Source organism: Brachyistius frenatus, unplaced genomic scaffold, assembly GCF_029030835.1.
Source record: "Brachyistius frenatus isolate BFR_SWC_R1_liver_20210118 unplaced genomic scaffold, ASM2903083v1 Contig_14, whole genome shotgun sequence".
In the NCBI taxonomy this organism is placed as follows: domain Eukaryota; kingdom Metazoa; phylum Chordata; class Actinopteri; family Embiotocidae; genus Brachyistius; species Brachyistius frenatus.
The window spans coordinates 250,555-322,643 of NW_027210613.1; the positions used below are offsets into that span (position 1 = coordinate 250,555).

At 40.4% G+C, this 72,089-nt stretch overlaps 1 protein-coding gene across 1 annotated transcript; it reads right to left on the bottom strand.

The window, feature by feature from the left end:
- Window positions 1-7,714: 7,714 nt before the first annotated feature.
- On the bottom strand, window positions 7,715-23,090 carry sall3a (spalt-like transcription factor 3a). Its single transcript, XM_069693045.1, has 4 exons — window positions 22,289-23,090; window positions 10,507-13,650; window positions 9,890-10,227; window positions 7,715-9,379 (listed from the first exon to the last, which is right to left on the bottom strand). Exons 1-4 carry the CDS (start codon window positions 22,368-22,370, stop codon window positions 8,948-8,950), a joined length of 3,996 nt encoding a protein of 1,331 aa, XP_069549146.1. The 5' UTR covers window positions 22,371-23,090; the 3' UTR covers window positions 7,715-8,947.
- Window positions 23,091-72,089: the final 48,999 nt, after the last annotated feature.

Genomic DNA, 72,089 nt, shown 5'->3' on the forward strand with positions numbered 1-72,089 from the left:
TGATCAGAAGGAGTAAATTTAGCCAATGACAACAAAATGACCTATGGAAAAAAAATTCAAAAACGAGAGAAGTTGAATGGGAGTCTATGGAAACAGAGGATTTTTGGAGCTATCGCCCAGCGGTCCTCTGTGATATTGCACTTTAAAACATTTCCGTATTGGCTTCACTTATCAGACCCAGAAGCTAGGTCCCTTTTTATATACCATCTATGAACTGAGGGCAGACTGAATGTGACAGTGACTTGCTATTGCCCCTTGAGATAGCCTACAAAGTAGTATTAGACAGGACAGGCTGGGTGCACCTGGGTAACATGTAAACTACAGTAATCTCTGCAACACAATATTTGAATGTTTGACACTAAAGTACTTGCATTTAATTCTGCTAGGGTTTGTAAATTAGTATAAAATCTTGGTGGAACAGGATGTTTTGCACTTGGCTTTTTGTTTTGTCGTTTTTGTAAACATATAGCTTCTTTACATCAATGCATTATGTTCATACCGCTGCTACTATGTGCTCATAATTACATAACAGGCACCATGGTAAAGTGTCAGCATGTATGTAGACTGTATTTGCTGTATATGAGATGAAAAGAAAATTACAAAAGAGAAAACATGGGGGGGGGGAATCTGCCTCCTTAGCCAACCTGATTATTATTGCAGTGCTTACTGTGTTTTCTGGGCCTGCACGTGTAATCAATACCCCCAGGCAATTTTAAGCGTGATCAGTTTGGATGGATTATTGCTTGGCAGCAAGGCTTTTACATTGATCCTCTCATCATGTCAATCACTGACAGTGACAACTCCGAACTCTTCAAATTCCATACATCAGCAACTGCTGCTCACAATCAGGCTGCATCAAAAACAGGATGAGTCAAGATGGTGTTGCAGGATCGGCTGATGGGTTTCTTATATCTTAATGCTCATGTACTTCAAGGAGCTGTTCAATTCCAGGGCTCTGTGTCATTCGTTCTCCTGTAAAGCTATTCTATCCCATTTTTTTTTTAAACATTTAAACACAATTATACAATTACAACAGGAAAGGGTCACCAGTTTCAAAACTGAAAAATATAAAGTAAAACATTCTGCTAAACCTGCAGCTCCATGTTTAAGATACAAATTGGTATTTCATTTCAGTAGGAACAGAACAAGGGCTCTCCCTGCTATACTTGTCAAGTGCTACTGCTGGAGCTGGTTTTGTAAGCCTTGCCTTTATTCATTCCTGCAGCTACTACTGGTGGCTGCAATCTCATCTAATGAACAGCAGATAGCAGAGACTGGTTCAAATCAGTGTTGGGAAACTGGGGCTGGCTGCTGAAACACAGAGTGAGTTGTAATATCCTCATTTTCTCCCAGCTGGAGCAGGCTAGAAGCATGTAACTGATAGTGTTATGCATATTTTACACCACAGCCCAGGTGTAATGTTTCAGCACTTGAAAGGAACTGAACAGATTTATCAAAGTTAGACTGTAAGATACATAGGCAATGAGTACACATAGACTGAGAATGCGACTAGATTTTGTCCAAAATTTGCTTACATACTAATGGCATGTTCACATTGTTATTTACATTTTTTTTCTCCAGAACAACCGTACATGGCTGTTCATAACCGTAATCCTGTAACACAGTGTCTTGTGCAGTATCTCATGTAGGATGAAAGTGCTTAATTTCTCAAGTTCCATTGGAAGCCATTCATTGGTTTGTGAGCTGCCGTTTTGAAGTCCCAAGTCTGGCATTTTGGCTGTCATCATGTTTATTTTTTCGAGCCTGAAGTGACCATATTTTGGAAAGCTCGGGAGGTGTGGATCTGGCTGAGAACCTGAGGACACTTTGCATTCCCACCTATACCAGAAACCTAACTGCAGGCATGTCAGTCAATCCAAACATGCCCCAAAACCAAAGCCTAATAATTATGGAATTATTATTATTATTATTTGTATTTATTTATCAAATAACACCATCATGATTTGTGAAAAAAAAATTGACATAATATTCATGAGGGCAAAATGTATTGTTTGAATTGGAGTCTGTTGGACTCCAATGAGGTTTTTGGAGCCAGCCCCTAGTGGTCCTCAGTGGTATTTCATTTTAAGAACTTGTGCATTAGCTCTTTTCAGACCAAGATACGATGTCCATTTTTATATACAGTCACTTTTCAACATTTCCCTTGTGTCCGTGTTGCTTCCTGTCTACATCTTCATTGTAATTAGTCGGACTGAGAAAATTGCCAGATAGAAAAAACATTTTATGTCAGTTTCAGCTTTTGAAAGCGAGCCACTCTGTCAGCAACAGGGCTGTTTTTTACAAGCAGGGTTGTCAGTTGTGCACTTACCATCACTTTACATTTGTGTGATCTGGAAAAAGTTACTGGAAATTCTGGGTAAACTATTACATGTGTATTTGAGCATAGCCTATAGGACGCCTGTATAGCTAGATCTTTACCACCATGTTCTGTTTTAAGAAGAAATACTTCCCAAATCAAACATTACATCAAAGTTGTTATATGTCTGATATGGCTTCACAATGGAAAAAGGGGGGTACATTTCAAAGAGTGGATCATGATGCCTTTAACAACACTACAATTACTGGCTACTCTATAGGCTCCATACACCAATAACACAGTTAAACCAGACGATTAAAGCAGAAATAAGTCAATGTTTATCATTGCATAACTCAATTGCAAAATTCCATTTTCTCATAATGGCCTCTGATAATGAGGAAGCTCTTCTTGGTCACATGACTGAAGTGGAGCCTAATCATTGGATTGTTACAGTAAGTCATGACAGTTTATTGGCATGGAATTCCATAATGGCACAGATCAATAGCAACCCAGGAGGCTTTCCTCTCAGCTGGATTTGACACATTTGAATAAGTGCCGCTGAGGGGGAGCAGGCTTGTGTTGAGAGGATTCAATTCCTCAGCGAGCAATGACATGTTAACCAGAGTGATACTCATCTAGCAAGGAACAATGCCAAGACGGAGCAAAGTGCAAGAGCAGGTACAAAACCAAACAAAATCCCTCAAAACTTTCCTGCTCGAGGACACAGCTGGTCATCAGAAGCCATGAAAACTGTTTGAACAAATAATGCCTCGACGTTCTGAGAATAAAAGATACAATCAGGCGCGTGCCCTTCTCACCCCTCCTCCTCCTTTGAGATCTCTGTGTTGGGAATAATATAAGGCTTGAGGGAGCAGGTTGTGAGATAAAAGGCCACATCACAATGATGATCTCTATCGATCGGCAACCTTGGGCACACAGAGGAGGTCCGGCATTTGTCACGTCGAAGCTGAACCCAATAGCTGATCCACACCGCACTCTGATGAATTGGCCCTGTTCGCCAAGTTTGTTTAATTGATGACGTGTTCCCTTTCAGGTGGACCACCACTACGTTCCACGACTTCATTGATTTTCCAAAACCCCCCCACCTTCGCTCGCACCTCTTGTCTGTGCTTTCTTTAAGCACCTCACTGCACAGTATAAACCGTGAGAGGAGTGTCCTTCAACCTGCACCTGACCTGCCAGTTAGACTTTCAGAGATGGCTATACAGTGCCGCTTTGTTAGTACAGAGTGTATCAATTTAAAAGTGTTATGAGAAGTGGACAAAAGTCAAGGCAACTTTCACTGCTCAGGTTCCTTCCACAAGACACGCAGCAGCTAAAGGTTTTGCGGAAATACACGCTGTAAGACTTGTACTTACATCTACTGTGTGCATGGATGTCAAAACTGTCATCGCAACAGTTTCAAATGGAATATTTTTGACTTAAATGAATCATAATGTCTTTCTTACTTTCTGAATCCTTTTGCCTTCTTGCACTCTGTGGTTAGTGGTGTTACATGGAGTTATTATTGCATGCAGCAGAGTGCATTAAAAAACAACTTGGATGTGAACTGGTAACCACAAGCATCTCTATGGTGAATTGTTGATCGCTCACTGTACCAAACTGTTAATGTTTCAAATGCTCCAGCAGGCTAAAGTGTACCGCGCTTCAGCAACTCTTAACAATCCATACAGGATAGAATCTGAATTGCAACCACACAATCCTGTTCCAGGGGATCTGGAGTGCGTAACTTTGTCATCTTGAGAGCCTGCATGAAAACTAACACTTGTCGGAGCAGCCAAGCAACCAGTCAAGCGCTAGGTAGGCAGCTTTTGGCCATCAAAGGGAAATTCCAGCCTAATGGGGTTTCAGATTTTCCAGTGTATCCCTCTACCATCCACAAAAAACACTGATTACCTGAGGAGTGTTGTCACACACGCACGCACACACACACACACACACACACACACACACACACACACACACACACACACACACACACACACACACACACACACACACACACACACACACACACACACACACACACACACACACACACACCTTTCACACTCTCTTAACTTTGGAGTTTGTACTTCAGGTGGATGCTTTTAGACAAGCAAAAGTGGGAGAAGAGTGGGAGTGAATTTGACAGTGGAATGAGCATGAGGCTGAATTTGCGGCATCATTAATAGGACTTGGAATTTAAACAAATATATATAGGATAGCTAGCGAAGCGCCTCAGCAAGCTATGGATTGACTCGAGAGCTGAGACATGGAAGTAGAAAAAAAACAACAAGAGAAGCAGCACCGACAAAGGTGGAGAAATTGTGCAAAAAGGCACACTTTTGGATTTAAAGCACCTATCTCAGATCCCAGAGCCTTGAGAATGGGATTGGATTACTGTCGGTTAGATTTACTCCCGTGGCTCTTCGCCACTACATCATCGTAGGGCCCCCTGCCTCTGGATCAATGGGGATATTTACTGCGCCTGTTTCAGGGAGACTTTCACAGTAGGCAGGGCATTAAACAAACAGCCGACAGCCCCGTCCCAATGATGGCCTGTCTGTTCACACTGTGCCATGCCCAAATGTCACACATATTCACTTCAAACAGGTAGCACGCAAACACGAGTCAAGTGCAGATAAAACAACAACAACAAAAAAAGGCCAAGCAATTTGCTGGGTGTGCTGCACAAAGGAGAGAGCTGCCACGTTTCATGAAAAGAGGAGAAAATGGCAGAGAAATGGAAAGGCATATCATGTTTACTTAGATAATTAGCCTTGTAACCCACTCGAAGATTATACTTGTTAAAATCCTTTTAAATGGACACACCTCACATAACGCCTTGTCTGCATTCCCTTGGTTTCTCATAAACAGTCTGTTTTTAACAGTAAAATAAAACTGCTTGTCAGATGTTGCACATTCCATTGCATTGTATTGCTTAATGGAAAAATGAATGCAACTGCAACAAAAAAATCTGGGTAACATGTTTTGTTATGGGAATAACATTCCTCCATTGTCATGGTTTACAACCTCATTTAACCCCATGTTGAGCAGGGAGGCCGTCATCACAGGGTGAAACAGCTCTCCTTCACAGGAGCTTTTCTGTGAGCAGCAGCTTATTGAATTATATTCTGAATTTGAGAAGAATCACCATTTAGAGCCCCAAACAACAGTCTTCACATACATGTATACTGGCAGTCTGCAAAATAATTTGCTAAATGTGAGCGCATGAGTGCAAGCATGCATGGAATGTATTTTGTTTCCACTCAAATATGAGCAAAATGAGTGCCTTCGCCGAGAAAAACAGTCAGTATGAAATTTCTTCATTACGGGACAATTCCACTGACTCAGCCTGCGCCATCAGCTGACAGTGCGATGTCAAACAATGGGTTCACAAACGGCAGCATGCGTTACTGAGTCAGGCCCAAAGAGCTCCCGAGGGCAGACTTAACTCACATCCGTCAACATCACAAGTAATATGTGCGTGAAAGCGGAGGAGAAAAATAACACAAAAACAAACAGTTATGGCTCAGTGGTGAAAGCTGAAGTGAGATGGACTTGGACAGACCAGCCATTGCTTAGCTGCAGTGGGTAATGTCCCGGTTGTCCTTGTAATAGGACTCATACAGGTTATTTTTACACTGTAAATACATGTCTCTCTTGATATTTATTATAAGATTTTAGCTGTGTATGGGTTTTCAGATATAATTATCATGTGAAATACCTTAGTAAAACTTTGCAAGTATTAATTTAAACAATTGCCTGGTTGCTTGAACATAATGGGTTTTTGAAATCACATCTTTAAATTTGTTTTAATTTTGCCCTAAATAATCATCTGTCTTGTTCTGAGAGACTGATAAGGCAAGGATTTTTAAAGCCACAACAATCTACTTCAACTGGTGAGGAATTCAAGATGAAGGTTTAGTCCCATCTGCCAGTCCAGTTGCCAGATAAGCATTTAAAAGGTCCTTTGTTCTCAGTGATTAGCTTTAACTTTCATCTTGCACCTGATGTGGCTGCACGTTGTTCACAGCAGGGGCATTTTTCCTCCTCCATCTTTAAGAGTATTTGGTAAAATTGTATTTTTTATGTTGGAGAAAGTGAGAACATGGGTATTTGTGGGGGAGTGTGAAGCTGTGTGCGTGTGTGTTCGCACACATGTGGACCATGTGTCAAGTGTCCTGCACCAGAAGGGCTGAATGCTGGGACGAGCCCACCATGGCTTTACCACACACATATACACACACACAAACACAAAATGACTTCACTGAGTCCCACACAGTATACGCCACTACTCGGACACAGCTCTATCTCCCACTGCCACTCGGCCACAGGAAGGTATTTTAGTTATGAGGTGAAATGCCTTGGCCCACTGCTGGACATGTGCAAACATTGTGTGTGCATATTAACATGTGACTCCCTGATTTTCCATTGTGTTACACAACAGTTATTGTGATTATGTCAAAGTGTTTAATCATGGATTTCACATGGGCTCAGCTGAACACCATGTAGTCATTAATTATTTGTAATATTTTGATATAAAAATCCTGCTTAAGATGAATCTCTACTCCACAAATATACAAAATTGTTTCAGATTTTTATAGATTCAACCCCTACATATTTGACCTGGAAGAACCCCTTCTTGATATTAGAAAAACAATTGACCTAAAAAAAAAAAAAAAAAAAAAATAATTGCTAAATTATATATTGTCATTGTACAAATTGTAGTATATGTTATTTATATACAATTGTTTTGGTTGTACTATTTTCATTTTCTTTAAGTCATGTACAGAATAGTGGATCTCCACGATGTAAGGGAAGGGTGACATGCCATCAACTGTAATTCTGTGGGTCTTTTTCTTTTCTGTACAGATCACACACATACACATGCAATAAACAAAATAAATATTAGCTTTTTTTTAAATTATTATTTGATTCAATGCCAACGAAAAAGCAAATGCATGAAATGAAATTATTTTTTATGATTTACCTGAATACAACATCTGGAAACTGAGTTTAAAAACCAATGTGTTCCAAAAGAGAAGACCATTTTTTTTTCTAGAAATAAAATGGCTACAATTTTGCCCGATTCAAAAAGCAAGTTGATTAAAATGTTCAATTATATTTAACTGATGTTTCCAATATCACGAACACACTGTTGGCTCACACAACAAAAGCAGATGCCTCTGCTTGATCTGTTCTTCTCAAAGTATTTTTTCTAAAAATACACAAGGAAAATAAACTTTTGGAGAAATTTAGGGAATAAAAAAGAAAAAGATCTTTAAATGATTTGAATATGTCTCTGGTATTAACATTTTTATTTATACAAATAAAAGTGACAGAAAAAGGGAAATGTGATGCTGTCAAAGAGACCATTCAAACACACACAGCTGTTTTCTTTTTTTTATTATTTAAGAAGGTTTTGATTGAGTGATGAGTTTGCACTCTGACGAGTAGCACAGATGCAATAACAGAGAACTGACTCTGCCAATTGTAGGAGTGGTATGCTGAAAACAATGAAAACAGCACGTGATAGATAGCTCAGTCAAAAGGTTAACGGTAACTCACAGACAAAACGTCTTGTTTTTAAAAAGTGCATTCACAAACATGACAAATATTCTCAACTCATGATGTCTATTTTTATGTGATACAAAATATGCATACCTGTTTTAGATTTGTCTGTATTTCTATACATAGATATTTCTTCAAAAGGATCACTTCTTTTTTCTTTTTACAAAGGTTAAAAGCAGGGTTGTGGTCATAGCAGCTTCGGATATCTCTAGCCTCTTTACAATGTAATGAGATACACATAGTCTCAACAGATATCCAAATAAAACCTACCATTTTGCTTTGTTGTTCAACTCAAAGGACATATTGTCTTTATTGAAAGAGATATTCATCAGTGAAGCCTGCAGTTTAGAAAAAAAAAAGGATCAATAAAATGCTTGGGCCATTAAATATATTTTTGTATACCCGCTTTTTTTGTCAATATCATAAATACTAAAGACACAGGACAATATTATAAGACAATGCTGGGAGACTAAATGTAAAGATTAAAATAGTTCAAACATTATTTTTTTTTCAAGTTTTCTAGTTCATGAGAAAGTAAAATATCAGGCGAGCACAGAAACACTATACTTCAGTCTTTTCTTCAGTCTTTCGGCCCTTTATATTTAAAAGAGCAACCGTAAACAAGGTTGCCGGACAAAGGTTAGACTGTCTTTAAACAAAACTCTGTCCTTTTGTGTTTTAGTCCTGTCCAGATAAGACGCTTGCCCATCATAACTGAGGCAGGATCCTGGTTTTCAAAGGAATTCATGAAAGCAGTCAAACATACTGAGAAAAAACAATAAGTACCATGCAAATCTTGCAAGACGACATATTCTCAAACAAGAGACAAAGTATTCTTCGTATAGGCGAAATATCAAGTGAGGAGGGAATGGGTGAAAGGCAAAGACTTCTAATCAATACTAAATACTATATTTCCAAAACCAAACAAAAAATATTGAATCTGTACATAATATAGTACGCATGAGTTCAGACTGGATCAGAAGTTTCTTTCCTCATTGTCAGACTCTTAGTCTTTGCCAAACGCCTACCTTGGAATAATACAGAAAAGTATCTTTAATTGATTCCAATCTCTTTGTTCTCCTCCATAAATCTGGAGAAGGGACGACTGGCCGTAACCTCCAGACTTGCCTTCTCCATACCCGTCATGGGAGGGCTGCTGCCGGGGTGAACACGGTCCATTCCTCCAGGCATGGCACCCAACGAAGTGATTCCTGCTCCGCCGAGGCTGACAGGCAGCTGGGTGATGCCTCCATTCTGAATCACTGAGATCTCGTTGTTCTTCATGGCCAGGCCGTTGGTGATGGCGGCTGCGTACTGGTTCCAGAAACCCGGGTCAACGTTCATGGCCCGAGCCGCCAGATCCTTCTGAAACATCTCGCTGAACTTCATGGCATCCCCGCCCAGCAGGGCCATGGGATTCTCCACAGACAGTCGCCGACCCCTTCGGGCTGGAGCATTGTTCCACATGTGTGTTCCCATGTGAACCTAAAATTAGCAACAAAACAGAGAGAGAATGAGAGACTTCACGAGCAAGTCCTAAAATACAAGCAAACAAAAATTGTATGAGCTGGAATAAAAGGAAAGAGTCCAAAACTGAATGTGAAAACAAACAAGCATACATTTTTGGAATTATTTTGTAGTGCATAAAGGTTTTAAAGTAGAAGAGATTTGGAATAGGCCGACTTCACAGAACTAATAAGGTATCAGCTACATTTTAGCCTCTGCTAAGACATTCAAATCACTAGATTTGAAAATTTGTGGCACATCAGTTGTAATTAATTGTGTATTCACTGATTTCAAATGTATACTGGTGGTATAAATGCACAGCTTTTGCTTTATTGAGCAAACAATCAGGACGGACGGTACAGTGGTTTCAAGAAGAGGGACATGCAGTTCTTCAAATCTGATCCTTGAGTGTTTTATATTTAGTGGTATGTGTCCATACACCCAGAATGACCCGTGCAAAGTAAAGTCCAAATTGAAGCTGGATCATACCTTCAGATTGCCCTTTGTGGTGAAAGCCCTTCCACAAATAGAGCAGGCGAAAGGTTTCTCCCCAGTGTGTGTGCGCTCGTGGATTTGCAGAGCACTGGCTGAGGAAAAATTCTTCCCACACGAGTGGCAGTTGTGCTGCTTAGGTGTACGGCGTGGAGGCGGGGGAGCCAACATGGGGTTGATGCTGGGACTCATGGTGGTCGTCGGCGCTGCAGCCGGAACCTGAATGCCCACGGGCAGGTGCGAGTTGTCGTTCAGGGACACTGACTTGCCATGTCCATTCATTTCCATTTTGATCATGTTTGAGGCAGTGCTGGCCAAATTCTGAGTGCTCAGCCCTTAGGAAGAAGAGATTAAATTAATACTATAAGACTGATACATTCAAATTACACACAGTAACTTTTCTAACTGGGAGTCTCGTAACTGCAATATAGCTTCTTGAATTAGTCAGATTTTAGAACATACAAATCATTATTGCATTTACGAGGCTGATGGGCCTTTTATGTTTATTTGGTAATTCAGCTGCATTATGTTTTCACCTACATTTACTCATTCTCTGGTTATCACCATTTAACTACACATGAAATTATGTTTTTGTTGATTTTGCACATACACACCTCGATCTCTATTTAGAAACAGCATGTTGAAGTGGCTCTCCTCCTTGATGAAGTGCCTGCCAGGTTGAGTGGCAGTCAGGTCAAGGGCCCCGGTACCTTCAGTCGCCGAAAGCGGAGATGGGGTCTCTGATTTTTCCGACTTCACTTTTGTCAACCCAGCTATATTGTTCTCGTGGCCCTCCTCTGCTGTCATGGCACTGCTGTTGTTATTATTGTTGAGTGTAGCTGGGGACTTGGATCGCTGGCTTTCAGAATGGTTGTGAACTGGGGACAAATGCTGCATAGAGCCAGAGGATTCGGACAAAGCGGGGCTCCCCAAGCTTTGACCTTCAATATCCCCCACTGCAGACAGGGAATCGGTGGTAAAGCAATCATTCTCCCTTCCAAAGCTGCCGCCGTTCTGTGCAGGCCTCTGACCAAATGAACGAGTCATGTTGGCAGTAGAGTCGATCATCTTCATCTGGTTCTCCATTGCAGCAATGCTGGAGATGATGGAAGGTGGTGGGGAGCTCCCAGGTGAATAAGGTTTAGATGGATCCACTTCTCCTTCTTTTAGGTCAATGTCATCGTCCATAGCCTGCTCCATTTCATCCAGAAAGTCATCATCATAATTGCTCATCGCATCTAAGCTCTTCTCATCAAAGGAGAGGTCGGTTTCCATCTCCTGCAGGCTTTCAGGGACAGGAGTGTTGGGGATCTGCCCTCCCATGTGCATACGAATGTGCTGTTGCAGCACTACGGCATTGGTGAACTTCTTCTGGCAGATCGGGCAGGAGTGCTGGACCCGTAGCGGGGGTTTAGACCTATGGACTCCGAAGTGTGTTTTCAGGTTTCCCTTGGTGGTGAATGCCCGCCCACATATTTTGCATTTGAATGGCCTCTCGCCAGTGTGGATGCGGTAGTGCATCTTCAGAGCACTCTGGCAGCTCAGAACACGATGACAGATAACACACTGGTTGGGATCGGTCATCTTCTTGTCAATGTTCTCGACGAGCTGCTGTAACTTTGATGTCTCTGAGGTTTGCATAGAGTCTAGGAGGCCTCCAAAGGGAAACTTGGCCTTAAACTGGTCTGATAGCATGGGAAGGACAGGATGGGAATTCGAAACCGAGTTGGGGCTACTGATGGGTTCAGTGACCTGGCCATTGCTGGACGATGTTGTGGAGGTGACAGTAGTGGAAAGAAGCACTTTAGTTACTGTAGGTGTGGTGGTTGTGTTCTCTCCTGGCCGAGTAGAACAGCTTGGGGGCAAGAGAATACCTTCGGGCTTCAGGAGAGGAGGTGCGTCACTCCCTAGGCTGGGTTTAGGAGAGGGCGAAGTAGTAGTCATGCCAGAGTCAGTGATGATATTTGGGGACAAAGATGCACACTCGCTCGAAGGTGGGGATGGCCTCTGAGGAGACCCGTTGAGTGGAGTGAGGCTTGGAGACTCGCCAAAACCTCCCATCATACTGGGGAGCGTCGGAGGCAGCTGGAGCCCGACAGAGGTGGGGACAGTGGGAAGGACAGGTTTACTGTCTAGCCACGTGGTTACAGGTTTTTCTGGGGGCAGCGACATGCCATATGGGATGCCTGAGCTTGTGGGCACATTGTCCAGGTACTCTGGCACAGGGTAAGGGTTCATCTGAATATGTGGGTATTTCTCTTTGTGCCTCTGGAAGTGGACTTTCAGATTCCCTTTGGTGGAGAAGCGGTTGCCACATATGTTGCATTTAAAGGGCCTCTCTCCAGTGTGGGAACGCAGGTGGATTTGTAGGGCACTGTCACTGCCAAACACCTTGGCACAGAACCGGCACTTATGCTTGAAAAAGGGGTCCTCTGAACTGGGCTTGGTGTCAAACACAGACACATTTGGGGGCTTCCCCTTGCGGTGCTTCATTAGAGCAGAGAGGGGGTCGAGCGCATTGGCTGTGGCTGCTATGCTGGCCAGTGGATTGGGGAAGATAACGCTGCTCGATGAGCTGTGAGGTATCAGCGGTAGACTGGAGGCAGAACTCAGGATGCTGCTATGACTGAGTGAGGGAGGGGTGGTGGAGTTCCTGGGAAGAGCTGAGCTGCTGCTGATACCCCCACCTCCTGTTACACTACTACTGGTGCTAATGTTTGTGACTGAGGACGAGCAGGTGGGAAGTAGAGATGACAATCCAATACCACTTGGTGGGGGAAACACTGAATTATTTGAGGATGTGTTCGGAATTGAAGTGATAGACTGCTGACTAACACTTTGTGGTGTTTGACAGAGAGGCCCTTCTATTGCTGAGGTCAGAGTTGAAGGTCCTTGACTATTGAGAGTGGCCGGCAACCTGACAGGCAGCTGATGGACAGGGGGAGTGATGAAGTTATGTAGCTGAAGCTGACTTGCAACAGGAGGGACACAGGAGGATACAGGCCCCTGGTTTCCGGCAGCGTTGCTGTGATGGTGGTTGAGAGCAGGCTGTGGGGCAGACTGTCTGTTCATGAGAGCCACCTGACTACGTATTTGTTCTATTAGCTGCAGCTGATGAATCTGCTGCTGCTGGAGGGCCATCAGCTGGTCGAGGATCATGGGAATAGCCATGGTGGAAACCCCACTGCCCGCTGCTGCTCTTACACTCTGTGAAAACTGGGCAACTGCAACCCGGGTGCCATGCAGGGTCTCCAAGGTAACATTGGTGCTTGGCATGGCGTAGCTTGCGATAGCAGAGGGAACAACATCATTGAGCTGAGGTAGGGAGCCATCTGGCTCAGGGGATGTCACATCTCTCTCTTCAGGATCCACATTTTTTTCAGGAGAAAGCTCCAGCTCCATCTGCTCGTCCTCCTTTTCCAGGACATTGACCCCATTTAAAGTTGCTGTCTCTGGGCCGTCGTCCCCCTCACCAGCAGGACTGTGGTTGCCCTCCCTGGGGTCCTCGCTGTCATCCTGCTCACTCGGGCAGCTTGGTGCAGGGGAGGGCTCTGAAGGGTAATCCTGGGTGGGGTTAGGCGTGTCCTCATTGTCATTCACTATGAGCACCAGGGGGTTCTTGGTGCAGCTATTTAAATGTTCACAGAAGTCTGACCACTTGAAGAACTCAGCACAACACTTCTCACATACATGGGTCTCCTCACTGCCGCTGCGGCTCTCGTTCCCACTGTCGGCATCCTCCAGCACTTCACCTCGGGCTGCGGGGGGAGTGGGGGGGGGGGGGGAAGAAAGAAAGAAGAATTAATGAATAAATAATCAATAAAGAATCCACACATATTTTGCAGTGCAGTGCTGCAAAGATTTAACCTTTGATTTTTTTCTCTCTTTTAACATAACCAAAATCAATATGCTTTTTATTTTTTTACTCTGAACAAATTGCCCGAGTTCACCAATTCTCAAGACCCAGATTTGTGCATTCGCACCCTCTCCGTAGAACCAGCTAATAATTTTCTTTGTGCAATCCATCAAATTATGAGGGCCTATCAATTGTGGATACTGCCGCTTAATGAAATTCCATAGAACCTATTGATTTCCAATATTTCATACAATTCACAGCTGCCTCATCTGTTGGGTACAAATCAGGACTTTGATGGCCCCATTAGGATTCCCCTCTGCTATCAAGCTCAGTCATTTCCACCTGAATTTCAAATGCCCAGGCCTTTTCATTTAGCATTGCAAAGGTAACATTTTAGCCCAGAGGCTACACAAGGGACTCTGTATTGAACTTTTATGATGGCAGGAAGAATTTATAGTCAAAAGTAAGTGCATAGATTTGTTGAATCTACAGTATTTATATACCGGCTACACAGTGAATAGCAGTGAATATAAACTGGACAATTTAAAATGTGTAGCAATATCTATAATTTAAAAGTGTTCCCACTTTGAAATACTTTTTGAAATGTTCAAAATCCAAAACATTCACTTTCGGTAGAGAAATGCTCTTTCTCTTTCTCTCTCCGTCTTTCTTTCTCTCCCTCTCTCGTGCTCTCTGACATAAGACTCAACAAATTACATGCTAGTGCCATGGCAGCAAAGTCTCTGATTAGTTACACATGTTTAATCACAGTTGTAGGAAGCCACTTCCTCTTCCACATGCAACCATCAAGAGTCAAACAAACCAGCACAAACTCTGAACATGGGCTAAATTCACACCTGATCAAAACCATGTAAAAATGGCCTCCCTTGTAAGTTTATTTTTTCTGTTTTAAGTATAGTTCTAGAGTGTGTGTGTGTGTGTGTGTGTGTGTGTGTGTGTTTGCAAATGAGTGTTTCTGCATCTGTGTTGTCAATGTATATATGTCCCTTTCATTACTAGTAGGAAGTGTACTCAATCACCGCCAAGGCATGGAAGCACGTATTTTACTTCAGTGTCCTGTTCAGTTTACACTCAAAGACCCTGCTAATCTAACTATTTATCCACAAATTAAACCATTTTATACACACTTCACACGATAGAAATGTTTGGACAATTTCACAGGCATTTATTGCAAATAAAAATGATGCATTTCATGAAAAGATGGTCAGTCTAAAAAGGCTTTAAAAGAAGGTGGAGCTCTTTGCTGATTTTTTTTTCAAGGGTGCTATAAACGAATGAAAAAGTTAAATATGGGTCGATGATTATTTGTGTGTATATGACTATAAAACTGAAGGCACAAAAAGCATGTCTCAATGAAGCAATTCTGTTTTCACCTATGACAATTCTTTGCCCAAATCATGAGAGTGCATCACACCCAAAAGGCTTAACCGGCCTGAGTTTTGACTTAAAAAGATAAAGTAATTCCAGTATGAGTGGCCTCTGAAAACCACCAGGAAAGGCTGTACGTTACATTCAGCACATGTTTGCCTGACATTCAAAGTCCTTCTGCGCTTTGTAAGTGAGTAATCATGAGATTCATACTGTGCTTACGCTAATTTCAAAGGTTAAAATGAAGCGAGGCGAGCCATGGCGAAGCAGACATGAAGCATTTGTGCCAATTACAGTGACTCATTAGTAAAGAAATTCATCACTCCTCCTATAATTTGTGGCCAAAGGGGGCATGCGCTATCATGGTCTGGTGTCTGTGACTTAATTAATTATAAACAGAATGGTTTTGGACAGGCTTCGTGTTCTCATGCTCACTGGGGGCTAGAGCTGACAGAGGCCGATATTATTTTACTTAATCACGTATGTTTGCAGGTAAAATTAAAAATTAAAAATCTGCCTGAGCAATGAAAGGAAAATAAAATTTACAGATACGAAGCACATTTTTATTCTGGCATTTATCTAGTATAAAAAGTCCTTTAAAAATTCCTTTGAGAGAAAAAAAATATATTATTGATTTAAGCTAAAATACAAACAAACAAAAAAAAATCAACAAGGGAGAAGGAGCCAGTGACTGGAAACCTCAGCGCCACGTGACAGCAGGCTAAAAAGCTCCTTAGGCCAGCAGCGGACAGCAGGACTCATTTCCATAATTGAGGGTTGAAAGGTCAACGCAAATGAGTAGGCATTGTGTTGAGCTGATTAGTTATTAGAATGGTATTACTGTCAATCTCTTTTATTCATTCATACAATTACAAGCAGGGGCCTTTGTATGCCTCTGACCTCACACACACACACACACACACACACACACACACACACTGACACATTTTCTCAGTCAGACAAAGAACATACACAGAATACGTGTATATGTATAGGGATCAACACCTAAAAGATACACACACATAAACACACTCTTTGCTGGAACTGGAGAATCTGGCATGTGTAGAAGTATTTTCTGCACAGGCCTGCCTTTTAAAATTTACACTATACGTTTTCAAAAATAAAAAAATAAATGATTGCTGCTTTTCCCCCTTTTTCCTGCTTCTAATTTATATTTGTGTATTTAAAAATTCCTCATTTGAAAATATCTTTCCTGTCTGACATTTTTATTTCTTTGCAGCATTTATTGTTGGAACATCCAAAGGATATCATGATGAATTTTTCAAAATTGATCTCAACACCCTCAAAAGCTCAAAATACTTTGACTCACTAAAAATCACTGCAATTTGAAAATAACTAAGAAAATAAGTGAGATGCAGGAATTTGCTGTTGTTTCTGTCAGTTTGAACATTGCTCCAATTATTCGGTATTAAATACACTAATACAACCTAAATATTTGTATACCCTCAGTGAAAATATTAAAACACTGTTTATGCTTATAATTTTGAAAAAACGTGTGTCTTCAGTCACCATCAGAATGTACTACCATTGTGTTTTCTGTCAAGATGACATTTTGTGGTTGTTTTGTGTTTGCAAGACAGTGAAAGGGTGCATGTGTGTATTTGTACATATATGTGTGTGTGTGTGTGTGTGTGTGTGTGTGTGTGTGTGTGTGTGTGTGTGTGTGTGTGTGTGTGTGTGTGTGTGTGTGTGTGTGTGTGTGTGTGTGTGTGTGAGGGGGGTATTGATTTTCCTATAGCATGAGAAAGGAAGGGATGAAAACAAAATCCAATCCGTTTTTCATTCCTTTAAAAGTCTTCATTTACTCAGATGCAAATATTAAGCTGATCGCAGTCAATAGGGGGATTGTAGACATTGAATCTGTGTGTCCGCTATCTTGCTCAGCAATCTTTGGCATGCTAACTGAAACCGCTAATCTGACATATTATATCAGATGAGGTATTCATGCTTTCCACTGATTCTGTGAAAGCCACAGAGCTGGGCATTGACCGAAGCATTTGGGCAAGTACTAATTCTCCCATTCTTAACAATTTCCAGATTCACGAAGCGAATACACACACAGACAATGACACTATGTTAAGGTATTGGTATCTCATTATAAAATTGGGTGTTGTAATTTAATCCATTAGCAGCTTCGTCAAACAATGTAAAAGTTACATTTAATTTACATAAACCCAAAACAGTAAGAGCAGCACTCTTACAGTGCTCCTACAGCCACCCCTCCTCCTCCACCTTTAAAATGCATAGCTCTCAAGTATCTGAAGAGACTTTAGGATCCTTGAAGAGAGATGGATCACTGTAGGTCCTGCTCAAGTTGGGAGGCGAGGGTAAAAAAAAAAAAGAGAAAAAAAAAAGGCCTGCTGGGTCCAACAATGTTGTAATTCCTGTCCTAATTACGTTTTTCCATTGCTCTTTTTGAAATTCCACCACAACTCTAATCTTCGCAGCAAAATTATTCTTTTAAACATTGAAGTTTTCTGTTTTTTTAAAGTTTTTTGACAGACAACTATTAAAACTGAGATATTGTGTGTAATCTGCTTCTTTTTAATGTTGAAATTATCTGCAGCAGAAGGTGAAAAATTTGATTTTACTTAATATTGTGAAGCGATACTTTCCATTTAAAAAATACTGAATCTGTCACAATGAGCGTTGCATTAATTCCAATTATTTGCACACTATTATTTACATGCATTTTTAAACCAGCAGCTCCTTCAAATGAATGATATTTGCAGTCCCTTGACAGTAATCTCTCTGTGGCTACTCCCACTAAGCATCTCCTCGAATGATCCCTCGGACCTGCAGAGGCTCGAGCGTCGAGTACGGCTCTGTGAGTGTGTGAGTGTGTGAGTGTGAGTGTGTGTGTGTGTGTGTGTGTGTGTGTGTGTGTGTCATCGGCCTGGTCAGCCCTACTGCAGAGTGGTACAGTCATATCCGTACTAACAGAGAGGCCTTTGTCATTGCCTGCAGATGTGGAGCAGCCAAAACATTAACGATTTGTTTGTGTAAGCATTTGCGATACAGTATTCAATGACGGTACTCTGTCCAGATGACTGTGTCACCCGTCAAGATGGCTCTCTGTCTCTGGATCTACAAAAGAACTCGAGATGAGGAGGAGGCGTCAGGAGCTAATGGGTGTCCATCCGCTGCAGGCAAAAGACATATTTAATAAATCTTTGTTTTAGCTCCTTTTCTATCGCGTTTTACTTTTCCAAAATCGCACAAAAAACAACTTTTATACCCACAAAAAAAACACCATCATCGTCAGACACATGCTCCCCCATGACCCTACACTCTCTCAACAAATTGGCTCTTAAATCATCCAAACAAACCAAAGGAAAACATCAAAACAAAACCCATTTATGACAAAATTCACCTCATCAGCTGACGACCTGTTAGCTTCCTCCAAACCTGCTGTCTTTCCTCATGTTAAACGGTGATTCCCTCACCTGTCTAGTTCTTCCTCTCAATCAGGTATGTGTGTGTGTGTATTTTCAGTGCTGAGTAGTAATTAAGACACAGCCATATTTGAGTGCCCTCTTGAAGACATCTCTGGCACAACTATGTGGGTGGTCCACAGGCCTGCACCCAATGGTGAGAGGGGGATTAAAACAAAAGGCAAAGGCACTGCAGGGGAAGTGGACAACAACCGTGTTGTCACTGTCAGCAGGGATTTTCTCACTATATTATATATTTTTTGCACCTCATAACTACACGTGTCCCTTTAGTCAAACATTGAACAGAGAGGAAAAGGTCCTGTCTGAACATTTGAACTCTGTTTGAGAAGATTCGACTCCTAAAAATGTGAATATGGCCTGTGACTGTGTTCTCCTGAGATGTTTGATATAATATTTACGGAGCAATAATCCTGGAGAAATATATTTTTCTTGTTTGAAATGATCCTGTGCATGTCCGCTGACGACTGAGGAAAATTCCACCACTTCTCAGTGTGATTGTGCACAGCCAGCTCACAACTCTACATGCACAACTTCAAAGACACAGGATGCGGAGGAAGTGTCGGTGTGGTGAAAAGCCCGTCGCTGCTCACACTTTCTAGGACACGAGTAAGCTGCTGCCAAGGTCAGCGGCACACATGTTCTAATTGTGCAAGGAGCTTGACATCTAGCGGCGCTGGCCGGGGCGAGACAAAGGTTAAGTCAGCAAGCTTTATAAAAGCACTCCTAAGCAGAGCCCCACCCCCCTTCCTCACCCCCCCCCCCACCCCCCCCCCACCCCATCCGTATCCTACCACACACAGACACACGAACACACAACCCCCTATGCCCCCAGGGGGCAAGTGTCCGAAGGCCTGAGGGGGAGATGATCTGCCAGACAAGCGCTTGCTGGCACTTGATTTGAGTTTTTCATGTTTTCGGGGATGCAGTGTATTAAAGAGGCACCACTAAGCTCAGGGAAAAAAAAAAAAGAAAAACATATTTAAAAAAATAGATCAGATCAAATCAAAGATTTTATCTATTTTTTTTTGGGGGGGGGAGGGGTGAACACACACGGTGAAGTTTATATCCAAGCTCCCTCATCTGTCTCGTTTGTTGATGATTTTCACGACACAAAGTGTGTCCTTGAGCACTATTTGAACATGCTCGACTTTCTCTTCATCACTCGCCCAACAAGTATGGATTTTAAGTCTAAATGGAGCCACGGCTGACGATTGGAACTTTTGAATTTCTTTCGACATTATATGCAGTGATTTGTCACCGATCAATAGTGTTCGTCACAAGCTGTACCACAGCGACGGGGAGCGGAGAATCTGACCATGCTGCAATGATACACTGACAATCTGACATTTGTAGCTGGCCGTGTAAGGTAGCTTTGGATGAGACATGGTATTATTAGGTTTATTTAAGTGTGTATGGGCTCGCTGTGCTCGGCCAAAGGCTTGGGATTGTTTCACTGCGACGTCTGTCCTAAAAACAAGCGAACCACTATAGTGATCCAGCAAGGCAAGAACATTCCTCGGCCACTTCCAGTCTTAAGCACAATGGCAGTGACAGTATACAGTATGTTGCCCATAACACAGTCTGTGTGTGTTTTTTTGTTTTATTTTAAAGTGAAGAAAGGTGCGTGTTTTTTTTACAGGTTTTTAAAATATTTGACGCTCGTTTCTTCTTTTGGTTGAAAACATTTCTGTTTTATAAATCGTGATTATAATTTTAAATCCAAATGCAAATCAATCAAGATCAGATTTTACAGAAAGAGAAGAAGATTTGCTTTTCATTCCACAATCCAACAGGAGAGCAACCTGATGTATGTTTCGTATCTCTGACCAAAATCTGAGAAGGGTTATCTCAAATGCCGAAACACTGACAATGTTTGTGTCAGTGAAGGGCCCATAAATTACAAATAAATCCAAAAGAGTAAATCAGACAAAAGAGAGTCGTCAGTGATTTCCCTCCTCTAACACCAACATTTCCCCATGCAAAGAGAGCTGCTCCCATGAGATTACATCACGCATTTCTATTCTAAAGAAGCCCTAGAAAATGTGTGTGTGTGTGTGTGTGTGTGTGTGTGTGTGCGTGTGTGTGTGTGTGTGTGTGTGTGTGTGTGTGTGTGTGTGTGTGTGTGTGTGTGTGTGTGTGCGTGCGTGTGTGACTAGGTGTGTGTGTTGGCCAACACGAGCTAACATAGAAAGGTATAAATAATAGCAAGGATTTGTGGAGAGCACTGAGCTTCATGGATACCCAAAACAAAATACATCTGTCTGCGTTTAGCAAAGATAAATAAAAAGGAAAACAGCTGGAGTAGTGAGAAATGTATGATTTTCAAAGTAAAGCGTAGTGTTATTATTCAGGTTTGGTAAAATAATACAAAATAAATAAACCAATTAATCAATGTCTCATCCTTCTCTCTCTCTCTCTCTCTCTATATATATATATATATATATCAGATTGGATTTTTTTTTTTATATTTATTAGGCCCATATTAAAATCACATTTAAAAATTGTTTATCAAACATATGAAGAGGATTTCTGCACTTCAAAATAAGTTAAATAAAATCCATCCAGTTGTCATGTTATTCCTCTAATTCCTCCAGCACTTCACCTTGCTTTAAACATAACTTCAGCTCTATGATGATGATTTTGTTGCGCAAAAATATGAGTTCAGGCTACAGGATAAATAATCTTCCTTTTTCTTCCCCCCACATGGTCAGGATGAGCTCTGTCAGCCGATCTTGTCGACATTGTGAGCAAAAGGGAACAAATCAAGTGTGCTAAATTTATGTGAGGGGGGTAAACAAAAACATTTCCATAACAAAACAAGGCTTCGACCTGCAACAGATTCCGCATTTTGCTCCTTGCAGTGCCAGACAGGCGCTCAGGGACAAAAGACACCGATTGTAAAATCAAAAAGAAAAATCAAAAAATAAATAAAAAATCAACCGTTTCCCATTTATTAAATATATATTATTTATATATAGTTCAGGATTTACTGTATCTGCGGATTTTTTTAATTTTATTTTAACAGCTTGAGTGGAAAATGTGAAATATTCCCCAATTTATAAATGTGTGTGTTTGTACATCGCTGGAGATATTTTTGATGTGCGCGCATGCATCTATAAAATCAACTGGAAAAGACTGAAAACAGTATTAAAAAACACAGCTCCGATATTTGACGCATAAAAAGTCTGAAATCAGTTTTAATTCAAAACAGGCCTTTGCAAAAAGGCCTCCAACACATAAAGTAAAGGCTGCAAGTGTTGTAAAATATGATATGAATTTGTTCTATTAATCCTGGAAGTCATCTGTCAGCCAGCAGCCGATCATATGATGCAGCCTGGACGAGATGCAGGTTAAAGAGAGTTTTTGGAATAAAACAAACACAGAACTTCTTTATCGAGAATCGTACACTTCTCTGTCGATTGGGGAGAGATGTTTAACTTATTAAATGTATAACAATGGATTTCTTACAATTTTCTGCAGCTATATTTAAGAAATAAATCCTATCGGCAAACCAAGCAATAATACAAATTAATCTAATGTATGTTCAAATTTAGAGAAACGGGTGAAAACGCGTCTAAAGCAGAGTGAAGTAGTGAACAGCAGGGTTGTGAGGGGGAAGTTGTCTGTTTGAAGAGAGATCTGGATAAGCGACCTGAGCTGATCAAATCCACTCACCGTGCTCGGAAATCACACCGGCTAGTGCGGGATCCTCGTCCGACTTGAGGTGCTGGGGCTTGGCTTGCTTGCGTCGGGACATGCTGCTGGCGTCAGTGCTGGCGATGCTGCTGCGTTTGCGCTCCGAGATGTGTCTGCGTTTTGCAGATACATCAGCGACGAGCGGAATGAATCAACACACAAAAAGTTCGCAAACAGTCTGGTAGCGGAGAGAGGGGGGCCAAAATGTGAAATTAGCCAGTGTTGCTGCTGCCGCTGCTGGTGCTGTGCGTTGGATTGCGCATGTCGGTATAATAATTATGATAGTGAATAATGCCTCGCGATTAATGGCACCGTGTGAAGGTGGGGAGGATTGGCTGGAGTCCAGCGAACGCGCATTGGATATGGTAATGAGGGACGGACTAAGCAATTAGCCGCTTCACTCTCAGACTTTATCCTCTCTTTTCTCTTTACTATCCAGCCTCCCCCAACAACACAACACAACACACCAAATCTCTTGTTATGCCCAGTTCACAGGGGGGGTCTTCAACGGGGAACGCCAGTCTCCTGTCCCCCTCCTCCTTTCACGAAGCGCACTGACTCACAAGTGCTAAGATTCACCAGCGCGTTTCTTCACGAAATGTCTCTCATCTTCATCACTCTGACCTTTATGATCCCACTTTCACCGAACTTCAGAAAGTGTCTTCTTCTAAAGACTATTTTGAGATATTGGCTCAGTTCTCGCACTTTCTCTCCCGGTAACTTCTTTTGTGTGTGTGTGTGTGTGTGTGTGTGTGTGTGTGTGTGTGTGTGTGTGTGTGTGTGTGTGTGTGTGTGTGTGTGTGTGTGTGTGTGTGCAGAGGCTGAATACGCAGCACCTTCTGAACTGGACTCAAAGCGTCGTTTAAGGTCCCTGAGGTGTTTCAATGCGTTAAAGTTTTCTCCTGGTGGGCATCTTTCCGGTAAAGTAGCTGTTATTTGATTTAATACCCGGGTATCTGCAGCGGGAAAGTGGACAGGACGAGTTAAGTTATTGACAATAGCAATAAACTGTTACCGTTTTTTCTTTTCAAATGGCGCAGCTTCGCTTTCCAAACTTTGACGCGCGTCTTCCGAGAGAGCGGCGCCACGACTAGCAACAGTCCTCCTCTGAAGTACCAACAACGATGTCAGTGTGATCAAAAACTAATTTGTCCGGCAAAGAGAAGTCGCGTCAGTGTTTGTGATCAGGATGAAGTTCCCCTCGTACTCCTCCTCCTCTCGCCGTGTTAAGCTCCCAGTTGCGCCCTCGCCTCGGTGCGCTCTCCAAAAGTGGCTTTTCTTGATATTTCGGTGACCAAACCCGACAACAGCGCTTGTTTTCCAAACGAAAGCTTCGCTCGGTGTCTTCCCCGTCGGTCGGTTCGCGGGCTCACATCGAAGCCAACTTTGAAGTTATCTTCTGGCAGCCCACGAGCAGCGTCGGTCTTTCGTTGCTGGGCATGGCTCTGTGTGTGTGGGGGACTGAGCTGTGTGTGAGTCAACCCCCAAGCAGGGGTTCAGCCCATTGCTTTCAGTCACCACTAGGATGTACCACCACGTTATTGTTCAGTGGATCGTCCTCAGACTCCGCTGTGAACACCTAGATTTGACCTCCCATCATATAATATCTCATAGCTCGCACCAGGGGCCACCTGTAATGGATAGGTTGTCATATTAATCTCGTAGAGTATTATGTTTTATGAGATGGTCGACTTTGTAGCTCCACGGTCGGCTTTCCATCACAACATCCCACCTGTTCTTCATATTTCATTCTACTTTAAGATCATTTTACGCACGGTGGCAGCCACAGGAGACGCAGCTTGTCCTGTACTTGCATATATCTTGGTCAATTATTATAAATATTAATAATACAATTAATAAAATATATTTTAAAGACCCCTTCATGACTTCATGAGATCATTTTCTCTCTCTTATGGTTAAAATGAAAAGAGGGTAAAACGATGTTGTGCACTGGTGGCAGCTCACCGTGGCACTGCATAAACACATTAACCCTTTACGTTGCTCGTTGTTATTTGCATTGAAATGTCCAGACGCATGGCATGGTGGGAAAACAATTCAAAGGATTAGGGTGTGACGCAGGGTGGCATGTAAATAGGGCAAAAATAAAAGCCTGCTTCTTTTTTTTAAACTGAATTAACATGATTTGCACAATAAGCCTCTGAGTTGTTTTATTGTATTATCTTAATTATTTTTATATTGCAAACGGCTTCATAATTGATGTAGATATTGCATAAGTGTTCTTCATTAAAAAAAATGATGTGAAAAGTATTCATATTATTATGTTATCATGTTTGTTTGTGACAGAAAAGCTGAATACATTAAAACGCGTTTTACTGTAATGATGGATTCTGCAGCTTTTTTCTGTTATAGAGGGGGAGGCTCAGCTATACCCCCCCCCCCCCCGCGCGCGCGCTCCTTCCTCCCTCCCCTTCGTCTGTTTGACTTGTCTATTCCCCTGTGTCCACCTCATATGAGAGACAAATCTGTTGACAACAAGGTCGTCCTATGAGCAAACTTTCTGTTTTCTTCTTCCTCTCCTTCTCTTTCCATCATCCCCTTCGAAGTTATGTCCAAAAGGCTGTTATTATCTGGTATTAATAGATGCAGCCCCAGGAAGACAAAATCAGCTATTGATAATTGCAAGGAGTATACGGCAGCTACTGTATCGATCGGCGTGTCCTCCACTCCCCTGGTACTGAGAGATAAGGAGACACACTCTTTAGAGCAATATAATTTCTTTTGACCTATCTGCTTGCTACAGACTTATGATGAATAGCCAGAATGGCTGAAGTCCTTTATCACCAAAGTTACCCCCTTGATATAATATTGATTCTTTATAACTAGCTCGCCACACAAAAATCAAACTGTCCACTTGGCCATCATCATCATCAATATCATCACAAAGGCGGAGGAATGAAGATCCCCGTCCCTCTAAAGGCGAGCCTTTACAATCTCCTCTGTAGGCCTAATCTTTATTTTGCTGATGATGAAAGGAGAGGGGAAAAGAGGCAAGGTGCCATTTAAGACGAGGTGCCATTTAATCCGGTGTAACCTACACACACACACACACACACACACACACACACACACACACACACACACACACACACACACACACACACACACACACACACACACACACACACACACACACACATATATATACAGGGAGAGAGAGAGAGAGAGAGAGAGAGAGAGAGAGCGAGCGAGCGAGGCAGGGAGATCTAGACAGGGTTGCCAAACAGCTTGGACTTCTGGGAAAGTAATTAATTTAGTGTGAACATTTTGATTGGCACGGTTTTCTGTCTGATTTTAGTTTTATAAAACGTTCATATCTGATTCCTCACGAATCCCATAATTTTATACAACCTGATGTGACAGTGGACATACTGAAAAATGTCCACCACCCCCATGGAGCCATTAAATGGCTCTGAATTTAGAAAATCTAAACGCCATATAACGCCAAATAAATCGCTCTTTAATTGACTGCAGAGGAGAAGTAAAATAAAATAGAAATAATAAATGCAGGTTTGTTTTTTGATACTGCGGATGCGCCTCTTAGGTATCCTTTAACCTTAAAGCACGGACTGTTTTGCTGCATAGCTGGAGCCCCATAGAGGCTATTACAACGGGGCCACTCTCCCTATTCACCGAGAAAGGAGAGAGCGCTGCTAGTGGAGGGAGAGGAGGGAGGGAGGAGGGAGGGTGCGAGGGAGAGAGGGAGGGAGTGAGGAGGGGGAGAGGAGAAACGTGTAATCACCCAAACAACCGTTTTTACCCATTTCACCCCCTCTGTGTCGCAAGGTAAGAAAAAGGCTACTTGGCTGCTCCACTGGCCCTCTCTCTGCATCATAAAGTGCACCGGCAGACTTCTGTAACAACTCCTCTCCTCTGCTCTCACACCCTGCAGTCCACCGTGAGGCTGTCTGTCTCTCACTGCGGATACCGTGAAGGGAGGCCGGACCGTGAGGAAGACGCCAAGAGGTAAATGACGTCCGGGGTTTGGATCTATTACTTCTTTTTTCTTTCGTAGCTGTGCGTCATTGTACAATATGAAGAGTGTGTCAGCCTTAAAGTTATTAATTAGATATATTTAAATAGGAGGATCTAAGGACGTGATGCTTTATATGTGTCGTGTAGATTGAAATGCATGTGGTTAGACCGCTACAGTGGCGCAGTTTGAAAGAAAAAAAAAAACGTCCCTCGCGTCAGTGTCCAATCAGACGTCTTTGCGCCGCCGCAACTGGTGCCAAGACGCATTCACACACACCGCAGGCTACTGTAGCAGCCTATGGCATACTCCTGAGGCTGCATTTGCACCAATCAGAGACAAGATGTAACTTTTTTTTTCTGCTATTGAAAGATCCTAATAACAGTTTCTCTGAAGGGAAATCACAACAGTATTCCGACGCGTTTGCACTCTTTCAATCATCCCATTAATTATTTCCAGTATTGTATGCAGCCTAATTATTCTGTTAGGACTAATAACCAGAATTTTGAGCTTTGGTGACGTTATTTTTACTAGTATTAAAAAAAAAAAAAAAAAATCACTTAAAGCACCATAACAATATTAATTTACTACTATTATGATATAATTATATAATAGGGTCACTATGGGTGGTATTATAAAGATTATGGCGGCATGTGCTACTTGTTGGGGTAGTGTCTTTGAAGTTAGTTCAGTATGATGTTAGTAAGTTTATGTAGTAACTTAAAGTACGTTGTTTCTTTATCTTGTGTTAGTCTGTCATTATAATATTTTTGTAGCTTATATTCTAGTAACTTTTGATGAAAGAATTAAGTCTTGCAAACTGTAAAATAGTATCACTTGACTTGTTTTTGTTAAGATTATTGTGGCATGGACAACTTCTTAAAGGACTGGGGTTTGTATTTATTAGGGTCCTTTTCAGTACGTGTTGTTAAAGGAGGATGTGAGGAAGCCTTTCGAACTGTATCAAGTATTCACTCTCACGAAACTCTAACAGCTGCTCGTCTAAAGGACTCGACACAAGTGTGTTTTTCTCCTTTGTGACATGTTTTGTAGCTTTGCTCTGCGCCACGCAGCAGATATGTTAAACACACACACACAATTTGATACATAATTGTGGACATCATGCATAAGTAATGACTATTGCAGCTGGGACTCTGGTAAGTGGCAACTGTGTGATCCTGTACTGAAAATAGACTGGTTTACTCTCACATTGATCACAGGAGTCAGAGATTAGGAGAATCTGTCTGAGTGACCTCAACCATAAATTTCCAGTTATCATATCAGGACTTGCTTATCTGGCTTCAGCCGAGGCGAGCTGAGATCAAATGTGACAGGCAGCTCGTACCTGAGATGAGCAAAATTTGATCTGACTGCTCCAATCCGGCTTAATTGAAATGAATTGAATCAACCCATTTCTTCTGGTACTGTAATTAAATTTGTAGCTGGGGCATAATTGGACATCGAGTTGGCCCTTGAGAGGAGATGACAAAATGCTCATTGCTGCCACCAAAGGACTATGTGTCAAATTCAGTGTGAAAGGCAGTGCACCAAATGCTGCCTGACACACTGACGAGGCTGCCGCTTCGCCAGACGTGTCGACAAGAAAAACACACACGGATTATCTGCCAGACTGAAACACTGCATCGCGTAAATGAACATAAGTGGAGATGAAAATGATCATATTTACTGCATCAATATTGACACTCCTGTTACTCCTTTTATAGTCCAGAATATTGTTTTTGCTCAGACCCAAAACCTCTATGTGAATTTTAAAACACTGAAACTGTTTTATCAAAGGATTTATAAGGAATGATGGCAATCTTAATCAATGTCTTAATCAACTCTGAGTCTCATAAATATAGAGAATTTACCCAATTCTGTCCCAGAAGTGACTAACACTGTCAGCTGATACCTGATATTTAATAAAACTGCACCACATGCAGGCCGATATAATGGTCTAATCTTCCTAGATATAGATGTAAGAACATTACTACATTGTGAAGTCTGAATTGCAGGTCCCTGTATCAAATCTGTCTCGTATCAACTTGGCCCACCACACAGGAAGGGACGAGGTTTTACTGCTCCTAGGCCTTGGTCATCTGTGGCTCTAATGCTATTTCCAAGAACAATGAGCAGAAAAGGGCTAAAGCCGCACTGATGACACTTAATCTCATTGGAATTCCTTGTCAGGTTTGACCTTGGAAAGATATTAGCCACTCGACAAGTGACTGTGCGTGCGTGGGTGTGTGTGTGCGAAGGGGGTGGGGTTGTCTGTCTGCAGTTCTGTGATTCTAAGTTGCTATTTATGTGAATGCCTCTGTGTTTTATTATAACTGCATGTCTTAAAAATAAAAGCAGAGCAATTGCAGGATTACAACTGTATTTGAATTGAGTTGTAAGATTCCTTATGTCTTGCTGGATGTGGTAAGTGGTACATATATATATATATATATAAACATATAGTGGGAGTATGCACGAGGCCAGCCAGACTAGTGTGCTGCAGAGATCTGTGGCCCAGTGATATGTGTGCCACATTGTCTGCTCAATAGAGGCCTTTGAATTTTTAAACAGCATCTGTTACTTCATACTGTCATTGTTTTGGCACCATTTGCCTTGCTTAATCCTCGTAAGTGCATATCTACATTGTCTTACAGTGTAGAGGTGTGTGCGTGTCTGTGTGTGTGTGTGTGTGTGTGTGTGTGTGTGTGTGTGTGTGTGTGTGTGTGTGTGTGTGTGTGTGTGTGTGTGTGTGTGTGTGTGTGTGTGTGTGTGTGTGTGTGAGGGACATGGAAAGATTGTGTACGTTGCATCACGATTCCAAGCTATTGTAGATTAGCATACTGGTAAAGGTAGAGTAAATTGCCATTGTGTGTCCTTTGTAGCGATTAGTTTGCAATTAGAAGTGTGTGAGAAGTGAGAAGTGTGCTCGTTGCAATCTAAAACGAGGGAAACGGCAGAAAACAAAAGAGAAAGCTTCGAAGTGTTTTCAAGGTTCCTCAGATTTTTAAAGCCAGCCACAGCTTTAACAAATGCAAAATCGCGCTAAGGTCAGAAGTGTGTATTTCTGTATCCTGAAACGACTGCTTTCATTCAGTCCATGCTATCTTCTACTGACATCGGTTTGATGTAGTTGTTCCTGCTACAAAGTTGCATACAGTACCAACAAGATGAGGTTGATTGCAAAAGCCCTACGAGCTTTAAAAGCAGCAATTAGAGTTAAAGTGCTACCTATCACAGGGAAGCAGAGTTGAGGCGGACGTCGTGTAAAAACAGTCTCAATTTGCCATGAAATATAATAAATAGACAAATTCTGACTGTTATTAATGAAATCTGGAACAAAGTAGATGAGAGATTATGTTTTATAGGCCTGGATTTGCTGTTTTCAACTCAAGAGGGAAAATAAATTGGAAGAAAATATGTTCGAGTGAGACAAGAAATAAGCATAATATAGCTAGTAATAATGATTAGTATTATACAATAATAATAATTGGAAATAATTGAATACAAATAATGAGAAAAACTCACTGATAGGTGCCTTCAGTTTGACTCAGTAACACCGCAAATAATTTTGGCTCAAATGAAGTGAAGTTATTGTTTGAACAAGATTACTTTACTCAGTAACAAAGCTTACTGAGATGAAGAAATCAAAGGTTTTGATTACTGTGGAGGAGATTTTACGTTCCTCAGTTTACAGTACCGGACGCACCGGTATGTCCACAGTCCCTCAGCCTTTCTCTCTGTCTGACTCCAGGGAGAAATATTTGCACAGGCAAACCCTGTCTGTATAGTTTTCTATCGTCTTCCCTCTTTGTCCCCACACTGACTTATTTATGGTAACCTGCTAATGAGCTATACGGTCTTTTGTAGGGAGAGAGAGCATGTGTAAACATTTAGATCCGCCCCCCTTCCTTCCCCCCTCAAACACAAGGCAAGATCCACCAAATTAAAAGGCACAAAGTGAAATGAAATCACAGAGCAACCTTACACCTGATCAAATACAAGGTTAGCCATGCGGTGTTTTGTGTTTTGCTGTGTTAATGCTCTATGTTGCTATCAGTCTGGCGTGTGTTTTGGAGGACTGCCAGCCAGTGGAGGAAGAGCACCTATTTTGTGGAGAGGTAATTGCTACACAGTAGCCTCTGATTGCCAGGATCTTTCACTGCGAACGGCCCCGGCTCCCTTTTCACTCGCACCGACAGCCTGATTACAAATCATCTTATTGATTTGATGAGTGCAAGATGTTTGCTAATAACTGTTCTCATACCATCTGTTAATCTTTGTTGTGATTAAAGAGGTAATCCCAATACCCATTATTCCCAATGACAAGAGCGGGGGATCGTTCTTCTACACAAGCTTTAGTCCCTCACCGGCCAGGCAGGGCTGAGAGGGGAGGGGGGTGGGGGGGTGGGGGGTGCAGTACCAAGGATATCAGTGATCTCCGAATGCAATTGAGAAATCTGCTCCGCCTTCCACATAACAAACGCGATACAAAAAAAAAAAAAAGAAAAAAGAATTACACCCCTTGCTAAAAATCCATTACCTCGTATAATCACGCAAAATGATTTTTCTTAAATATGATAATAAATCACAGGCTGGATCAATAGCCTGCACACCAACTGCTATGCCCTGATAACGTATCAATCAATATTTAGTATTTAGATTTTAATGAATACCTCGGCGAGGCTTGGAGCCTGTTAACACTAAGAGAAATATAATCTGTGATGAAAACAGGCCAAAATAAAAGAAACTGATAAAAGCAAATGTGGCCCTGTTAGCATTCCACAGTTGTTCTTCATATCTGTCATTGATCAGTCAATTGCTTAGCTGTGATTAAGGACTCTTGAAAATCAAGCTGTGTGTGTGTGTGTGTGTGTGTGTGTGTGTGTGTGTGTGTGTGTGTGTGTGTGTGTGTGTGTGTGTGTGTGTGTGTGTGTGTGTGTGTGTGTGTGTGTGTGTGTGTGTGTGTGTGTGTGTGTGTGTGTGTGTGTGTGTGTGTGTGTGTGTGTGTGTGTGTGTGTGTGTGTGTGTGTGTGTGTGTGTGTGTGTGTGTGTGTGTGTGCGTGTTGCATTGAGGAGGTACGGATGTGTGTGTTTACATGGAAACATACTCATCGATCACGCTTGGTGGGGCTGAGCTAAGCTTCAGTGGCACCTGCTGCAAACTGTGCATACAGAAGATCACAGATTAACATCATGTGTTGGATTACAGGTGAGAAATATTATAGATTACAAAGGAAGCTCATGTTTCCCTAATGATGTGGAGTCTATGATCTCTTTTAAAAAAAATGTTTTAGGTGTATTTGAAAGTTTAACAGAAGATATGCAGCCTGCTTTTCTCAACACCAATAATTATAATCTTCACTCCTGCATGTTTACAAATTTCTTTCTTATGCTGGCTTCAAGCGGTTTGGATTGCGGCTTCCTTGAACCACTCTGCAGCATACAGTAAAGTCCTGCATTTAATTGGTTGTTGTGCAGCTCTTACAGAAGTGCTTTGTTTAAATAGTTTCAGAGTGATGCATTTAAGTCATTGCATCCTAAATATGCACATAACGGCCCCTCTGTAATCTTTTCTTAAGGTTTTAAGTGTTAAACACAGGACTGCCAACTGTTTTTCAATTGGATTGACTTACGTGGCGTTTGTAATTGGAATCGTTTTGCTTTATAGAGAGATTCAAATAGATAAATATAGAAACAGAAGGGGGTAGTTTGATTAATAATACACATTGATAAATAGGATCCTGTGTTAATCCTCCCTTGTACAAATGCATTTGACTTGTAATCTGTTGACTTCTTACTATCAACTCTTCCTGTTTTACATAGATTAAAATGAATGCAAAGAAATAAGTCACTTGGTTGTTTAATTGTACTAAATCAGTGTGGACGTAAGTAATAATAGTATATAATGTGAAATGGAGCTTGTAAACATGCCGCTTTGCACAATTTTTCTTGTCAGGAAACCTTATTATTTTCTATTTCTTAAGTGGTTTATACATTAGTATTTTGCTGCAACAGACACACCATTCAAAGAGGAGACCAAAGGGTTGTGCAGGCTTTTAGCTGAAGGCCGTGTCGGGTCCCTGGACTCTGGAAAGTCAAGCTGTGATGTGAACTAACAGGACATGTGCGTGTTGCTCAGGGTTACGGCTGGATTTAAGTGTCTCAAGGCTGTCTGATGTCTAACCCCGGTCAACAGGATATTAGGCTACAGCAAGTGATGGCCCAAGTGTTTCTTTTAAACTGATCCCTCACACACACACACACACACATCCCGTGTCACATTGGCACACACAGGAAGACACGCAAATAAACGTACAGTGGAGGTCAACTTAATCAGCCAGCATGTCAGCTGGAGGTTGCCACACCTTTTGCCTCACTGGATGTTTTTGGTGATTGCATATCAAATAAATGATCATATATAGCTCAGGTGCTCCATTAACCAATTATACAGAGCAAGTTCCCAAACTAAGATCCCAACCTATAAATAAAAAAGAAGACGCGATAAGACAAAGTGGAATATTTTCTCACGCAACATGACGCAACCATCAAACTGCAGTTATCAGTGTTGAGCTGGAATATCAGCTTAGCTCTGTGATAAAGCTCACACACCATGAGACTGGACTGGATTGGCCAATCCCTATTAATCCCTTCTTACTGTTAGGTGGACAAGGTGCCAAGGGGGCCCTGTGTGGGGCCTGGCATAGGGTGTGCATTAGCAGAGTGAGTCAGCTGCTGCCGGAATTACTGTAATTGAATTAGTGTTTGTGTGGTCGTACACATTTTGAACAAAGTAGGTGACGGCAGTCACGAACTGTGAGGATATAAAATCTCTGTAACATTCACACATCACTGATGGTACATCGTGCAATTACAGCCTTAGATTTGAGACCTTATAAGCATCGTCAACATTTAGATGAGGATTTCAACAGCTTTTTTTTTTTTTATATACACTATCTGCCACATTGTAGCGGAGTTTGATGAGAAACTTGACGCTATTGCTTGACAGCGCAAGAGAAAAGAGGCGGGTGCTGAGAGGAATGAAAGGAAGACGATTTGTGGTCTTTTAATTTTGAGGAACACTATAGCGTTAGCACTTCTGGTGGAAGCGGGTCGAGCGCTTGTCCGAGGTTTCATCGGACTCGAATAGGCTACATATTGCCTAATCAAAGCAGTACTAGTGAATATTTTTGTATTATGAAAGTACCAAAAGGAGAGGCGTCACAGTGACAACTCCACAGAGAATAATCATCTGCAGTTCACCTCAGGTCTGCGAAGCATTTTAGCATCCTGAAGCTGTCTTTTATGCTCGTACCTCAACTTTACAGTTTTAGTTGAGTCTCAAGGGTCTCATAAACCCAGTTTCTGTTGTCAGCAAAAACTCAACTTGTGAACATAGTGGAGGATTTCAAGAGCTGAAGGGCTTCATATGTCAGTTGATTTTAGTGGAAACTAAAACTTAGCGAAAACATAAGATTTACATGGCTGACAGTAAAAAAAAAACAATCAAATGCCAAGTTGTTTTGCATCAGCTGGATGTGTCAAATGCCACTTTTTACTAACATGTTTGCCTCATCAACGTTATCTTGGGATAATATGACTTTTTTGATTAATTACATGATTAGCTCAGGTTTACTGAGTAAATGTAAATACTTGTCTCAGTAATGAGTAGTATAAGGAATTCAACTTTGTAATTCAGTGCGTTTCAATTGTCAATTTCAGGAAGACTCCATTACATTTGGTCAGCTTGTTGTTGAAGTCTTATTGGGAATTAACATTATCAGCTGGGATTCACGAGTCCCACCGACCGACTGATTCAGTAAGGTTAGTTTAGCGCAGAGGGTGATGAGGTGAGCCACTCCCAAAAGACAAGTATGATTTAAATGGTTTTGATTCTTTGCTAGCAGAGAACACATACATTCAGGAGGTGTGGAGGATTTGAAGTTGTTTAAAGGCACCTAGATGGAGAAATGAAAGTACAGGAATGAGCAAGTACGGCTGGCTAATATAGACAAAATCAAATATCACAATATTTTTGACAAATACCAAGATATCAATAATGCAACAATAATGTAGGGATGACTTTTGGTGCTTTCACAAAATATTTACACAATTTTTGATAGCTAAGTGGGTCCAGGTAAATTCAGAAAATGACGTCAGTTTACTGTAATTCAGCCTTTAAAATCAGGAAAAGACACTTATAGGTTGTGTATCCCGATATTGTGATGTCTAAAATATAAGATATGATAATGATATCATATATATCATTATAATGATAATAATTATATAGTTATAATGATATAACGGAAGCCTCTAAATTTAATTTAAAATGTTTACATTTTCCAACTTTCTTCATACATTTTTAGTAGGAAACAAGAAATAATTAATGATGAGATTGTTGCATTAAGTCCTCTGTCATATTTGTGCATGCTACAATTGAAAAATAAAGACTAAAGAAATAAGAGAAAAGCAATGAAAACCGGTGAAATGGAAAGATTGAAATACCGCTTTAGTAGAGAATGAAGATGGTGGGTGGAGGAGGATGACGGACAGTTGTGGAGACAGGGTTGTTAGTTTATGTAGACTGCGGGCTGAGTCGACTGGAAAATTTTGATCACTTTAATTTACTATATCCAGCATTGCTTCTCTCCCTGTCCAGCACTTTTATCAAGCCCTGTGAGCCTGTATTGATTTTTTTATTTTCTGCCCAGGATAAGAAGACAGAGAGTTAGGGAGGCCTGGTGAATGGAGAACTTTCCTCAGATTGCTGCTATTCTCCAGCTTATTGCATCCTGTCGTTTGTAGTTTCAGATGATGTCCAGTACGCCACGGCTGCTCCAGCCAATAAACAAGGTGACTAACAATGGAAGAGGGCCAGGAATGAAGAGAGGGAGACAAGCTAACCACCACACCACACACAGATAGAATACAAGGGCGGAAGAGGACATTTTATAGCCAGAAGTTGCCTTTGTTTTACGGCCGTGAAAGACACTTTTTTTTGTGTGTGTGAAAGTACTGTTACGGCGTTACTGTAGATTAGGAGCTGCTTTTACATGCTTTTATGTGCTAATCATTGTTTTAAACATCTTTGTGTTTATTCCGGGAAAAGTAATAAATAAGCCTCAACTCAAATGTATCTTTGGGTTTTTCAGGTAATGCTGTAATTGTGAAACTTTTAATTCAAGGGAACTATTTTGCTTCATTCTTTTCTTAATTTTAATTGTAAATTGTGAATCATGTCGTCATTCAAGATCAAACGTAAGGAGCTTTTTTTCCCCCCTTGAGCAACTAAGAAAAGTATACTGATTTCTTTTTGGTTTTTGATGGTTTCTTTTTCTTCTTTCTCTGTCCCACACGATGGTTTCATAGAATAACCATGTTAGAATTTAAATTCCGGTACTGAAGGCAAGAATACTATTTAACATGTTTGTATATTCGTTACTGGTTCATCTGTGTCTCCCTGAGCAAAATTAATTATCACCTTTGCCCCAAAGAAAATGCAATTAAATAGTAGAGGTAATGGTTTTTTCTCCAAAATGAAATGGGACAATGGTTTTGTCCCCAATTCATTGCTTTTTTTTTTTTTTTTTTTTTGATAATGTGTATCAGACAAATTGTTGCATAAAATCTTGTATTATTCTTTCTTTTCTTTTGGTCTTTTTTCTGTCTTGTGGCTGTGTATTTGCATTTTTGGAATGTTAGGAAGAGAGGTGTGTGTGTGTACTTGTGTGTGTGTGTGTGTGTGTGTGTGTGTGTGTGTGTGTGTGTGTGTGTGTGTGTGTGTGTGTGTGTGTGTGTGTGTGTGTGTGTGTGTGTGTGTGTGTGTGTTTGAGAAAGGAGGAGGTGGGTGGAAGAGAGAGAGAGATTAGTGACAGTCTGATAAAAGATGTCTCCAAAACCCTAATTAAAATTGAATACCCCTGCAAATTCAAAGCAACATGCAATCTGCAGGTATTTCATTTAGAGCAACTATCTCAGTGCGAGGCTGTTTTTTATGCCTTTCTTCATTGCACACAAATAGCTATCCCACTTTCGCTTTATTTTTCACACTTCCACATCTGCCGCTGTCTTTGTCAAACCTCACAAGTTTGCCCTTCTCTCCCTCCCTTGATGTCAGACACAATGACAAAATAAAATCAAACTGAGGTACTCGTAGTGTGTCCCTTTTTTTTCTTCTTTTTTTGGACCGAAACACTTCCAAGTTTCAGCTCATTAAACTGCTGAAAATAATAGGAGCTTCTAATGAAACTGTTAGCCTATTGTCAAGTTGTTGTATTTTGATAACGCAAACAGGCATTGTACAAATAAGATCAAAACTAACTTTACTTCTTAACACATGCTGATGCTGGTAATATTTCAATTCCACTTAAGATAAAAAAAAAAAAAAATGCATGATTCAAATCTGCTGAGTCAGTTCATGATTTAAAAAGGCAAAAAGAGTTATGTTTTAATGTATGCATTATAACTGGTAGTTATTGTAGGAAACGTGTGTTCACAGTTTCTAATTCCTGCCGTCGTCCTCTTGTTGCATCACTAAAACCGAGGTTCATCCCCTGTCCTTGCTCTTCAAATATCTCCCGCAGTTTTGTGAGTAAAACGAGAAGAGCGGTTGCACTGTGCAGCAGAAAAGCGTGTTTGAGATCTGACCTGTGTTGTGGCTGCAGTGGCACTTTCACTTCCTACTGTCTGGACTCAGACTGTCGGCCATGTGATCTCGCTTTAGAGGAATCCACACAACTTGCCGGTGTCATCAGCGACCGGTGGCCTTCGGTTCAACCGCCGATTTGCATGAATCAGTTCAGACTTGCACTGATCTGGCAACATACTGGGCCGGTGTTACTATAACTGACTGACATCAGCCAGTTATTTCAGCCATTTAAAGCCTTGCCTTAGATTTTTTTTTTTTTTTTTTTTTCACATAACAGTTAAGTTTTTATTCCTGGTTTCACTTGGGAGATTTAGTATGTTTACTTTTCTCCTTCTCTGGGGGATTTAATGTTTTTACATATTTTATACTTTGGCATGCAAGAGGTTGTCTAATAGACAAATAAACCATTGGAATGAAAAATATTTATTTGTGGAACTTCAAATAAGAAATAATAATAATAATAACAAGACAATTCTCAATGCGTAATTCAATTACATTTATAACTGTAAAATAAGAAGTAGAAATTAAAAGAAAACAAATGAAAATAGAAAACAAAATTACTTTTTAAGAAACTGTTAAATGGGAAATGAAAAATAAAGCAACTTTTATCAGGAAGAGAAATCCAAATGTGATAGAAGTGACTTATCTAACAATAATCAATGCAGGTTTCATATATTTTGCCAAGAAGAAATACTTAACATGAGCAGAACCAAATGCAAAAACAAGCAGCCTCAGTGCAACAACATTCCAGTATGAAGGAGCTTTGCATTTTCAAAAAACTGCCTGAACATTACTCAAAGCTCACACCTATAATCATTTTTACTTGGCTGCCTGCCGAAAATATAGAGAAAATTGCTCCAGCTTAAGCTACCGTTTAGTCATAAGGATATGGTCAATTTGATGCACAGCCAAAGCCAATGCCCCTGAGTCACTTTACTGTATGTCATTTTTTTTGTAACCCATTCCGAGAACACCAGTTGAATCATACAGCAAGGAAATAATCTCCAGTGTATGAGGAGTTTATAGTGGTGAGTAACAAACATGTGTCTGGAGCATGTGTTTGCTTACCTTCTTTTTTAACCTCCTCATTTTCCATGGAGACAGTTATTAACTTCTGAGATGACATCGTGTCATGTTAGCTATTGATCCCTGTCATCATTAGAGTGTCTAATAATGAGGATCTTGCCAGGACAATTTTGTTATATCTGCCAGGAGTGACAGTCCCATGTGTTAAAGACATGTTTACTTCACTGCGGGATCAATAAGTGCTGTGAGCCAGCACGAGAGAGTATAGGCCCTTACTAGTGTTATCGATGCACGATGTATCACATTATGAAATATACGTAGGAGGAAGCTGCCCACAAGATTAAGGACTCCTCATAGATCAATGAAGAGTATGAGCATTAATATAGTGCCGCTACTTCCCTCCCCTGGACACCACAGGTTATTTTTGCTCTCAGGCTGAACACTTATTGCACATAGACGTGCTTTCGCGTGAACTGGGAGAATTAGATTTGCTTGTCAGTGTTACAATCCAATATTTATCTTTGAAAGGGTTCTTTTCAATCCTGCGGCCAAAAGTCTCTCATTTTAGGTTCGGGCAGAGACTGTAGGACTGTAGCTGTTAGATAGATTTTAAACTTATTAGGATGCTTGGAAATTGACTTTTCATTCAAGGTGGTAGAAGTGTGTTTGTGTGTAACAGCAATTTTGATGTCAGGGAAATATTCTTTCTTCAGGTGATTTCACTGTTTAATCCCATGCTATACTTCATTCAGCACCTTATATTAACCCTTGCATGAGATTGTTTCATTTTATTTGGAACTACAGACCTTAAAAAAAAAAAAAAAAATCGTCCATATTTTGTCTCCCTTCCTGTATTTTCAACTCAAAATTACTTTCACCCTGCAGCATAAATATGACATTTTTGCCTGGTAATCATCGCAACCACATCCAGTTGAACTCATAAGCTTCATTTCCCACGATGCATGTCAGGGCTATATGAGCTTTTCATCTGAATATATCCACCGCTGTGGAGGACAACAGAGGCGTGTTGTCATCCAGCTGACCCTTGAAGTGGCCAGATGAAGGGCAGTGAGGAGGAGGGTTGAAGGGTGGAAGGGAAACTTGGGCCAAGGTCAAGAAAGCTAATTTGTTTCCTGCGTCCCCTGCCGTCCCTGAGAGGCAGACCACACACTGCCCATACAAGGAGGGGCTTTAATGTGGTTAAGGGTGCATAACACAGGGTAGAGCTCATCTGCTACTGGGTTCTATATCACGTAGACAGGAATAATCTGGGCTGCATTGGATCTATGTATTTGTTGTGAATAGGAAATAAGTGTAAACGAGATATTACATTTGTGCTGATTAAGACACTGAACTGAGGTTTTAGAAAAGCAGAGTCACATTGAAAGTAGTTGTGGTTCTGCGCTGGAATGAAACATTTAAAATATAATATAGTATATCAGACAAACAACTACCACAAGTAGTATGCTTAAAATATAAAGTATTTAGATTTTTATTAAGGAAAAGAAGCAAAACTGCTGCCTAAAAGTACACTAAAAGTTATATATTTGAACATTTTCTTCCCAATCTTCAATATTTCTTTTAAATTTCATGACTGAACAAGGAATATTGTTACTATTTATGTTTTTAAAAGTTTTACATTTAAAAACTCCACTATGTGGCTTCATTGAAGCTGTTTCTGATTAAATCTGACTGACAGTGACCAAACAATCGTTTTACCAACAGAGCTAAACACTTTTGGTTTCTTTATGTTCCTCTGACTGGTCTAATACCATAAAGAAACCAAGTGGGGTTTTTTTTTGTTTCTGTTATCTTATTGCACTTATGCGTCCTAAGTTTTGTAAAAGGCATCACATGTACGTCACAGTCACTCAGAGCGAGAAACTTTCTGAGACAGTTAAGTATTTACACTTTCAGGGTCTAACATAAAAGTACAAATCAAAAGAAAAAAACAACAACAAAAAAAAACATTAGTTGATGCATGTAGTACATATTGAATACTGGATTCATATTAATTATTAAAATGCCAACTTTAAATTTGTTTTAATATGGAGCTATTTATACTATTCAGATGTTTTTATATCTATTTATGAGTATACTGTAGTTTAATCCATATAAACTTGGGCACTTGGGAATTTTGAGGTTATATAATAAATTATAGTCAAAGCAAATAATAATTACAGCTTTCAAGAAATTGTAGTGTAAAAAGTATAATATTAGGCTCTGAAATGCAGTTGTACAGTATTTCAATAAATGTAGTCATGACTCATCTGATCAATCATGTGATGCCTGATATCAGTAACTACTGCTTCTTTTAATCAACAAAGCTGCAGAGGTATTTTTTGGGCAAGTACAAACTTGTGTGATCAGTTATCAATAGCCACCTTCTCAGGATACCGTTCATCTTCTCATAGGGTTTCTTTAAATAATGACTGTGGCAGTGTGTAGGTGGGAATATACTCCTTCAAACTTTCACTTGAAAAAAAAAAAAAGTTTCCAATGCAGTTTTACTGTTAAGATCAACATTATTATCATTATTTTTTATGATTTAAAAAAAATAAAATAATCATGCTACTTTTGTGCCATTTTTATGATCTTTAGCTGATACTAAAGTCGTCCCTCCAACGCTCACTGCATGATACGACATGAAACACTGTTTTGGCAAAGCAGCTGAGCGCTGTCTTCTTTCAGCAGTCCAAGTCAAAGAGGAAATGAACGTATTCACCACCTCGAGTGCACACATGGTGCGTCTGTAGATCCTGTAAAGCAGTGGTTAATCAGTGTCTGCGTAAGGATGTAGCCTTCAGTGGGGGGTAAAGCTTCAATTACCCAGCTTCTACATGTTTGACAAAGGCTATAATTCATGTAACATAGGTGCGTATATGTTGGGGGTGGACATTCATTCATTCATTTAGAGCACAAATACTGAGACTTTATGATATTCGGGCCATTATCTGCCTTAAAAACTGTGACTATAATCTGAGATAAGTTTGGCAAGTTTGTAATTAATGAATATATAGATTGATGGACTCAAAGTTACCAAAGAGATCAGGTTTTTCTTTTTCTTTTTAATTAGCACCTGTGAGCTGTTTCCCATTAACACTGTGCACATAAAAAAAATCCCTCTGCTTTTTCTAATTAAGTAAAGTGGAAACAGATTAGATGGCTTCTTTGAACAAAGGTCAGTGATTGCACTTTGTCTCGCCCCTCTGTTTGTTTGTTTGGCCGGCACCCGGAGAGAGTCTGCCACTTCTTCCCAGAATGTCACTTCACAATCACTGTTTGTTTTACGGAACAGCCTTTTCTTACCCTTCGTCTTCATCTCCTCTCAATCTTTCTTTTTGTTTTCTTCAGAATATGATCAATAGATAAAGACGTGCCTCTCACTACTGTCCGCTTCTTTTCATAAAAGGAAACGTATATTCTGCTCCACAGGTGGGAAGGAGAGGCTGATGTGATATAGATTTTTTGCTGATATGATTATGAAGCACATGAAATGTCAGATTAAAGCCAGACTGATGAAAGATAGGCATCAATCAGCGAGATCTCTGGAGACGCTGCAAGGCATGACATGGTTGTCAAGAAAGCGGAATATGGTGACTCATCCCTCCCTTATCTCTGTTTCCTGGCCAATTGATCCGACTTTCATATCCATTAGCGTGGCTTTCATAGCTGCTGTAATGAATGGTCAGACTCCCGACATACTTCAAGACCAAACTTGTCTCTAAAACAAGAAGAAATAAAGAAAAAACAGAAGAGTTGTGACTCATACAGGTACTCTGTCTGTCTGAGAGTGGAGCCTGGGCAACATGATGAATAGTTTAATTACACTGTAATTTAATTCACTGCAAAATATTGCACTCTGAAAACACAGTATCACACAAAACTTTCCCAAATGGGAATCAATTTTGGCAAATGGGCATCTGTTTTAAGGAAGTGTTAATGATATGTCTCTATTTTGGGTCCATGATATTAAAATATTTCAGATCCCAGTCGTAAACACAGAGGGATGACACTGTTTTCTTGAAGATCTTGATATGTATAGTCCGAAAGCATCAACTTCGCCTGTATAGAATTCTATAGATAAACACTGTTAGAACAATGTCTGTGCTGATACTGACCAGATCTAGCAGATCAGCAATCAAATAGTAAAAAAAAACATAAAGAAAGAAACAAAAGGAAAGCAACGTTTTGATGTTATGCTGCCACAGCAATCCCTTGTCTTAAGTAAAAAAAAAAAAAATAGACAATGACAACTCTTGTAATAGATCAGTGGATACTATCACATGAAGTATCAGAAGCAGTAGTGGGAGGAAAAAAAGGAAAGCTGGATCAGTGCATCCCCAAAAATAAGTATTTTAATTTTAGATAGAAGTCAGTATGGATATATTGACGGTGCAACGGGAGAACACATTATTTTTCCCTCTGAAACACTCAACACTTACACATTGCACAAACAGATGTGGAACCAAACATGTAAAACAATTATTTCAGTGACATAATAGGTGACCTTTGGCTGCAAATGTGTGAGTAGTCATGGAAAGGCAATGGAAAGTGTATATTTAGATTAGTGATTCTCAGCATAGGGGTCCCAAGCAGGGTTCGCAAGATAAATATGAGGGACTCAAGATGATTAGTGGGAAAGGAGGCATGTTACAGTTACACAAAATTATGTTCACTTTAAAAAAAAAAAATTTTGTTACCTTTTTGTGTAATTATTGTCATTTAAAAAGAACATTTGGCTGATGTTTCCTCCGTCTCCAGACCTAAATGAATTAATAAAAGGATAACTGTTTGGTTGAACTGGTCACAACTGGGGATGACGGCTTACAAGCAGATGTTACTTAAGTTTGCATAAACCAAGAATATTAGGAACTCCTGTAGATTTATTTTCCTCAAAAATATATTTTATATATATATCTATATATATATATATATTAATAAAAAAAAAAGAAAGAAAGATATAAACCAACAGTAATTTTGGCATGTGTGCCTTTCCATTAGACCCAAGAATTCACATTACCAAAGAATCCTTGAATATATGAAAATATTTACACAAGCAGACCAGTGAGAAGACAGACTTGGGTGGGAAACAGAAATCCAAACTAACTCAGACATTTTCTCAACAATAAGCAGAGATCACTCATATACCGCTCTGCATATTTCGGACTCAACTCAGTGGGATTCCTATTGGTACATTGTGGTATGATTATCACCAACACATTCTTTCAGGCTGAATGCTCTCCACAACACCTCTGTAAAAAAAAAAAAAAAAAAAAAAAAAAAAAAAAAAAAAAAAAAAAAAAAAAAAAATCTGAGCTACGCATGAGAAGAAGCTGACAAAGGGAGCCAGACAGGAAGGAAAGAACGACAGAATTTAATAAAGTTCAACAAGGCAGAAAGGATTGCACAAGCAGTGAATAGCGATTCTGCTTTTTTTTTTTCCTCCTTTACAACTTCTGCCTACTTAAACACTTTTACACCCCGTCCTTTTATCTGAGTCCGCATTCACTGACAGGGGAATAGCTGGACACAAGGGGAGACGCTCATTCCGTTTTTATTTGAATGTTGACCAAGGATGGCCACCATCTGTGCAAACTGTCTGACTCTATGACTCTCCTGCATCTCCAGCCATAAATATTAGACGTGGCTTCACTTTGCAGATAATTCACACATGGCAATTTATCGTCCCCGGCGGCTCTGTTTCGCCACTTTTATCACTATTCTCTTAAGTTGACACAAACAGAAGCCCTATATCATTTTCAGCAAACAGTGATTTCTTCCTAACATCATCTCACACCCTCCCGTCGCATTTACTGTGGCATCTGGTGCTTTTGTTTTTCGTATTCCTCATCATAAAGAAACCTCTTTAGTCTTTCCAGAAACCCAGCCTACACTTATCTCTTGCTGGGTGCGTTTTTTTCCCGGTCACTGAAAAGCCTTCCACTAAGCTCAAACACATGAGGGGAGTGGTGAAAATGGGGTAGATGACATTGTTTTCAGTGATATGGATGTACGGCTTAAAGACAAAAGTGTTGGTTGAATGTTGTCATGTCAATAAGCCATCAGTCGCGCTGCTAACAATAAGTTAATGATTCCCCAGCAGTAATACATTTATGAATAGAGAAGTGTCTTCTTCAGCCCAGCGGGTGCGCCCATTAAAACAGAGCATGAACAAAATAATTGTGATTTGCAGATAAAATACACTTTTAATGGGATTCCGACTGAGGAATTGTTGAAAGAGCTGTAATTTTCCACTAAAACGTGACACACACTCACAGGAGCCCTGCTAATCAACTTGAGTATGTGTGTGTGTGTGTGTGTGTGTGTGTGTGTGTGTGTGTGTGTGTGTGTGTGTGTGTGTGTCTGTCTGTTTTTAAGCCTGTATGCTCTTCATACAAATTAAATAACAAATGCATTTAGTGAGGCAAAATGTATTTAAAGTCGAAAGAATATCTTCTTAACTAATTGTCTTTTCTTCTAGTCTCATGAGGCAAAACTGATTCATGTCATACAAAATAGTTTCGCTGTTATAAGTATTGATAAAAAAAAAAAAAAGACATCGAGAAATAAGAAGTGTTTAGGAAGAAGCAAGAAGGACAATAAATTGTAAACTGGATTTAGTGTTCTCAGAGAATTACATCCCCAACTAAAGTCATACTGCGAAATAGAAAAAGTGCTGCTGAAAAAATACAATATAGCAATACATTTTGAATATCTAAATGAAATAAACTGAATCAATGCAATTTTGTTTGTCAACACCTCAGAGGGCAGACTTTTGTTGGTGTCGAATAGATCAGTGGTTTGCAAAATTTGTCTAAGTTGTCAAAACAACATTCATGGGGTTGTAAATAGAAAAATAAATAAATAAATACTGCTCTAATAATGTGTAGTTTAACCTTTTGTGGCCGAAAAATTCTTTGATGTAACTGGTCACAAGTAAAAACAAACAAAAAAAAGAGCTCTGTGACCAGTCGTCACAAATACATTACTTAGTGTTATAGAAAGTGCACATTTGGGAGCCACTGTTTATATTTATGAAAAAGCACATTGCACATTCTGAGAATTCACACCGTAGACCAAATTACATCCATGTGGTTTTATTGCATTTTCAGTTTGCGCAGAAATGGAGACTTTTATTGAAATATTTTGGCTGTCGAGAACAAAGTGAGGGTGTCTATAGGACCAAAAGAGTGTGAATAAAACATCTGACTTTCACATTAAACTTAAGATTGCACTCCATTTAAAAGATGAAAAATAGCAGCAAGGGAGAACTTCCAGCCTCACCTTCCTAAAAAAAATGACTGTTTGATTGTTTAAGGGGATTAAAATGACCATTGTTTACGTGGACAACCTCTTTTGGTCACAGTGACTATGATGAGCGCAAAGGAAGAAGTCAAGTGAGGTAGTGGGGAGACAGCTGGGGAGTGGTTGGATGGATCAAACACAAGCCTTTTGCCCAAGAAGCTCCTGCTTGTGTCCCGTGACAAAGCATGTAATACACCTGCTAGTTCACGAGAGGATACCGTGTCTGTATCACGTTTTGCCTTGCATAGATGTAAAAGTAAGGTGCTTTAGGTTTAGGCACCAAAAACGTCTCGGTTATGGTTAGGAAAAGATCAGAGTTTGGGTTAAAATAAGTCATTTCACGTATATCATGAAAGTTACTTATTGTATATTGCATAAGTTATATCAATTATATATATTATGTAAGTAACATACTTAAGGAACTTCAAAGAAATCCATGTTGACTTTTCCTTTCTCAAACACCCGGTGTCCTGGGGGAAAAGTCCTGTGTGTGTAGCATCCAATCACCCTCCTCCCGAGGCAGACTTTACACTCCTTTTACGTCGCTACATGACCTCCTCTTGGTCATGCATGTGCCTTTCTCACCAAGGCGAAGCAAAACGCGACACTGACACGGTGTCCACTCGTGGGATGGCGGCTGTATTACACGCTTTGGCGGGACATTGAACTGCATGTACTTACGTCACACGCCTTACGTGACTCTCATAAGGGAGCTATTCTATCATTTAGGTATGAGGACATATTGGTCCTACAGAGGGCTCAAAAACACTCCGATGTTGTTTTGGAGTTATTGGTAATAGAGATATTTTATCATTTCAGTTTGAGGGCATGTTGGAATATGAGACCTATGTGGTGCAATGGGGCGAGTGTGTGTTTCTTCAAATTATCACATCGTCTTGTTGCGTCCTCTTCTTGGGACCTGACTGGAGAATCGGCTCCACCAACTGTTTATCTCAAGTCTTTAAAGCTCATGTAACGGTATAATTTTCGATACATTTTTGGGGGAAATGTGATTCAATCAACCTTACACCTGATGTAAACCTGACTTGTGTTTCTTGTTTCCGGTAAAACCTCTGTAATCAGGGCTTGATGTTTTGTTGGGTATTTTGTTGGTTGTCCCGTGCTTCACTTGCCTGATGTTAACCAGAACCCAATTTCACTCTGTGAATATATGGGTCTGAGCACCCACCATAGAGAATCGTTTGCAGTTGTTCCATCCTGCTTAGCGTACACCTCCAATTCATTTTAACCAATTAGCATGCCCCGAAACCGGCCGACACTGCCACCGCTGCAACTACCTACGGCAATTGTCAACCAAAATATTTTTTTCTGAGTACAGCATATTTTTTGTTATTGTTTTAATGAACGGCAGTAGCTTGATGAGGTGCTGACTGTTTATTCTGCGTTGTGTGCTTAATGTGCGGCAATTTTTTTTCCGGTAAAGTTGAAAAATCTTAGCACTGCACTCTTCACTGTCACCAGCGGTCCAATCCCAGTGAGGGAGGGGCGGGACAAACGCGGTTAACCACCGACACCGCTAGCTCATTGGTCAGCCCTTCAGAGTGGCTGTGCAAACGCTAATACGAGCCGAGTTACGAGACGGTTATCACAGCGAAGAAAACTGAAGCTATCAGCCACGATCGGTGCAGCCAGGCTAATACTTCCCAGCATTCTTCTTTACTTTTCTAAATGCAGATTGGACAAGGGCAGACATTATAGATGTCTTTTGATCAAACATGTTGTTGGCCTTGTACCCAATTGTTTTCCACTCCAAATGATATTTCCCTTTTGAAATTGGTGCTAATGGATATTTGACTTCATACCACAAAGACATTTGGACCAAACAACAGAAAAATGTAATGTGATATGTAATGTATGTTATTTCAGTGGGGCGGCACAGAGGTGCAATGGTTAGCATTGTTGCCTCACAGGTTCGGATCCGGGCCTGGGCCTCTCTGTGGGGAGTTTGCAGGTTCTCCCTGTGCCTGCGTGGGTTCTCTCCGGGTACTCCGGCTTCCTCCCACCATCCAAAAACATGCACTCAGGTTAATTGATGGTTTCACAAATTGCCCTTAGGTGTGAATGAGAGCGTGAATGGTCTTTGTTTCCGTCTGTCTCTATGTGGCCCTGTGATAGACTGGCGATCTGTCCAGGGTGTACCCTGCCTTCGCCCCATGTGAGCTGGGAAAGGCTCCAGCCCCCCCCCCCCTCCCCCCGTGACCCTGTTCAGGATAAAGCGGGTATAGATAATAGATGGATGGATGTTATGTCAGTTCTATGCTGAGCGGACTTGACCCAAATAGGAAGCTGGTAGACAGTAACCAATTTCAATGTGATTGAAAGATGTCAGTTGTACAGAACTTTTATGCCTCTAAGTATTTAGCTGAGTCTTGGATATGGAGAGAGAGCCATTCTTTGGTGCTTTGGCCAAGTAATAAAACGTCTAGACACCAACTAACGTGAATTTCCCTCAAGAATTAGTGTCATCATTGTGAGAGCCCTGCCCTGCACTCAGGGGTGCAGTTTGAAATACTATCTTTTAAATCCATGCTCACCTCGCCGCTCTTCCTTTAATTGAACTTTGTGGCCTCCTGTTAAGACCTTTTGTCTGAGCAGACAGTGGAGTCCTTAGCTGTAATGAAGGTGAATCAAACTTTTTAAAATTACATTCTGGCTAATGTGCGTTGTTATGTTGGCATCTACGAAATGTGCCTTTGCCTGTGTTATTACTTATAACACAGGGCACAACATATTCAGCATTTACATCCACTGGTGACTGTTGGTAACTAACTACTTGAAGAGAATGTTGATGCTTCATAAATGAAAAGGGCTCAAATTGAACACCAGCAAAAGAAAGGAAAAACAGCAGCAGCTATGAAGCAACAAAAACATGTAAGGTGATTTAGATAATGGTACTTTTATTTATTTTACCCCCTCCCTCCTCTGCTTCTTTTTACTTTCAACAATTGGCACTTTGGAGGGAAGTCCATGCAAAACGTGTCCATCTATCATGCTGACTGTGTTTCCACCACAGTGTTATTGACACAGTAAATTAAAGGAGGCACACATCAGGTAGCTGACGGATCCGAGGCATCAACAGCAAACTTCTAATTGCAGCTCTGTCACAGTAGGTGAGTTTCTCTCACTTTCTCTCTCATTTTAACATCCATACTTCACGTTTACTTGCACCCCTATACTCCGTAAGTCGTTTCAGCATTTTATTTTATGTACAGCTAAAAAAAAGCATGCTCTATTTTATTGGGTGGATATAAAAAAAACTTCCTATTTACCAGAAAGTATGCATTTGTCAGGCATATATTCAGTTTTATTGGGTGTCCAAAAGGAAATGATACAACTCTTCTTAATTTGTTTATCCTCACCAGATATTTAAATTATGTATATTTGCTTTTATTGTGTAAAGTGACTTTATAATGTATTTCAACATGATAAATTAAAGTGGGTCCTTTATATTTATCTGAAAAATAACTAAGTACCATATTATTTGGGAATTTATTCAAATAGTTTTGAAGGGAAAAACGACCCGTGATTTGACCCTTTCGATAAACATGTTCAAAAACTGGGGAAATTATGCTCATCTGCGTGATCATATTTGACCTTTCTTTGTCTTACAACAGCATATTCTTACAGTAAAAAGCCTCTTCGTCTTTTTACTTTTACAAATTCCTCCTGAAAGCTCGGCCAAGGAGTGCCATGTGAAGACATCTGTTTCAGCCCTGCCTGTTTCTGTATGCGATTATGAAGAGGAATTACCCGTGTTTAATCCAATAGTCATGTCCTTTTATAAAATGTTAAGATTTATGTGTCGTGATCGTTTGTCACGAGCTCTTTCATTTCAAATACTCCTGAAACATTTCCAAAAAAGTATCTTTGGAGTATGTAAAGGCAGAGAAAGGTGTGTGCTCTGTGTATGACAGAGACGTTCATGGACATGACAAGTTTAATCACTGTAAAAAACGTTTTCTGTTTTCTGTTTATTGTATTATCATGCTACATAAAAAAGGATTGGGCTGAAGCTGAATTTTGTTTTGTTTCCTGCTTCAAACAAGAGTGGAGACTGAAAACTCTTAATGGAAGTCTTTCACTGTTTGGAGCTGAGGAGATATCAGTGAGAGACTTGGAAAAACACTACTTCTATGTCAGCGCCTGGATACTCTAAATGGCATGGCAAAGTGCCCTGGTTACCATGGCTATGAGAGGGTTTTAGAGCACATTAATCATTAGGATTTAGGTCTCCTTCTCTTATTCAAAAAAGACACAGAATCTCTCAGACGTCCCTTTATGAAGCTGATTTATGATGTTCAATACCTCTGCGTGTAGACCATGGGAAATGACTCTGAGGGTAACAGTATATGAGCAAGGAAAAGTAGTAGTGTGTCGTGTGTGACAAGACTTTATGCGTTTTTTGCAAATTTAGTGAAAATAGCAAAGTTTTCTAAAATCGAGAAACACCAGCTATTACAATTTACATTTCAGGTTTACTTTACAACAAAATTCCAATATTTCTTCAAATAAAAATCTTATGCTGTGTCATGAGTGGATGTTAACGTGTGAAAAGGGCTACCGGTCCGCCGGTTTTACAGCTTAATGAAGATTAAATGTCTTGGAAAAGCTTTGGCGTCAAAAGGTGTATTCATTTGCAGCAATGGCCACATTTGGCACTCAACCAGCCCCTTCTTAATTGTGCAATCTGGAACTCATAGATGATGTTTGATGTGGCTGCACCCAGACTTGTCTCGAATATAAGTGGAGCTCTTTGTGCCCGCACATTTTACCTATGACAGGCAGCCGATAAACATGATGGTATGCATAAGAAAGTATCACTCTACTTTTTGTGCTACTTTTGAGTGACAATTTTTTCCCTCTTTGTCTTTGGTCAGAGACAGCAGATTGATGACGGTGTGACAGAGTGACATTGCATTCTGGGAACCCGGGACCAGGGCTATAAATCCACGGCGATTCAGCTTTACAATGGCCTACTGTCTCGCCATCAGAGGGGTAGGAGGTTGTTAACTGCAACACCCTAGTGAGCTGTTACGGTCCGACCATTATGCATCAAAGAGAAGAAAAAAGAGTAAAATGAAGACACCAGGGGAAAATAGCCAAGATGGTAATGAATTATGAAAAACTAATTGAATAAAAAAGTGGAAGAGTAGAAAGAGAATAACTTCTTTGGTGTGTGGAAATTTCCCACACTCTTTAGACACTATGATTCTTTTCAAGTAGATCTGTCAAATCAGAGCCTCTCCTGTATTAGAAAGCAAATAAAACGCACGGACAAATAAACACTCCAAGTTCCTTATTGACCTTGGAGAACCAGCTGTGTTGTGAGTACAGCTCAACTTGGCTCGCTGCACCCTCCCTCCATTGTGGTGTGAGTGCATGTGTGTGTGTGTGTGTGTGTGTGTGTGTGTGTGTGTGTGTGTGTGTGTGTGTGTGTGTGTGTGTGTGTGTGTGTGTGTGTGTGTGTGTGTGTGTGGTTACTTGTCTGTCTGATGTGTGTATGAGCAGAAAGAGCTCTTGAGCAAGAGCGTGTGTTTTTGTTCAAACTACATGCGTTTGTGTGAGCGTACAATGAATGGCTACCACTTAGCGTTTTTTTTTTTTTTTTTTTGGTTTAAAACGATTTTTAAAAAAGTACTGATGATCCCAAGTTTCTCATTTCATAATGAATTTATATTATTATAATTTATTGACCATATTTTAGAACCAGAATCAATTTGTAGGCCAAGTAATGTTGACACATACAATAAACTACAGTTTACAGAAGCTCTCATTATATTTGAACATAAGTGCAACAATACAGGTACAGACACACAACATTTATATACTTTGCTTTTATATACCAGTAAGTTGGAATGCAAACTATGCGCATATTGTTAATATGTAGTATCTGCATAGTGTAGTGGTGAACAGTTTGCAACGCTGTGCAAATAATGTTTGAAAAAATGCTGTGAATAAATATATACTCCGCACTAATGGAGGCTAACACAGGCTTCTATACTTAAAGTAAATGTATATTTCATACTGTGCTAAAATTTAAACATGACAACGAAATGATACAACTTATACGTTACTGCACAGTGTTGAAGTAAATAAGTAAAGTTATTTGTACGCCGCTTTTCACAGAAAATGTCACAAAGTGCTATAAGTAAAAACAACATTTCATGGGAAGCTACAAAGATCTGCCGAACCGCATTTAGAAACCCTGTGCAAGATAAAAGTACAATACACAGTGAAGTAACAGATACAGACCCCGTGTATACAGGTTTCCCAAATGCCTGTGTGAACAGGAATGTCTTCAGCTGTCGACAGAATCAGCAGACTGTTGGGTGGCAGGCAGAGCATTTCATAATTTTGTAGCTAAAACCTTAAATGTTCGGTCACAGCAGGTTTTCCGCCGAGTGTGTGGGACTGAGAGGAACTTTTAATTAGTACTATTAAAAGTATGAATGTGCAGTGGGATGAGGTTTGACAGGATACGATTATAGATGTCACATGTTTGATTTAACTGTTGATGAGGAAAGAAATAAAACAAATTCTTTTTGTTTTCTAGATAATGTTTGGATTATTTGTATGCCTTTAATTTGACACAGGAGATTTATAGGAAACAAGGGAGAGCAGGAGGTGAATGACAAGTAATGAGTGTCCACCAAGCCGGGGGATCAAACTAGTGTTTTCCGTTTTTGATTATGCCCTAATCAAATGGATATCAAGGTCACACATGTCTCATTGTTTTAAGAATAATTTGACATGAATATGATATTTAGCAAAAGTGATAACAATATTAAAAGGTTGGCTCACCTAAAATTAAAAAAAAAATACCTCTAGTGTGGGGTCAAACAAGAAATGAGACAAGTAACAGTACGGGAAAGCAGGAAAAAAGGAACATGAAAATAAATTAGTTCTACTTATCTCTGTTTTTTGTGAATTACTGGATGATTTTACCTTCAATATTACTTAAAAATGCACCTATTATTATTATAATCCATAATGCTGACTTTCCTGCATTGGAAAAAGAGTAACAAAGCAATTATTTGTAAGCACTAAAAACTGTTGGAGGTGTGTTGGATTATCCAGAAAAACTGAGACACATTTTCCAAAGGTGATGAAGTTGGAATGCTTTGAGCCCCAGAAACTCAACTGTATTGGAGTGGCGACAGAAATAATCTATCCAGATAGAACCAAAAACTGCCTGCATGGCTACATACCACGCGAGGTGATGTTGGTGTGCGTCTGTTGGTGTAATCTGGGTGAACCAACCCTTTAAATAACAAGACTGAAACTGAAATACTGTAAAAAGCAGTAAATTCCACTTTTGCTGATAGCTAACCAACATTTTTTCCCTTCATGAATAAAAGGGCACAATCATTGAGTGGAAAATATTTGACTCCTCTGTTGGATCACCACAAAGACTCTTGGTGATTTTGGTTCGGTAATGGGAGCCATACCTCAGCCGCTAGCGTTCCCTGAGCCTTTTCCTTCTTGCCTCTCCAGGCGAACTCGAGCTGGAAGCAGCTCCACTGTATGTCCTCCTTCCGTGTGATCAGGCCTGCAGCACTTGTCATCTCCCTGGTGGCAGTTTAGATTCTCCAATTTTTAGGTTAATTAATCAAAAATGATTTCTTTTCTCATTAGCCATGCAGTTGGTTTGCAATCTGCAAAATCAATGTTTTACAGATGTTTCCCTGGGTTTTGTTTTTCAAGACGGTGCTGATTTTTATTGGGTATAGATTTAAGAGGGTGCTGAGGGATTGTGAGTTAACTCAGCCACACACAATCGCACACACGCAGCCACAGACACACTAAATGCATATTATAAGCAGTCAAATGCCCAAACAAACACCAGCACAAATACAGTACATAGAAAACAGACGCAAAGTCACAACTTGGCTCTTGCTAACTTACTTTAAGTAGGTGGGATCTTAAGGAGAACGCTGTGTTGAATGCAATCTGTTCATCTAACTAATACAGACAGCGGTTCTCTCCTTCTCCATTTTGGTTCGCCTGTATCGAGTCGATTGTTGCCAAACCCAGGGGGTTGAGCCACACACACACGCTCTCTCTGGGCAGCACTCTTTAATCACGTAACAGCTTCTGGTTCTAGTTCCTGTTGGTTGTAAACAAATGTAATGTTGCATTTCCTGCAGTCTAGACATAACAACAAACCTGGCAGAACCAGAGAGGGGAGTGATTGCGGTCGCTAAGGAGTGGCTGGGCACAAGTCACCAAACCAAGGGTCTGATGTAGGAAGGAGGGGACATGGAGAGGGACGCAGCTGAGGTGCTGGGCATCTCCTCTAGTCTTATTTTAAGTTTGGCATCACTGATGAGGGGCAAAAATCTAATGTAAAAGTTGGTCAATGTGTTATTTGGTGGAAAATAATGTGTCCTGAGATTCTTTAAGATACATCTATGTCTTTACTTTATGGAACAAAAGGGTTTAAAAACTGTTTTTTTTTATTATGTTTCCAATCACATGTGTTGTTTTCTATTGATTAAATCCATCATGGAAAGTTTGTGGACCCTGGAATGTGCCCTTTGTGCCATGTGTGATGCAGTTGTTCTGCTGTGGGTACGGTTGTGTGTGTGTGTGTGTGTGTGTGTGTGTGTGTGTGTGTGTGTGTGTGTGTGTGTGTGTGTGTGTGTGTGTGTGTGTGTGTGTGTGTGTGTGTGTGTGTGTGTGTGTGTGTGTGTTCGCGCCTGCATTTGTACTTGTGTACAGCCGTCCCCACCCACCGTTCCACTCAACTACACAGGAAAAAGAAGATGAAGCAGAGGAGCAAAGGAGCCCAAACAGAAATTATTATTGATTTAATCACATAATCAGGCGCAAACACTTCAGGCCAAGATAGCAAATCCATAATAGCCTCCCCACATAACCACCCTTACAAATTTACCATCAAAGCCCTCCGCATACACACTGCAAACACAGGAATCAGGGGTCACCTTCAGTCGCTGGCAAAATATTGACTTTCCTAATGCTTCTATATGTTTTTGAGTTAAGCGTTATCAATCACCGATAAGGGCTTGATGTCTCTGAAACATAACTCCTATGGCAGAGGGATTACAGCATCCCTTTTCTTGTCATAATCTAAGCATATCTTTGCAGACAAAAGGAGCGGATGGTAAAATCAATGTTGTCAGAGGCAGACATTTCCCACTGTGGCAGGTCTGGCCTGTCTGTAGAGGAGATACAGGAGTTCCGCTCTAACCTCTGAGGCATCGAGAATTATCTGTGAGAAAACAGTGCTGTTACTCTTTCAAGGAACTTTACTGTAATTAATGATGTTTGAAAAAAAAAATCGTTGTCTTCCTTTTTTCAAAACTTTACTTTTATTAACTTTGCTCCCATGTTTTACTGACATTACTGAAACAATGATGCATCAATGAAATATCTCAAGCACAATAGAGCACAATAATTAATTGGGTCTTTTTGAGTGAATAAACATAATTATTAAAATCTAAAAGAAAAGACGATATAAAACCTTGTGACTTGTTTTGTTTGACTCAATTGTGTGTTAACAAAAATCATTTTCTTAATTAAAAAAGACTTAATAAAATGCAGTTTGTTTGCGGGACTGTTGTTAAAAATCGATTTTTTAACTTCATCTTTACAAGCGTCTCTGTTCCACCTGCTTAGTGGTAAACAAATAAACACTTAATTTTCTATTGTTTGTGAAAAGAACAAAGAAACCAAATTTAATGTCATGCTTTCCATATTTTTGTAGATATTCAAGAAAGTAGCTGCGTCATATCACTACCGTAACTGGCTTATCTCATATAATTCAAGCCCAGTGTCAACCTCAAATATTTGCTCTTGTGCACACAAGAAGAAACATAATTTGTCTCATTTTGTACGGATACATAACAATGAATCCGATTCAGATCCGAAGACTCCCTCCACATCCATCTCTCCAGTGATCTATCCATCCAGTTGCCTATCCTTGTCCATCTAGCTCGGGGCTATGGAAGCCTAATTGTTTACCAAAGGGTTGCGGCTCATTTGCTCCTGGAGATTGGGCCTAATTAACACTAACTTGTCTGAACACCGAGAAGCGCTGTCCACTCCACTTTAATCTAATCTGTACTCTTTCAAAAAATAATGAGATCATTTACACCTCATTAACGAGCAATGTAATGTCTGGGCATTAATCATAATGATTGCTTATCATTTCACTTTGCAATATTATCTCCTCTAATGAAACTGTTCACACAACTGCCAAGAGGGCCTTAATTGGTCGTGTGAAATCACAGAGCACCCGGCAGCTTGCCGCGACGTGTGTGAAGTTCTAATTTGCATGGATGGGGGGTGGGGGGATTTGGGAGGTGGGCACGAGGGGATGGCATCACTTAGGAGCACACACACACACACACACACACACACACACACACACACACACACACACACACACACACACACACACACACACACACACACACACACATATGAAAGATAAGGTGCAGAGAAATGTGGCGGGATAATTTTAACAAACCCATTATTATTGTAAATTACTGTATATAGACAATAATGCAACTGGAATTTCCAGACAGTCAACAAGGATGTCCAACTTTTGTCAAACTGTTACTTTTTACAAACAACAACAAAAAAAAACCTCTCCAGATTTAAGCTGTTTAGGACTTTTTCTTCAAGTCTTGAATGTTTGAAACTAAATGTGTGCACCTGATGTCTGCTCTTCCTCTCTTTGGCGGAAGATCCATGCCAGTGGTGGATGTGATTATTCAGGCGACATGGCATCCAGACTGATCCCAGCTTTGTGCCACCGCCATGAATCCAAGACAAGCAAAACATCCATCCAATATTCCAGTTTTTGCATTGTAACCTCTTCTATCCTACTGTATATCCACCACGCTGGTCATCCCCGGCAGCCCGGAGGATATTTTAATGCCAGTTAGAATATATCATCCCTCCAGGGAGTGCGGACCACCTAAAGAGGCCATGCTTGACTGGAAGGAGGAGAGCACTGAGGCTCCTCCATGCCCCGGCTCCTCAGGCTTAGGAGGGCTTAGGTGCGGATGTCATTTACTCTTTCTCCCTGGTCAGAATGGCTAGCTGCTAATTGTGGCCCCTGGTCTGTGAGTTGAGCTTGTGTAGCTGAGGAGAAAAGGCTTGCCTTGCCTAAATTGAAATCTGAGCAGCGTGTCTGAGAGTCGGGGCGACTTCCACAGCGTGCAGTTTTAAGACACAATCATAATTCCTTCTGGACTCATTTTACATTTCACATTATTTTTTTCTGTTCGCTACACCAAAATCTGTCACCATTTCCTCCTTTTTTTTTAATTTTACGTCTCTTTTCTTTGGCTTATCCTTGCAAGACAACAATCATCAAGTCAGAGTCCAAGAGCGTAACTAAAAGTGAAGGCCAAGATCAAGTAAAATGGGTCTCAGTTTCATCAGTTTTGACACGTCAGAGTCTAAATGCCGATGCTATATTTGGCGCCTAAAATTTTAGTCTGATTTTTTTCAATATATTTTCACTGTTTATGGCCTGTTCGGTACTTTGAGGCTACAACATCTTTGTTGTGTTACGGCCTTAGCAGAAAAGGCACTACTTACTTTATTTTTGGGCGGTACCGGGCAGGTCAAGGACTGAGACTTTGCATAAAAATTGCAAACAGTTAATATGTCCATTCCTTTATCTCCTTAATTAATGTTTAGTTTTCATCCCTTGATAAAACTGTATTATTTTTGTCACAGTTCATACTAAGCTTTATTTAGTTTCAGTCTTGTTTATGTTGTTAAAAAAAAGGTTGGCAGTGAGCTTTGTTTTAATGTTGGCAAAATTTACATTGGTACACGCCATATCTGATCATAATTGTAGTCCCCTTTGTGAGTCCAACCCCTAACCTTAGCCCCATCTGCCTAACCCTAAACCCATGGGTCCAATCCTAAACCTGACCTTAAATGGGATCGTATCATTGAACTCCAAGGGTAACTTCAAGACCATTTGTAATTCTAAGGATACCATTCACCAAAATGGACCCGATAGGCATGTAGCTGTCTTTGTCAAGATCCAAAAGTGGCCGGGACTTAGTGAAGTCCAAACACACAGGAGACTAAGAAAAGGCTAAGGTGTCAGAAAAGTGGTCTAGAGATTAGTTTCCCGTAGCACAGCTCTGCCTCTTACTTCTCTCCTACTATCAGTCCTTCCCATCATTTCCACACCTCTCCTGCGCCTCAGTGTGAAGCCAACTGTCAGCTCCTCTCCAGCTTATTCTAGGCCCCGGTTAACATCCGCTGCATGGCGGAGTCAAACGCCTGGGCTGCCATAACCACGTGCTGATATGATTTATTCTCTCCCCGAGGACCTTTCTAATGAACAGAGATGTATGCTCAGCAGCCCTGTACATGTAACCTCCGTGTGCTCAGAGGACGGCCGCGCTGTAATATGATAAGTACCATGTCGATAGGCTGTATGATATGCTAATCATACTAAAACACAGTGCCTCGGGCTCTCGCCGTGTTTATTTATGAAGGCTTGACCTGAGGGAGAGCAATAATCGGCTTTTCTCTGAACTCTCTAACCCTGGGAGCCAAGGGAACCGCCAATCACACACATCTGAGTCCTATAATTCCCCCACCTCTGTTTCTCGCTCGCTCTCTCTCTCTCTCCTTCGTCCCTCTGTTTCCCCTCAACCTGAGCTGAAATGGTAGATTTATGCAAACAGCACTGAGTGTGCATTTTCCTGCCCGCATTTGTCCGGGGCACATGTCAAGCGCTCAAATCATTAAAGTAATTATTAATTGGGCCTGACGTAAACAAGTTGTCAGCAGCCTGCCGACTTCACCGTGTTCTCAGCTCAGCAAATATAACCCATTGATCTAATGCCATCGCGCATCATTTGGACATCAAAATGTGCGCTTTTCGCTGATGCAGATCCATTTCGGGAATTGTGCATATACATTTAGTGTAAAAAGTTGCATTAGTTGAACAAAAATACCAATAATGGCAGTTTTGGGATTTTTAAACATTGTTGATAAATAATGAGAAGGGGCCTTACAGTTATAGTCACAAATACATGCGTGTTTTGCCAGAATATTCCTGCTTCTTTTCTGTACTTTAGTAAAGCCTAAGCATAAAGGTTCATGTCTAGTCCACTGGTTTGACTGTTATCAGACTATTCAATAGGCAGTTATTATCAAAAGTCACTGAACCTGATAGGTTCAGTGGGCCATTACCAACGACATGGACTGGACATTTGTTGTCATGGTGACAATAAATAAAGACGTGTCAAGATTAAACGGTCCCAAAATTCCTTGTTTAGTTTGATTTGGTTTGACAGAAGTACATTACCTATGCTCATTATTTTCGTTCCACACAAATTAAATGAGGCAAAAAGTACATTTGTGTGGGACAATGTGGTCATCACAAATGTTTATATGTCTACCCCACATAGAAAATAAACACAAACAATAGACTATGCAGATTCCAAGTTAAGCTGTTAGCATGTGAAACAAATATAATTGATTTCATAGCAAGTCTTTAAAGTCCCACACTAAATACTTGTACAGTAAGCATAACATGAAGCTAGTTTTGGCAGCACCATGGTGACAGACCAAACTGCAGTGGACCCACATATGTGCTGTTTGACTGACATCTAACAGCCCAATGACAACAGCCTTCCCTGCTTTTTACCAAAAAGCGTCTGTCCTGCAGTGTTGACTTTTGAAAACTGGAGCCAATCAATATATGGGCCATTGTGGAGTCCTACATGAAGTGAAACACCTGGTCACCGTAAACATAAGTAAATTATGTTAAGCAAATTATATGTGTTAACTCACGTACATAAGTTCAAATAAATCCTGTGTTTGAACCCTCCACCCACCCCTGTCTTCATGTATACACAGTCTTGGTCACTCTTGATAATACCTGACTTCGTCCTTTGCTCTCACCATAATTACTACGGCCGCTAGACGCTGCAATAACTGTAAACTTATAGTGGGGGAAGTTTGGCCTGTCTGAACATTAGATATGGAAGTAATTTGGTGACAAGGGCCTCTTGAACCTACGAGGGGGTTTAGTCCGTCCCTACTACCCATGACTTTTGGGACAGATGATAACTCTAATGATTACTGCCTATTCGGTAGTCTGATAATAGTCAAATCTTGTAACATATCAACCGAGGCAAACACGAGTCCTTGTCCTTTAGCTTCAGCTTTTCTTGCCTTTGACTTTGACTGTTTGTGTCTTACTATGGATTGGCTTGTCATGAGTACTGCAAACACAAAGCTATGCAAATATTTTGAGGAAGAGGAGAATCTGGTTTGAATGGCTAGTGGAAGCATAATGGATACTGATTACTCAGATAAAGCTTTATTTTCTTGTATTTTTACAGTATATTACCATTTTTGGAGCTGTAATCACAAATGACATTTGCTTTTCAAAAAGCCCTTTTTTTTTTATACAGTCCAACTCTCAAAGTATTAAAAAAGCTGCAAATGTGTCTCGGGGTGGGGCGTAAATCAGAGCTCGGGCCTTGCATCTGTGAGCTTGGAAACAAAGGTTTGTTTGTGTGCCTCAATCACTCTTGCTCATGAAAGCAGACACTTACTTGAAAAAAAAATCCTTCTCTTTTTTTTTCTTTTTTTTTTTTTTTTTTTCAGGGAAACACTCTAAACCAACATCCTGGGTATAAATTTGCAAAACGCAATACAGGCCTGATTGTGTGTTGAGTGGATGTGGGGTGCATACGAATAGACCCAGTGCCCCTTCCTCTCTCCTCCTCCAAATAGTACCACTCATCCCCTCCACCTTCCCCCACCTCATTCTGTTCTCATGCAGCCAACTAATGTCCAAAAAAAAAAAAAAAAAAAGGCTGAAGTCTTTCTATTTTTCTTGTTACAGCAATGAGTTCAGAACTCTTGTCTTCCTTTCAACCTGAGCAGCTGATTTGGACAAACATAATTCAAAAGAAAGATGTGATGACTGTCTCTCTATTTAGATTTACAAGCAAAAATGCCACGTTAAACTGGTGCTAATATGAAATCACATGCTATCTCTGAACATCAGTGTAAATACTGTAAAAAAAAATAAGTAATTGCTGCCTACTTGACATTATCAAAAGTTTCAAGTCGTCTTATAAAAAACAACACCTGTGTGCCTCCAATCGTAGCTGCCTGCATCTGGTCATTTCTTTGGCACTAGTAGGATGGACGCATAAAGTTACATGTGCACTACAGGCTACAGTATCATAGCCAAGGCTAAGGAGAGGGAGAATCTGAATGGAAATGCTGGGAACAAGTGAAGCCTTGGCACTGACACCAGTTCAGCTCGAAGCCCCCTCACAGCCCAGCCCTCAGCACCAGGTGTCCTCTTGCATTCAAATGATACTCTTATTCATAGACTGCACCAACTGGAGTATTAAAACTCAAAATTTGCAACTGAATGCTGATATAATCCTGGAAATATATGTCTCCATTAAAAAGTAGCCCATTTAAAGGAACAAGGCGGTCTTTGTGTGAGGCTTTATGTATATTTATCAAGGCGCTAAAAGGGAGCCAGGGGTGGGGGTTAAGTAGAAGGGAATAGGGGGTAGCAGGGCAGACTTTCCAACTGTTTACATGTTAATTTCAAACTTAATAGCCCTTGTCCTGGAACTATTTATACACCGAATGCAAATCAATTTCTACTCCTTTTGTTAAGAGTCTTTTTTTATCAGACACTTGACTGTTGATGGAAAAATGCTAATTGCTGAGTGTATGGAAAGTTTCCTTACTGTTGGATTTGAGTGACAGGTTGCATTTTGTTGATATGATTGCAGGACAGCAACTGAATTCCATTTTGTGGTTTGACTACAACAGGTGTCAATGAATGACCTTCTCCCTGCAGGTTATTTTGCATTCTGGAATAAAAATACGACAAACATTGCCCACTTTTTTTTTTTTCCCTTGCCGGGTTATTAGATTGAATCACGCACAAACTGGCTCTTACGGCCAGCCATTCATTCGATTCCGAATGTGGAATCACCAGGATATGCAGCCAATGACAAAGAAGGAGTGTTAAGCCTAGCATGTCAATCATTTCACCCATTTAGCTCTCCTGTCAAACACTGTTTTTCCTGCTTTAAACAAAAGGCCATCACCTGACGATGTCATATCCTTGTTGTTTTTTTAAAATTTCTATCAGAGGTTGGACAGATATAGCGTGACATGAAAATGGTTGACTAGTTTCTTGTCTTTTCACACATTTTTAATTTAGTTTTAGTTTTTAAGTGATTTAGTTTTCAGACAGGTGAAGAATACATGCATTTTGCTGCAGGAAGCCAGCTAGCAATCTTGGAACCCAACATAAATAGGCATATATACAGCTAAGAAGCATAAATACATATAGACTCCTAATCAAAGTGATAATCTGACAATGATTTAGCCTCTCAGGTCAATGGCAACTATTTTAGTGGTTTGGGTTTAGCCACTGGATATTCCAGCCAAGATTTCCTCTTCTGTGCACTGGTCATTGTTTATGGTTTGTTTAGCAACCATGAAAAGTGACGCGAGAAATGCAAGAATGAAGTTGGAGTTGAGAGATGACATCTACAATCAGATTGTTTCACAGTTAGTCTGTTTACACTGAGTTAAAAGTTTAAAACCGCCACAACAACAAAACTGAATCGGTAAAGCAGGTGAACTCCCAGATTGCATTCTCGCGTTCCACCTCTTTTGCTCTCTGCCTGGACTTTTTGCCTGCATCATGCAACCAAAGCACAATTAAACATGTTTGGTCAATGCTACTTGGACTACAAACAGAAACCAGAATGAATCCGGTGCCGACAGATTTGAGATCTGTTGATAGAGCTTAGCCAGGCAAAGCCTGCAATTTTTGTAGTGTGACATTTTAAATCCATGTGTTGAAAGTAATAGGTCTCGTTGTGTCTGTGCCTTCATTTAAAAGGACAATACAGCCTAATATGTCAACGGGATTTACATTCTCCTCGCCTCACCCTCCCCTTCCAAGCATGTAGGAGAATCTATGGTGACCATGAAACTCAGGGAAAAATGCAAAAATCCCTCTCTAGAGCCCATGTTTGTTTTTTCCCTTCTGGGCTACTGTAGGAATGGTGGCCTCTGTGAAACAAAGACCCTCTCCCAAGGTAGACATGAGAGGTTCATTCTAAAGTAACAAAAACACAATGGTACGTTAGTTTAACGTAATTATGAATATTATATTACATTTCTGCCAATAGATCCCCTGAATTAAACCTTTAATGTCAAAAGACAAGTGTTCCCTCTATGTAGGCACAAAAGGGGATCCAAAGTTTTGGGTTGGGGGGGGGGGGTAATGCAGCACTGCCCGACTTTCATGCAGGAGACATGAGTTTGCTTGTCTGCAGACCTAACATTTGTCTTTACATTAAGCGTAACCACAATCTGTCACTGAGCTGAACCTGAACTGAAGTGTTCCAATTTCTTGATCCTAACCCTGCCTGTAACGAGGCCTGTAGTCGTGACATTTTTTTTTTAATTTTTTTTTTTATCAAATATAGAAAGTTGTGTCAAATATAGGAGTGTCATCAAAGGCACTTTTAATTTGAAATTGATAGAAAACAAAGGACATGGAGAGAAGGAGCGTGAGCGAGAGAGTTTGATATGAATTGTGGTCAGCTGAAATGCCATGGCAACTGGTCAAGAGTCCACAGGGAAGGAATGTGTCTAATGAAATGTAACAATACCCCCCCCCCCACACACACACACACATATACACTTCCCTCCTTCTCTCTCTCCCCCCACCTCACTCTCTCCGAGTGAGTGAGTATGTTTAATGGTTGGAGTGCCAAGGTTTGACTGCAGCTTTGTTTAGACGTTTGGCTCATTATGTTTTGGTTTTGCTGATTGTTTTTTTTTGTCATGTTTTTTTAGACAGATTTGATTGAATAAGCAAATGTCATCACTTTCGAGCTGTCCTCCAAAGGCTTTTCATGCCAGTGTCAATAAGTGATAAAACTTCTTTTCATGAGTTAATATTTTTGTCCTTCCTCACTTGATCATTTTTTGTTTGAGACACAGGAAATGACAAGGTCTCTTGGAGTGAATAGGACAATTCAATTCATTATACAGTCATTGCCGGAGTCACAGACCTTTTGATGTGAGTTAAATGTCAAGCAGAATGCAATACTTTAGGGTAAAGCAATTTATTTGAAGGGTAAAAAAGAAAAAGCACTTTGTTGTGATTTGGAGTAGTTTGAGTGCTCCCTGACACTTAGATTTAAATAGTAAAAAGAGTCTTTTATTAAAAGCACCCAAGTTTGAAAATAAACCAATCCAATTAAGAAAAAAAAATAACTTGATTGCTGAACTACTGTATGTTGGGTAAATTTGATTTCTCAACTTAGTTATCACATCAATGTCTCAACTAAACTTAAAAATGCACATCTGATGAATATGCACAGTAGATTCTAGTTTTGTCAGTCTCTCCATATAAACCATGCATAAATCAGCCATCATGGCCGCCTCTTTCTTTCTGTCTGATTATGATGCTAATATCACCACTCTAAACAAAGAAACAATCCCAGTGACAGAAATGGGAGACATAACGCTCTCGTTTACAAAGGAGGGAAAGCAAAGGTATTATGCGGGCTACAAGACTGTGGGGCAGAGGGTGATGCCAACAGAGAGGTTGTATCGGCCCGCTAACGTGATCACCTGAATTATGCAAAATCCATTGTGTCCAAATATCATAAATTGATGCGTGAACATCCCAACCCTCCCTCAACCATGGGCTGAAATTATTATTTATGTGTCTGCAGCGCTGCGGAGAGACAATTAGTCATATTCGTATGCTGAAATTAATTGAGAGAGATGCGGGAGATAAAGACAGAGAACAAAGACAGCTTTTTGTCACTTCTTTCCATCTGACAGGGATAATTAGATATATGAAATTGAAATTCCTCACTGGGGGGTCCTGTTGACAACACTATTTTCTGTTTCGTTCCTCTCCCCTTTTTTCTTTTGTGTTCCTGTTTATGCTAATGTGGACCCAGTGTTTTTCCCTGACCGCTAAAAGCAACATCCTCCCCAGCCTCCTGATTCCATTCAGTGGAGAGCAAAGAGCCCGTCAGCCTATTCATACCTGTAACTCAAAGATTTAATTAGGAAACTACTTATTTTTCATTATGATCAGTAGGATTTATATGTATATTTACATATCAATGCCAGTCCCTGTAGAGCCCCTATATTAATCCAATAAAAGACATTTTGAAGTAAACTAAAAAAATATAGTAAGATATACAGCATAGCTAATTTAATACGTTTACTAATCAACATACAATTACATAAGTAAATCGTACATATATAAACCCAAATGTGACCTTTTCCGAAACCTAACCAAATTGCCTCTATATATAAAACATGGACGTAACCTCCATGATGTTATCCATTGGATCACTGATGCCAGCAACCACCCACCCACCCATTGATAGGTTACCTTTAGAATTTAGGTTCACTATGGTTCAATATATTTACACCATGGCTTACTGCTCAAGGGTTCATGTCAGATTTCGAGTCAGTCATGTGTAGCTTTGGTCCTTATGACCAATCCAGTTCTATATTGTCTGTTTGAAATGATTGCGACAGGTATATGTATACCACCTTCCACCTTGTATACTTTTAGTTTTAAGTCGCAGCCTTTTGTATGCTGTCTTTATTTAAATGTTCCTAAACTGCATGTTTGAATACAAATCTATATAATAACTTCTAATCACTTACGTCTATTAAATTTGGGTGCTTTATTTTCAAAAGTCACAATTGAAGAAGGCATGCTGGGAAATGCGAGTGGAGGAGCCCAAGAATAATCATATGCATCTGGGCCAATTGTAGTTACGTTACTCTGCAGCACATACACCCACTGGGTGAGCAAGCCAGAGTGCAAGACAGATTGATTGACGTTGTTTTGCACAATCGTTACTGATGTGACATCACCATGAAACTCTGGTTAGCCTACTTGTATCATAACATTAGGGAGTGGATGCAGTCAAAAAATAAGACAGGGTCCGCTGCTGTTACACTTGTATTTACAAGAACAGATCATAAATAATATTTACACAAAATGCATATAGGATTATGGCTGATGGTGCCACAGCATAGATTATCTGGAGAGCAGTTTGAAGCTGACTTCTAGGTGTCGCTGGTGGTCGCCATCTCGGCTAGTTGCTACCAGTTAATCCAAAAATGGGCCAAGAGGTGGTGGATGGGTGGAGCTGAGACAAACCAAATGAGCCCTGGTTTCTGAAACCAGCGCAGTGGAAAGTCTCTTACTGTGTGGGTTTGGATGAAAGTCTATGGTTGAAACATGGAGGCAGTTAGCCAACTGGGACAGCATCCACCTGTCACTCCGAGCAGCCCTGCATTTAATTATGAATAACTTCAAATCTTAATACAAGTTAAAAGGTGATTTATAATACAATTTACATATGGCACTGGCGACATGTCGGGGAAATTAGCTATTGGGACCCAAACTGTCTTTTATACCAGACTGTAAATGTGTTTATTTCAGCCATAAAGTTAGGAATTTTAACATGGGGGGTTATCAGGATGGATTTGCTTTTAGCCACAGCCTCAAGGGGAAATTCAAGAAACTGCAGTTTTTGGCATTTCTGCATTGGTTTCATTTTTCATCCTGGGAGGATGTATCTTGAAAATCTAAGGCACCTTCTGTGTTGGACAGTCACATGATCTAGATGCAGGCCAATTAAAAGAAAAAAATTAATCATCATCGTGAAACTATACGGTTTTGTGCTGTAGACTATAGTAGTTATCATACATTTTTGATGTGAGACAGGGTTGTGATGAAAGAAACCACTGGATGATGTTTTTGCCCATAATAGTTGTCTACTTCCCTGTCAATCATTCTGAAAATCCCAAGGAAGCCAAGCTAAATGTTAAATTAACCATTTAACTGTTGCCATTACCTGTGTCAGTAATCCAGGCTCACAAAACTATTTAGCCAACAGGAGCTAGAGAAATGAAATAAAAAGTTGACATTAAATAACTTGTGACGTTTTTAACAATATAATGGTTAATCTATATGTTGTACTTTATTTATTCAGATGACTATTTTTTGTTATAATGACTTATTTAATTTAATACTGAGTACTGTGGTTTCTATACCTTTGTCCATTTTCAATTGAGGGATTTGTCATTTGTGACTGGCTTGTGTCATGTGAACCACCCTCGCAGTATCAGAGAGGAACATCTGATAAAAGAACATTGTGGTTTGAGTGGAATTATGGGTTATGTCACCTTTCACCGCAAAACTAGAAGGGGCCTCTCAATAGTTTTCCTCTTACATGAGAAACAGGCGCTGTCGTGCTTCTCACAAGTGAGGAAATGACTAAGTGGCACAAAACACAGCCATATAAAAATATTATGAAGTTGATTTCATGAATAGACACTTGTGTCCTTGCATCTGTGGTGAAAATTGGGAATGATGTCATTTTTTTCATGAATGTTTAAAGTGGGTTAGCACTTCAGCTGCACTTCAGCTTTAATTAATGAACATGTCTCCAGTGAGAGAGAAGGTGGTTTTTATGTCGTTCCTGTCTACCTCCTGATGTAATTTTGAAACACAAAAAAGGATGTAGGATGTCATTTTCTGAAAGCATTTAATTTAAGAGCCCCTGCTTATGTTGTCTTATATATGATATAAGCTGTTTTGTTGTTCCTAAAAAATAAAATGTATTTTCATGTTAAGTCCCCTTATTTTCAACATGATTTTCTTAGATATTTAAATGTAAGCTATACTGATAGCTGGCCTCTAATACACATTTTTTTCTGCCTCTAAAACAATCTCATGTTAAAATTATTGGCCTGACATTATAAATTGTCCAAGACTGGAAAAACAAAAACAAGGGAAAAAGGGAGTAAAAAAAAAAAAAAAAAAAAAAAGTGAGGATGAAGCGTGGTTGTTAGACGGGGAAGGAAGGCAGGATGGAGATATGAATTGAACCGGAAAGAGCCTTGTGTCTAATGCTTGCCACATTCGCTCTTGAATGAAGGTCTAATTACCCATCGGTATTCGGTGCCAGTGTTCCCAGGTCCCAGCAGCCCCTGGGCCCGTGCAGGCACTGAGCGTCCAGAGCCAGCTGCCTCCCAAACACTTGCAGGTATACAGGCCGGGCTAATAGTCCTACCACAAGGGAGCCAGATGAAAGAGCAGGAAACTGCTGCCAGAAGCCCTGAAAGGATTTATGTAAAGACAGGAGAGAGATTTAGTAGTGCTGTGGTGGCTCACCCCACCTAAACTTACCTACCTGTTTATGTTTGCCGAGATAAATCTTTATGACCTGAATCTCAGCAATAAATTAGAAATAATAATCTCAAGATGATGGAAGCAAGAGGTCTGTTAAAATGAATACTAAATATTGCTCAGGATTTTAAGAAATGTACATCTTGGTATCTATGTAAAAATCTTTGTTTTTAGTTCAAGTTGGCAGCTGTTGTCCTAAAATGATCACAGACTAACTTAAACTGCAATACCACCAAACGCCGCTAGGGGTTAGCTCCAAAAAGCCTTCGCCTCCATAGACTCCCATTCAACTTCTCTCATGAAATACGAATTCAAGTCATTATGGTGACATTTGCTGAAGTCACTCCTTCATATTGGTTGCCTAAAAATAATCCCATCATTAATTAGATATTAGACCTCAAAAAGCAGTATATTTGGGGGCGTGTTTATTTGATTGACAGGCTTGTGGTGCAGTCAGGGTTTTGCCACAGGTGGGCAGGCGCAGTATCATTGGAGATTGAGTCAGATTCCTTGCTCACTCCTTCCCTGCTTGTGCAAATATGGTCACTTCTGGCTCCAAAATAGCAAGATGGCGATGGCCAAAATACCAAACTTGAGGCTTCAGAACGATGGTTACAAAACCCAATGTCTGACGTCACGGTTTGTTTTGGCGCTTGGGTGTTGGGGACTGATGACAATGATGAAAATCAAAACAGCGGGGATTGAGATATGCTGACTTTTAGTCCTTAGAACAGGACAAGCTACAAAAACAGGTAATTCTACATACTGTATATATGACTCAACTCAAGGAAGCCTCCCCACCCCTTCCCCAAAATTCTGTCTTCTTTCATACCCCACATCTCAAATTTTTAACACCAGTTTCTTTTAAAAATGACAAAAATCCTCAAACCTAAGAAAGTAAAGACAAGGAAAGTATACCAAACTTCAGGTATAAAATAAGAGCAGTGAACCGTTCAAACCTAAATTACATGTGCTGAAATCTTATGTGTCCACGTGCATAACTTTATGAGGGGTCACCCCTGTGTTATTTTTAAATACAAACACACTGGCTGTCTCTGCTTCTCCCAGGTCAGCACCGTAATGTATAAGCAGAGGAAAAGTGAGTAATCGTATATCTGCGTGGGATGTGATTTCCATGAAAGAGCCGGGCAGGGTGGGACGGGAACGTCGCCAATCGTGACGACTCCAGATCCATCCTGAGGAACAGGAATTCCCACAAGCTGGATAAACATGCTGTTTGGTGATGGTGGTGGGGAGGGAGTGGGGTGCTTGATAGTCTCTTTCTCTCATCTTTGAACGTGGACATTCTCAAGATATTATTACATCTTACCATAGATATGAAGCATCCTCTGGGGTAATCATTCAAGACCTCCCATCAGATTGGCTGAATGCTTTGGAAATAATACATTTTATAGCCAAAATTAAATGATTGAAAACAATCTGTGCAAAGTTGCTCCAATTCCAAAGCAGGTTTCCTCTTGGATGTCACTAGGAAATTATTTCTCAGCCTGTGTGTTGTGGTTTGACTCCATATTTTGATTTAAATGTAATCCCAGTAAAGACTGATGTCAGATGCTTTAGGACAGGGAAGAGGTACAATATGGGATGATGGGTGGAGTCAGACATGTTACAGCCTTTAGTCTGACTTCAGCTTGTTTTGTTAGACAGCCTGTGTCACTACTTGATGGCTCAGGAAGGACAGCAATAATATGGCTTCGATTGTGAGAGGATAATGCGTGACTGCGGTTGTCCAGAGAATGCAAATAACTGTGTTTATCCTAATGGATTCAGACAGAAGCATTGATGGACACTGGGCTGACTCGACTGACCTCACATTTGAATTTTGTTTCCTTTGGGGGTTTTGTGTGCTTTTGTTTCACTTGAGGATGTAGGTTTTGTGACTATGCTGTATGTTTCTTTCAGCATTAAAATAAACTGTGCGTGTACTTTTGCAGCCGTCTCTCAGCGAGTGTACTTAAAATTTCACATTTGTGTTTTCATACGTGATTACCGTGAATCTTTGTGCATGGCTCCAGCCATAAAACAAGAGAGAGGGAGAGAACATCGTAATGCTAGTGGGGCACCTCACTAAAACGCTCCAGTGACAGAAAATGAAAAGCTGTAATTCCTCCTGTGAAGTGAAGTCTGACTCGTCGGAGTAAAGCACTTCCTATCCTTTTGTTCGGATCTCAAAGGGAATTATAGGGGAGAGAGTTAGATATGGCTGTTAATAAGACCACCGAGCCCTGACCAGATGAACGTCCGAGTGATTTAGACCATGACAGTTGTATTAAACTAATGAAACCCAAATACTTTTACCTGGATATTCATATCTGGGAGCTGACAGGAAACATATAAACAGCATTTTTGCACTTTTTTGGGGGGGACTTAGAGGCCTTGATGGATTTTGCATTCATGAAACAACATAAATCTACATCATACTAAAGTTCTTTTTCCGAAGCCATCGGTTGATGAAGGAGGCTTTTTGTCTTCTTCTTTTCTTTTTGCAGAATTGATGCCATCAGCTGTCATTGATAAGCAAAGAGGAAGCAGAGGCTTGGTGAGGTGTATGTGTGTGGCTGAGGGGTTGGGTTGGGTGGGGGGGGGGGTTGCTTGGAGATCAATGGGCTAATAAAACAAATCGATGGAATGAAACCACAGAAAAAAGTGAAGTCATTAATTTGCAGAGACAGGATGATCCCACCAACCACACGCATTGATTAGAAATGAGGTCTGCGGAGAACCTTCGGGGGGTATCATATTAGTGGAGGGAAACAATGGCCCGCATGGCGTGGTGGTGAGGGGGAGGGTGGGGGTGAGGGGTGGGGGTCGCTCTCCTCCGAGGGTTTGCTGCTGAACTAATGCTGGAGAATAGGTTAACCGGCGGATCAATGGCCTCTTCAGGAAAACTCCGGGGAAGACGCTGGCTCTGTGTTCGCTCTCCGAAGCACCGTCAACACAATATCTGCAGGTGTGATGTTTTCTCTTTGCTTATAAGCACGGTCCCATTGATCCCCCATTCCTCCCCCCTTTTTTTTTTTTTTTTTTAAACCAAGTGTACTCAAGCATGATTATGATATTGAATACATCATAGAGTACAAAGAGGTCTGCAGGAGAGGTCAGAGGTGAGGGCTAATGTTCCATTTTTATCAATATTATTATTGTTAATCATGATTTGTAATCAATAATATTGGGCTGAGTTATATACGCTGAGGCCTATTACATAGTGCTGAGAGAGGTGGTGTGTGTATGATTTGCAGTGTGGAAAATGACTGCTTGAATATGGAAGGTAGAAGCACACACATGCAACTGTACTCCTGTAAATGTCTTAACATCACCGCACTTGAAACAGACTGTGTTGACCAGGTTGTAAGAAATGTACAGTAGAATCTGCTTCTCAGCTATTCAACCAGCTGTGGCTTCACAGCCAGTCTTGTTTCATTTTGATGTGAAATTCAGAGCAGCTGAAAATCTTTGAGGCTCTCCGTTGGTCAGGTGTGCTTCGTCAGATCTGCAGACACAGCGTACCTTTTCTGCAGCCGTCCGGGCGAACGAGAGAAAAGAAAAGCAGGTGATGTGAGATTGACGACTTAAATACTTCATCAATCAATGCAGCAGCCAATGTGTTGTTTGGTGATTGGTGGAGAATTCAGGCAATCCATCTTTCCTACCAGCAACTGGCATTCAAGATTCTCCTCAGGTTCTCCATGTATTGCCTTTATTTATTTATTTCCAGGGTTAACCTAGGCTGCAGATATGTGTGTGCGGTGAGTGTGAGTGTGAGTGTGTGTGTGTGTGTGTGTGTGTGTGTGTGTGTGTGTGTGTGTGTGTGTGTGTGTGTGTGTGTGTGTGTGTGTGTGTGTGTGTGTGTGTGTGAGAGGGGTTCACACTATCCCTTCACCTGTTATTAGAGTCTGGTAGACATGTATGCTGCAGCACATTGTGCCCCACACACACACACACACACACACACACACACACACACACACACACACACACACACACACACACACACACACACACACACACACACACACACACACACACACACACAAGTAAACACACGAGTGAATTCATGAACAGCCTGACTAAATCATTACACAGATATTTGAAGGCATTAGTGTAATTACAGTAATTATATGGAAATCAGATTATAACCAAGATGACTGGCAGTTGATATCAGCTTTGGAAATTGATTTTTTTTTTTTTTAGTTTGCGTGCTGTCGAGTTAATTTTGGTGGGAAAAAGCCTTTAAAGCACGAATCACAAAGGTGAAGCAGGTTTGAAATTTTAAACATTTTCTGGTGCAAAGTGATGATGAAGGCTGATCAAACACAGGTCAGATTAGAACACATCTCAGAATATACACAAATATACAGTTATATATATATATATTTTTTTTTAATGGCTAAATTATTTCATGAATAATTTTTGTTTTTAGGAAATTACCTAAACATAATGTATTTGTGCTAAATTTATATTTAGCAGTATTAACAGAAGCAGGATGGTGTATATGGGACTTAAAAAAGAGTAC

Coding starts and splice junctions, on each gene's coding strand:
- sall3a (XM_069693045.1), bottom strand. CDS start 22,370: ATGTCCCGACGCAAGCAAGCCAAGCCCCAGCACCTCAAGTCGGACGAG. Junction 10,228..10,506: donor GTTTCTAAATAGAGATCGAG/GTGTGTATGTGC, acceptor CTTCTTCCTAAG/GGCTGAGCACTCAGAATTTG. Junction 9,380..9,889: donor CCACAAAGGGCAATCTGAAG/GTATGATCCAGC, acceptor TGCTAATTTTAG/GTTCACATGGGAACACACAT.